Below are 72,089 nucleotides of genomic sequence, written 5' to 3' on the forward strand. Positions count from 1 at the left end.
GTATGTCAGGGCACTTCAACTCCAGTTCTAACGTGCAAGTGCATCTAAAAGTGCTCTAACCCTAACCAAACACACTTGAAAAAGATAAAATTACAGTGCTCAGAATTATTTGCAAATTACAGATGAAAATCTTTGTCAGACACAGATAGTAAAATAAGCTCTCATTTCAATATTCAAAATATCTAAAATACCTAGCTTTTAACCAAAACTTTTATGTAGGATTTTCAAAGGCAGCTTCACAGAGCCAAAAAATAAATAAAAAACATTTATTTGATGTATGTTTTTGTTATGTTTGGTTTCTCACTTCCCAGTGAGTGAATAATGAAACTAGGAAAATAGGTCTTAGGAAACTAGGGAAAGTTAACTTAGAAAAATGAAAAATTTTCATTATACAGCAATTTTTTTTGTTCAGTTACGATGTTCAAAGCATAAAATGTAAAAAAAAAAAAAAAAAAAAAGGAAAAAAAAATATATGCATAAAAAATCAGTATACTGTTTATTTTCCAATTTTGTCAAAACAAAACTGTTTTAAAAACATTTTCATAAATCATATTTTCAGATATAATGTTTTTGTAATGTTTGACAAATGCTGATATTAAAAGTTTACAGTTTGTATCTAAATCTTTGTTGTTTTTCATAGTGTGGTTTTTGAGGAATTGTATTGAATCCAATTAGGGTCAATTTGACCCGGTCCATAAGGGGTGTACACAGAATTCGAACAGAACACAAGGGTTAAGAAGGAAAAAGGCAAAGAAGGACAGGTGAGAGGTTTGATCAAAAGAAATGAGGGATTGAAACGGTATGAGTAGAAAAGTGCCAGTAAAAAAAAGAAATAAAGTGGGATACAAGTAAATAAAATGCTCTTTTTCTTTTGTTCTCCTGAAAATACGCCGGGAGACCGCTGTTGCTATAGTAACCGAATACATCTGATTGACAGATAAATGATGTGATCTTGTTACGTGTGTATTGATCTTCATGTCCTGCTGTTCTCACAGGCCGACTCGGATGATGAGGAAGAGGAGGAGGAGGAAGATAGAGGCGTCTACATGGGGTGTGTGATAGATGACAGTGGTTTAACAGAGGCTGTAGTTTCATCTTCGCCGGGGAGATCACAGCACTGCTCTGGAGAGGCCCGGGAAGCAGCCGTCGAGGAGATCCGGCGTGGTGAAGTGCTGGAGGACAGGAGCACACTTACACACACTCACTCAGATGAAGATGCTTCCGGGAACGTCAGCCTGCTCTCAGTCACTCTGAGGGCTCTGGGACCCCAGGACAGCGAGGTGTGTAAACCTCTGCTCCTCGAGTCAGTGCGGGGGTCATGTGCCTCTGAGGACTGTGTGCTGGAGGAGGAGGAGGAGGAGGAGGAGGAGCTCCTGCTGGAAGACACACCCACAGACACGAGGCCCGATGTGGACTCCCCGTCGGGATATATGCTGACCCACGCCGGGAACACCAGTGGACTAACCAGGTCCTCGTCAGAAGAGTCGGGGGTTGACACGGACTATATCACACGCTGAAGACGACCATATTTATGTGAGGAATTGCAGAATTTAACGAACTTGACGGGGCTATCATAGAAGTGTGCCTAAATCATGGAAATGATCCGAATGAAATGAAGAGACAGATGCAATCACACTGGTGATACATTGCAAGTCGATGAGCAAGAAATGGAAGAGCTTAGGATTGTGTTTTGTGAAGAGATGTTGTATATTTATAGTTTTGGTCCTCGAAACTTAAAAAATACAGTATTGTTCCGAATATAAGACGACACCCTTTTTTCAATATGCTACCTTTTGGAAAAAGGCTTTTTGAAGAGCAAATTTTTTTTTCCATAAAATTTTTTCATATTTAAAATTTTGTATTGAAAGGATGGTAAATGCTGGTAAAAATGTGCCAATTTTTCACAATTTTCCAATAGCTGGGTTTCAGTCACGTGATTATGATGACGCGCGAAATTCAGATGGAGGGCAGGGAGTGAAGAGCGCAATGGACGAGATGGAGGAAAGTCCGTACTGTACTACTTTACACGCTATTACACGAGAAAGATATAAACAAAAAATCAAACATATGTTGGACGTGATCCTTACGTTATGAAGAGGAGCGATTTTTCAACTGAATTGAAAGATTTTCCTGCCATCGAGGCGCTAGATATCAGCAACTACCTCGTCTTACAGACATACTTTGACTTTACAAAGTTCGTAAATGTTACACGTTACACAAACACAGCCACGTAAGTTGTATTAACTCCCCTTTGACGAAGTGATCACTGCACAAACGGGCATTTTCCCATTCGGCTCCTCCCGACCGCAGACGTAGGTTTGCAAGCCGTTTTTCCGGAGTTTTTCGGTCAATTTCTTGCATTTTCCCCCTTTATGAACAACAACTTTTGGTACACGATAAAAACTCCTCGCGGTTTGATCGATTTAAGTAACCATAAACGACGCAAAACATAGGCATTTTGAGTTTGTTATAGTGCTTTCTAAATACAGCAAATCACTTCCTGCCCTCCATTTGCATTTCGCGCCATGGCAACGCAGTGGCGTGACGTCATATGAAAACAAGCTATTCTGGACAAAAATCACATTTAAAATTTAAAAATAAACACTTTTTGGCATCCCACGATTTTGGCACGATCCGTTTGACGTAGGATTGACGGGGATTCGCAAACGACAACGGGCGTCGGGACGCAAGATTCGATCGTATCATCTCGTAGAGTGTGTCATAGTGGGCGGCAACCTACGTCGCGTCTGCGATGCTTCACGACTAGCATGTTTAATATTTGAACGGTCGTCCACGACGGGTTGCATCACATGTATGAGGTTGACCAATAGGAGCACAGAAGCTTTTCCGTACACAACTTTCAAAAATGGCGAAACGAAAGAGAGACGATGGTGCTACTAGGTGGAGTTATGACATGGAGGAAAGGTTATTAAAAGGAAACAGAAAACAATATTTTACCTCAAGTTCTCTTTGGAGGATTGACAGCCCATACTGTCCTCTTCGAGCAACCCAGGAACGTCTCCATTGTCGGGTTTTCTTTACGTTTTTCTGAACACAGGACAGCCAACACTCACCGCTTCATCCATTGTTTGTTTACGTTCGTTTCCGGAAGTCACTCGCTATAGTTTCGCCTTCTCGATGACATCACGCGCGGCGTTAAAGACGGCACGCGATGACTGGTCAGGAAGCAACGGGTAGTCTGACATGTTTCTTGCCCACGACACCACAAGATTTTCGGAGTCAAAATCGCGTAATCTGACACAGCGACTATCGTAACAGACAAAACAAATCGCGTAATCTGAACCAGGCATTAGTCTGACCATCTCACGGTGAGAAACATGTCTCATTACCAGTAGAAGTGAAATCTTACTGTAGTTTTGAAAGTCTGTACCGTTTTAAGACGCTTCTTCTACCATTACACTGACAGTGTTTCTTGGCACACTCGTGTTACTCGTCTTTGGCGCCACCTAGTGTTGCGGGTGTATTATTGACATGTAAAACAATACACCGGTAAGATGAACCCATTTTTTCAGATGTATTTCTAAGAAAAAACATGGTCTTATATCCAGAACAATACGGCACTACTGTTGTTGTGTCAGAATGAAGTGTTTAATATAAATCTGTGGTTTACATATAAAAATAGAGGCTGTTTGATCGTGTGCTCCTGCTTTGAGGGTCTAGTGGTGGTTAAACTGGAGATATAACATGAGATGCTTCAATCTTTGAGCTCATGAATCTATTATTCCACCACAGTCAAAATGATTTGCTTTGGAACAAGATAGAGTTTTATAATTTTATATTTCATTTAATTTAATGCCGGATTTGTGCACTGCTTTTGTAGCCTACTTTCAGACTGAATTGTTGGCTTTTATATTTCCTATTGTTCAAATGTCTTATACTTCTATAATTGCTATTTTTTTACATTTAATATTACTGTTCAATAAAAAAATATTTTGCATAAATACTTGTTGTTGAGAGATGCAGCTGCATTGTTACGCACTAGGTGGCGGCGTTAGTGTTTCACAGCAGCTTTACAGTGAGGACACTGAAAACACACAGTGTGTTTCTAGAAGAAGAGAGCGCCACAGTCTAGCTTTAGTGAGTTCAGTGAAGCTCTTTGACCTAGCACACACACACAACACACTATAGACTCTATAACTCAATGTTAGGCTGCATAGATTAGGTCAGCCGGAACCAGCGTCTGGACACACACACACACACACACACACTCCAGATCTGATGAAGGACCAGCGTCTGGACACACACACACACACTCTAGATCTGATGAAGGACCAGCGTCTGGACACACACACACACACACTCTAGATCTGATGAAGGACCAGCTTCTGGACACACACACACACACTCTAGATCTGATGAAGGACCAGCGTCTGGACACACACACACACACACACACTCCAGATCTGATGAAGGACCAGCTTCTGGACACACACACACACACTCTAGATCTGATGAAGGACCAGCGTCTGGACACACACACACACACACACACTCCAGATCTGATGAAGGACCAGCTTCTGGACACACACACACACACTCTAGATCTGATGAAGGACCAGCGTCTGGACACACACACACACACACACACACACTCTAGATCTGATGAAGGACCAGCTTCTGGACACACACACACACACTCTAGATCTGATGAAGGACCAGCGTCTGGACACACACACACACACACACACACACTCTAGATCTGATGAAGGACCAGCTTCTGGACACACACACACACACTCTAGATCTGATGAAGGACCAGCGTCTGGACACACACACACACACACTCTAGATCTGATGAAGGACCAGCGTCTGTACACACACACACACACTCTAGATCTGATGAAGGACCAGCGTCTGGACACACACACACACACACACACACTCTAGATCTGATGAAGGACCAGCGTCTGGACACACACACACACACACTCCAGATCTGATGAAGGACCTGCATCTGGACACACACACACACACTCCAGATCTGATGAAGGACCAGCTTCTGGACACACACACACACACTCTAGATCTGATGAAGGACCAGCGTCTGGACACACACACACTCTAGATCTGATGAAGGACCAGCTTCTGGACACACACACACACTCTAGATCTGATGAAGGACCAGCGTCTGGACACACACACACACACACTCCAGATCTGATGAAGGACCTGCATCTGGACACACACACACACACACACACACACACTCTAGATCTGATGAAGGACCAGCGTCTGGACACACACACACACACACTCCAGATCTGATGAAGGACCTGCATCTGGACACACACACACACACACACACTCTAGATCTGATGAAGGACCAGCTTCTGGACACACACACACACACTCTAGATCTGATGAAGGACCAGCGTCGGGACACACACACACACACACTCTAGATCTGATGAAGGACCAGCGTCTGGACACACACACACACACTCTAGATCTGATGAAGGACCAGCTTCTGGACACACACACACACACTCTAGATCTGATGAAGGACCAGCGTCTGGACACACACACACACACTCTAGATCTGATGAAGGACCAGCTTCTGGACACACACACACACACACACACACACTCTAGATCTGATGAAGGACCAGCGTCTGTACACACACACACACACACTCCAGATCTGATGAAGGACCAGCTTCTGGACACACACACACACACTCTAGATCTGATGAAGGACCAGCTTCTGGACACACACACACACACTCCAGATCTGATGAAGGACCAGCGTCTGGACACACACACACACACACACACACACACTCTAGATCTGATGAAGGACCAGCGTCTGGACACACACACACACACACACACTCTAGATCTGATGAAGGACCAGCGTCTGGACACACACACACACACACACACTCTAGATCTGATGAAGGACCAGCGTCTGGACACACACACACACACACTCTAGATCTGATGAAGGACCAGCGTCTGGACACACACACACACACACACACTCCAGATCTGATGAAGGACCAGCGTCTGGACACACACACACACACACTCTAGATCTGATGAAGGACCAGCGTCTGGACACACACACACACACACTCCAGATCTGATGAAGGACCAGCGTCTGGACACACACACACACACACTCTAGATCTGATGAAGGACCAGCGTCTGGACACACACACACACACACACACACACACACACACACTCTAGATCTGATGAAGGACCAGCGTCTGGACACACACACACACACACACACTCCAGATCTGATGAAGGACCAGCGTCTGGACACACACACACACACACTCTAGATCTGATGAAGGACCAGCTTCTGGACACACACACACACACACTCCAGATCTGATGAAGGACCAGCGTCTGGACACACACACACACACACTCTAGATCTGATGAAGGACCAGCTTCTGGACACACACACACACACACACTCTAGATCTGATGAAGGACCAGCGTCTGGACACACACACACACACACTCTAGATCTGATGAAGGACCAGCTTCTGGACACACACACACACACACACACTCTAGATCTGATGAAGGACCAGCGTCTGGACACACACACACACACACTCCAGATCTGATGAAGGACCAGCGTCTGGACACACACACACACACTCAAGATCTGATGAAGGACCAGCGTCTGGACACACACACACACACACACACACTCTAGATCTGATGAAGGACCAGCGTCTGGACACACACACACACACACACTCCAGATCTGATGAAGGACCAGCGTCTGGACACACACACACACACTCAAGATCTGATGAAGGACCAGCGTCTGGACACACACACACACACACTCCAGATCTGATGAAGGACCAGCGTCTGGACACACACACACACACACACTCTAGATCTGATGAAGGACCAGCGTCTGGACACACACACACACACACTCTAGATCTGATGAAGGACCAGCGTCTGGACACACACACACACACACACACACTCTAGATCTGATGAAGGACCAGCTTCTGGACACACACACACACACTCTAGATCTGATGAAGGACCAGCGTCTGGACACACACACACACACACACACACACTCCAGATCTGATGAAGGACCAGCTTCTGGACACACACACACACACTCTAGATCTGATGAAGGACCAGCGTCTGGACACACACACACACACACACACACTCTAGATCTGATGAAGGACCAGCGTCTGGACACACACACACACACACACACTCCAGATCTGATGAAGGACCAGCGTCTGGACACACACACACACACACACACACACTCTAGATCTGATGAAGGACCAGCGTCTGGACACACACACACACACACACACACTCCAGATCTGATGAAGGACCTGCGTCTGTACACACACACACACACACACACACACACACACTCTAGATCTGATGAAGGACCAGCGTCTGTACACACACACACACACTCCAGATCTGATGAAGGACCAGCGTCTGTACACACACACACACACACATACACTCCAGATCTGATGAAGGACCAGCGTCTGGACACACACACACACACACACTCTAGATCTGATGAAGGACCAGCTTCTGGACACACACACACACACTCTAGATCTGATGAAGGACCAGCGTCTGGACACACACACACACACACACACACTCCAGATCTGATGAAGGACCAGCGTCTGTACACACACACACACACACTCTAGATCTGATGAAGGACCAGCGTCTGTACACACACACACACACTCTAGATCTGATGAAGGACCAGCGTCTGTACACACACACACACACACACACACTCCAGATCTGATGAAGGACCAGCGTCTGTACACACACACACACACACTCTAGATCTGATGAAGGACCAGCGTCTGTACACACACACACACACTCCAGATCTGATGAAGGACCAGCGTCTGTACACACACACACACACTCTAGATCTGATGAAGGACCAGCGTCTGGACACACACACACACACTCTAGATCTGATGAAGGACCAGCGTCTGGACACACACACACACACTCTAGATCTGATGAAGGACCAGCGTCTGGACACACACACACACACTCTAGATCTGATGAAGGACCAGCGTCTGGACACACACACACACACTCTAGATCTGATGAAGGACCAGCGTCTGGACACACACACACACACACACACTCCAGATCTGATGAAGGACCAGCTTCTGGACACACACACACACACTCTAGATCTGATGAAGGACCAGCGTCTGGACACACACACACACACACACACACTCTAGATCTGATGAAGGACCAGCGTCTGGACACACACACACACACACACACACTCTAGATCTGATGAAGGACCAGCGTCTGGACACACACACACACACACACACTCCAGATCTGATGAAGGACCAGCTTCTGGACACACACACACACACTCTAGATCTGATGAAGGACCAGCGTCTGGACACACACACACACACACACACACTCCAGATCTGATGAAGGACCAGCTTCTGGACACACACACACACACTCTAGATCTGATGAAGGACCAGCGTCTGGACACACACACACACACACACACACTCCAGATCTGATGAAGGACCAGCTTCTGGACACACACACACACACTCTAGATCTGATGAAGGACCAGCGTCTGGACACACACACACACACACACACACACTCTAGATCTGATGAAGGACCAGCGTCTGGACACACACACACACACACACACTCCAGATCTGATGAAGGACCAGCGTCTGGACACACACACACACACACACTCTAGATCTGATGAAGGACCAGCGTCTGGACACACACACACACACACACACTCCAGATCTGATGAAGGACCTGCGTCTGTACACACACACACACACACACACACACACACACACACACTCTCTAGATCTGATGAAGGACCAGCGTCTGTACACACACACACACACTCCAGATCTGATGAAGGACCAGCGTCTGTACACACACACACACACACATACACTCCAGATCTGATGAAGGACCAGCGTCTGGACACACACACACACACACTCTAGATCTGATGAAGGACCAGCTTCTGGACACACACACACACACTCTAGATCTGATGAAGGACCAGCGTCTGTACACACACACACACACACACACTCCAGATCTGATGAAGGACCAGCGTCTGTACACACACACACACACACTCTAGATCTGATGAAGGACCAGCGTCTGGACACACACACACACACACACACACACTCTAGATCTGATGAAGGACCAGCATCTGGACACACACACACACACTCCAGATCTGATGAAGGACCAGCGTCTGTACACACACACACACACACTCCAGATCTGATGAAGGACCAGCGTCTGTACACACACACACACACACACACACACTCTAGATCTGATGAAGGACCAGCATCTGGACACACACACACACACTCCAGATCTGATGAAGGACCAGCGTCTGGACACACACACACACACACACACACTCTAGATCTGATGAAGGACCAGCGTCTGTACACACACACACACACTCCAGATCTGATGAAGGACCAGCGTCTGTACACACACACACACACTCCAGATCTGATGAAGGACCAGCGTCTGTACACACACACACACACTCTAGATCTGATGAAGGACCAGCATCTGGACACACACACACACACACTCCAGATCTGATGAAGGACCAGCGTCTGTACACACACACACACACACATACACTCCAGATCTGATGAAGGACCAGCGTCTGGACACACACACACACACACACACACACACTCTAGATCTGATGAAGGACCAGGGTCTGTACACACACACACACACACTCTAGATCTGATGAAGGACCAGCGTCTGGACACACACACACACACACACACACACACACACACACACACACACACACACACTCCAGATCTGATGAAGGACCTGCGTCTGGACACACTCTCTCTCACACACACACACACACTCCAGATCTGATGAAGGACCAGCGTCTGGACACACACACACACACACACACACTCTAGATCTGATGAAGGACCAGCGTCTGGACACACACACACACACACACACTCTAGATCTGATGAAGGACCAGCGTCTGGACACACACACACACACACACACACACACTCTAGATCTGATGAAGGACCAGCGTCTGGACACACACACACACACACTCCAGATCTGATGAAGGACCAGCGTCTGGACACACACACACACACACTCTAGATCTGATGAAGGACCAGCGTCTGGACACACACACACACACACACACACTCCAGATCTGATGAAGGACCAGCGTCTGGACACACACACACACACACACTCTAGATCTGATGAAGGACCAGCGTCTGGACACACACACACACACACTCCAGATCTGATGAAGGACCAGCGTCTGGACACACACACACACACACTCTAGATCTGATGAAGGACCAGCGTCTGGACACACACACACACACACACACACACTCTAGATCTGATGAAGGACCAGCGTCTGGACACACACACACACACACACACTCCAGATCTGATGAAGGACCAGCGTCTGGACACACACACACACACACTCTAGATCTGATGAAGGACCAGCTTCTGGACACACACACACACACACTCCAGATCTGATGAAGGACCAGCGTCTGGACACACACACACACACACTCTAGATCTGATGAAGGACCAGCTTCTGGACACACACACACACACACACTCTAGATCTGATGAAGGACCAGCGTCTGGACACACACACACACACACTCTAGATCTGATGAAGGACCAGCTTCTGGACACACACACACACACACTCTAGATCTGATGAAGGACCAGCGTCTGGACACACACACACACACACACTCCAGATCTGATGAAGGACCAGCGTCTGGACACACACACACACACTCAAGATCTGATGAAGGACCAGCGTCTGGACACACACACACACACACACACACTCTAAATCTGATGAAGGACCAGCGTCTGGACACACACACACACACACACTCCAGATCTGATGAAGGACCAGCGTCTGGACACACACACACACACTCAAGATCTGATGAAGGACCAGCGTCTGGACACACACACACACACACTCCAGATCTGATGAAGGACCAGCGTCTGGACACACACACACACACACTCTAGATCTGATGAAGGACCAGCGTCTGGACACACACACACACACTCTAGATCTGATGAAGGACCAGCGTCTGGACACACACACACACACACTCTAGATCTGATGAAGGACCAGCGTCTGGACACACACACACACACACTCTAGATCTGATGAAGGACCAGCTTCTGGACACACACACACACACTCTAGATCTGATGAAGGACCAGCGTCTGGACACACACACACACACACACACTCTAGATCTGATGAAGGACCAGCGTCTGGACACACACACACACACACACACACACTCTAGATCTGATGAAGGACCAGCTTCTGGACACACACACACACACTCTAGATCTGATGAAGGACCAGCGTCTGGACACACACACACACACACACACACTCCAGATCTGATGAAGGACCAGCTTCTGGACACACACACACACACTCTAGATCTGATGAAGGACCAGCGTCTGGACACACACACACACACACACACACTCTAGATCTGATGAAGGACCAGCGTCTGGACACACACACACACACACACACTCCAGATCTGATGAAGGACCAGCGTCTGGACACACACACACACACACACACACACTCTAGATCTGATGAAGGACCAGCGTCTGGACACACACACACACACACACACTCCAGATCTGATGAAGGACCTGCGTCTGTACACACACACACACACACACACACACACTCTAGATCTGATGAAGGACCAGCGTCTGTACACACACACACACACTCCAGATCTGATGAAGGACCAGCGTCTGTACACACACACACACACACATACACTCCAGATCTGATGAAGGACCAGCGTCTGGACACACACACACACACACACTCTAGATCTGATGAAGGACCAGCTTCTGGACACACACACACACAGTCTAGATCTGATGAAGGACCAGCGTCTGGACACACACACACACACACACACACACTCCAGATCTGATGAAGGACCAGCGTCTGTACACACACACACACTCTAGATCTGATGAAGGACCAGCGTCTGTACACACACACACACACACACACACTCCAGATCTGATGAAGGACCAGCGTCTGTACACACACACACACACACTCTAGATCTGATGAAGGACCAGCGTCTGTACACACACACACACACTCCAGATCTGATGAAGGACCAGCGTCTGTACACACACACACACACTCTAGATCTGATGAAGGACCAGCGTCTGGACACACACACACACACTCTAGATCTGATGAAGGACCAGCTTCTGGACACACACACACACACTCTAGATCTGATGAAGGACCAGCGTCTGGACACACACACACACACACACACTCTAGATCTGATGAAGGACCAGCGTCTGGACACACACACACACACACACACACTCTAGATCTGATGAAGGACCAGCTTCTGGACACACACACACACACTCTAGATCTGATGAAGGACCAGCGTCTGGACACACACACACACACACACACACTCCAGATCTGATGAAGGACCAGCTTCTGGACACACACACACACACTCTAGATCTGATGAAGGACCAGCGTCTGGACACACACACACACACACACACACTCTAGATCTGATGAAGGACCAGCGTCTGGACACACACACACACACACACACTCCAGATCTGATGAAGGACCAGCGTCTGGACACACACACACACACACACACACACTCTAGATCTGATGAAGGACCAGCGTCTGGACACACACACACACACACACACTCCAGATCTGATGAAGGACCTGCGTCTGTACACACACACACACACACACACACACACACACTCTAGATCTGATGAAGGACCAGCGTCTGTACACACACACACACACTCCAGATCTGATGAAGGACCAGCGTCTGTACACACACACACACACACATACACTCCAGATCTGATGAAGGACCAGCTTCTGGACACACACACACACACTCTAGATCTGATGAAGGACCAGCGTCTGGACACACACACACACACACACACACTCTAGATCTGATGAAGGACCAGCGTCTGGACACACACACACACACACACACTCCAGATCTGATGAAGGACCAGCGTCTGGACACACACACACACACACACACACACTCTAGATCTGATGAAGGACCAGCGTCTGGACACACACACACACACACACACTCCAGATCTGATGAAGGACCTGCGTCTGTACACACACACACACACACACACACTCTAGATCTGATGAAGGACCAGCGTCTGTACACACACACACACACTCCAGATCTGATGAAGGACCAGCGTCTGTACACACACACACACACACATACACTCCAGATCTGATGAAGGACCAGCGTCTGGACACACACACACACACACTCTAGATCTGATGAAGGACCAGCTTCTGGACACACACACACACACTCTAGATCTGATGAAGGACCAGCGTCTGTACACACACACACACACACACACTCCAGATCTGATGAAGGACCAGCGTCTGTACACACACACACACACACTCTAGATCTGATGAAGGACCAGCGTCTGGACACACACACACACACACACACACACTCTAGATCTGATGAAGGACCAGCATCTGGACACACACACACACACTCCAGATCTGATGAAGGACCAGCGTCTGTACACACACACACACACACTCCAGATCTGATGAAGGACCAGCGTCTGTACACACACACACACACACACACACACACTCTAGATCTGATGAAGGACCAGCATCTGGACACACACACACACACTCCAGATCTGATGAAGGACCAGCGTCTGGACACACACACACACACACACACACACACTCTAGATCTGATGAAGGACCAGCGTCTGTACACACACACACACACTCCAGATCTGATGAAGGACCAGCGTCTGTACACACACACACACACTCCAGATCTGATGAAGGACCAGCGTCTGTACACACACACACACACTCTAGATCTGTTGAAGGACCAGGGTCTGTACACACACACACACACACTCTAGATCTGATGAAGGACCAGCATCTGGACACACACACACACACACACTCCAGATCTGATGAAGGACCAGCGTCTGTACACACACACACACACACATACACTCCAGATCTGATGAAGGACCAGCGTCTGGACACACACACACACACACACACACACACTCTAGATCTGATGAAGGACCAGGGTCTGTACACACACACACACACACTCTAGATCTGATGAAGGACCAGCGTCTGGACACACACACACACACACACACACACACACACACACACACACACACTCCAGATCTGATGAAGGACCTGCGTCTGGACACACTCTCTCTCACACACACACACACTCCAGATCTGATGAAGGACCAGCGTCTGGACACACACACACACACACACACACTCTAGATCTGATGAAGGACCAGCGTCTGGACACACACACACACACACACACTCTAGATCTGATGAAGGACCAGCGTCTGGACACACACACACACACACACACACACACACTCTAGATCTGATGAAGGACCAGCGTCTGGACACACACACACACACACTCCAGATCTGATGAAGGACCAGCGTCTGGACACACACACACACACACTCTAGATCTGATGAAGGACCAGCGTCTGGACACACACACACACACACACACTCCAGATCTGATGAAGGACCAGCGTCTGGACACACACACACACACTCTAGATCTGATGAAGGACCAGCGTCTGGACACACACACACACACTCTAGATCTGATGAAGGACCAGCGTCTGGACACACACACACACACTCTAGATCTGATGAAGGACCAGCGTCTGGACACACACACACACACTCTAGATCTGATGAAGGACCAGCGTCTGGACACACACACACACACACTCCAGATCTGATGAAGGACCAGCGTCTGGACACACACACACACACACTCTAGATCTGATGAAGGACCAGCGTCTGGACACACACACACACACACACACACACTCTAGATCTGATGAAGGACCAGCGTCTGGACACACACACACACACACACACACACTCCAGATCTGATGAAGGACCAGCGTCTGGACACACACACACACACACTCTAGATCTGATGAAGGACCAGCTTCTGGACACACACACACACACACTCCAGATCTGATGAAGGACCAGCGTCTGGACACACACACACACACACTCTAGATCTGATGAAGGACCAGCTTCTGGACACACACACACACACACACTCTAGATCTGATGAAGGACCAGCGTCTGGACACACACAAACACACACACTCTAGATCTGATGAAGGACCAGCTTCTGGACACACACACACACACACTCTAGATCTGATGAAGGACCAGCGTCTGGACACACACACACACACACTCCAGATCTGATGAAGGACCAGCGTCTGGACACACACACACACACTCAAGATCTGATGAAGGACCAGCGTCTGGACACACACACACACACACACTCTAGATCTGATGAAGGACCAGCGTCTGGACACACACACACACACACACTCCAGATCTGATGAAGGACCAGCGTCTGGACACACACACACACACTCAAGATCTGATGAAGGACCAGCGTCTGGACACACACACACACACACTCCAGATCTGATGAAGGACCAGCGTCTGGACACACACACACACACACTCTAGATCTGATGAAGGACCAGCGTCTGGACACACACACACACACACTCTAGATCTGATGAAGGACCAGCGTCTGGACACACACACACACACACACACACTCTAGATCTGATGAAGGACCAGCTTCTGGACACACACACACACACTCTAGATCTGATGAAGGACCAGCGTCTGGACACACACACACACACACACACTCTAGATCTGATGAAGGACCAGCGTCTGGACACACACACACACACACACACACTCTAGATCTGATGAAGGACCAGCTTCTGGACACACACACACACACTCTAGATCTGATGAAGGACCAGCGTCTGGACACACACACACACACACACACACTCCAGATCTGATGAAGGACCAGCTTCTGGACACACACACACACACACACACACTCTAGATCTGATGAAGGACCAGCGTCTGGACACACACACACACACACACACACTCTAGATCTGATGAAGGACCAGCGTCTGGACACACACACACACACACACACTCCAGATCTGATGAAGGACCAGCGTCTGGACACACACACACACACACACACACACTCTAGATCTGATGAAGGACCAGCGTCTGGACACACACACACACACACACACTCCAGATCTGATGAAGGACCTGCGTCTGTACACACACACACACACACACACACACACTCTAGATCTGATGAAGGACCAGCGTCTGTACACACACACTGTACACACTCCAGATCTGATGAAGGACCAGCGTCTGTACACACACACACACACACATACACTCCAGATCTGATGAAGGACCAGCGTCTGGACACACACACACACACACACTCTAGATCTGATGAAGGACCAGCTTCTGGACACACACACACACACTCTAGATCTGATGAAGGACCAGCGTCTGGACACACACACACACACACACACACACTCCAGATCTGATGAAGGACCAGCGTCTGTACACACACACACACACTCTAGATCTGATGAAGGACCAGCGTCTGTACACACACACACACACACACACACTCCAGATCTGATGAAGGACCAGCGTCTGTACACACACACACACACACTCTAGATCTGATGAAGGACCAGCGTCTGTACACACACACACACACTCCAGATCTGATGAAGGACCAGCGTCTGTACACACACACACACACTCTAGATCTGATGAAGGACCAGCGTCTGGACACACACACACACACTCTAGATCTGATGAAGGACCAGCGTCTGGACACACACACACACACTCTAGATCTGATGAAGGACCAGCGTCTGGACACACACACACACACACACACACACACACTCTAGATCTGATGAAGGACCAGCTTCTGGACACACACACACACACTCTAGATCTGATGAAGGACCAGCGTCTGGACACACACACACACACACACACTCCAGATCTGATGAAGGACCAGCTTCTGGACACACACACACACACTCTAGATCTGATGAAGGACCAGCGTCTGGACACACACACACACACACACACACTCTAGATCTGATGAAGGACCAGCGTCTGGACACACACACACACTCTAGATCTGATGAAGGACCAGCGTCTGGACACACACACACACACACACACTCCAGATCTGATGAAGGACCAGCTTCTGGACACACACACACACACTCTAGATCTGATGAAGGACCAGCGTCTGGACACACACACACACACACACACACTCCAGATCTGATGAAGGACCAGCTTCTGGACACACACACACACACTCTAGATCTGATGAAGGACCAGCGTCTGGACACACACACACACACACACACACTCCAGATCTGATGAAGGACCAGCTTCTGGACACACACACACACACTCTAGATCTGATGAAGGACCAGCGTCTGGACACACACACACACACACACACACTCTAGATCTGATGAAGGACCAGCGTCTGGACACACACACACACACACACACACTCCAGATCTGATGAAGGACCAGCGTCTGGACACACACACACACACACACTCTAGATCTGATGAAGGACCAGCTTCTGGACACACACACACACACTCTAGATCTGATGAAGGACCAGCGTCTGTACACACACACACACACACACACTCCAGATCTGATGAAGGACCAGCGTCTGTACACACACACACACACACTCTAGATCTGATGAAGGACCAGCGTCTGGACACACACACACACACACACACACACTCTAGATCTGATGAAGGACCAGCATCTGGACACACACACACACACACACTCCAGATCTGATGAAGGACCAGCGTCTGTACACACACACACACACACACACACACTCTAGATCTGATGAAGGACCAGCGTCTGTACACACACACACACACTCCAGATCTGATGAAGGACCAGCGTCTGTACACACACACACACACACACACACACACACTCCAGATCTGATGAAGGACCAGCGTCTGTACACACACACACACACACACACACACACACTCCAGATCTGATGAAGGACCAGCGTCTGTACACACACACACACACACACACACACTCTAGATCTGATGAAGGACCAGCATCTGGACACACACACACACACTCCAGATCTGATGAAGGACCAGCGTCTGGACACACACACACACACACACACACACACACACTCTAGATCTGATGAAGGACCAGCGTCTGTACACACACACACACACTCCAGATCTGATGAAGGACCAGCGTCTGTACACACACACACACACTCCAGATCTGATGAAGGACCAGCGTCTGTACACACACACACACACTCTAGATCTGATGAAGGACCAGCATCTGGACACACACACACACACACTCCAGATCTGATGAAGGACCAGCGTCTGTACACACACACACACACACATACACTCCAGATCTGATGAAGGACCAGCGTCTGGACACACACACACACACACACACACACACTCTAGATCTGATGAAGGACCAGGGTCTGTACACACACACACACACACTCTCGATCTGATGAAGGACCAGCGTCTGGACACACACACACACACACACACACACACACACACACACACACACACTCCAGATCTGATGAAGGACCTGCGTCTGGACACACTCTCTCTCACACACACACACACTCTAGATCTGATGAAGGACCAGCGTCTGTACACACACACACACACACACACACACTCTAGATCTGATGAAGGACCAGCGTCTGGACACACACACACACACACACACACACACACACTCTAGATCTGATGAAGGACCTGCGTCTGGACACACTCTCTCTCACACACACACACACTCTAGATCTGATGAAGGACCAGCGTCTGTACACACACACACACACTCCAGATCTGATGAAGGACCAGCGTCTGTACACACACACACACACACATACACTCCAGATCTGATGAAGGACCAGCGTCTGGACACACACACACACACACACTCTAGATCTGATGAAGGACCAGCTTCTGGACACACACACACACACTCTAGATCTGATGAAGGACCAGCGTCTGTACACACACACACACACACACACTCCAGATCTGATGAAGGACCAGCGTCTGTACACACACACACACACACTCTAGATCTGATGAAGGACCAGCGTCTGGACACACACACACACACACACACACACTCTAGATCTGATGAAGGACCAGCATCTGGACACACACACACACACACTCCAGATCTGATGAAGGACCAGCGTCTGTACACACACACACACACACTCCAGATCTGATGAAGGACCAGCGTCTGTACACACACACACACACACACACACACTCTAGATCTGATGAAGGACCAGCATCTGGACACACACACACACACTCCAGATCTGATGAAGGACCAGCGTCTGGACACACACACACACACACACACACACACACACACTCTAGATCTGATGAAGGACCAGCGTCTGTACACACACACACACACTCCAGATCTGATGAAGGACCAGCGTCTGTACACACACACACACACTCCAGATCTGATGAAGGACCAGCGTCTGTACACACACACACACACTCTAGATCTGATGAAGGACCAGCATCTGGACACACACACACACACACTCCAGATCTGATGAAGGACCAGCGTCTGTACACACACACACACACACATACACTCCAGATCTGATGAAGGACCAGCGTCTGGACACACACACACACACACACACACACACACACTCTAGATCTGATGAAGGACCAGGGTCTGTACACACACACACACACACTCTAGATCTGATGAAGGACCAGCGTCTGGACACACACACACACACACACACACACACACACACACACACACACACACACACACTCCAGATCTGATGAAGGACCTGCGTCTGGACACACTCTCTCTCACACACACACACACTCTAGATCTGATGAAGGACCTGCGTCTGGACACACTCTCTCTCACACACACACACACACTGTGTGTTACTGTGCACCCCTTTTCTGAAAATAAAAGCATTTCAAAATACAAGTCCTGTGTTTTGTAATGACTGGGAACACCACAAGTGTGATTCTGTGCCATTTTGTACAAAATAAAATAATTTTAAAAGAAATTTCCTGGTTAAACATTAAAGTAGACAAGTGTGATCAACAGTGCAATTTTTTTTCATATTTTACTCAATATTGCCAAAATTATTAACAAATAATGCTTTTTTCACTCAAAAACTAAGCTGCATAAGCTCGGATAAATGACTCCTACAATTAAACCGTTTGAAAATTAAATACAAAACCAGTCCTAATTGAACGAGAACAAGTTGACAAAAAGATTGAATCCACGATTTGGTGAAAATATGGTATAATGAATGATTTATAAGTATTTTTTATAGGCCGGTCATTTTGACCCGGGAAGACCACAAGTGTAACAAGGTAACAAACCCCCCCTAAAAAGTACGAAAATTTTCAAAAAACATTTGAAAAGTAGTTATACCCTTTGGAACAAAGTCACTAAGTTTCAGTCCAATGCGATAACATTAACTAGTATTTTTGGGGAAAAGAAAATCTTCAAATTATTTGTCACTGGAATCTTATCGCATCGCGCCTGGTTAGGAGGACACAGTGTTATTTTTTATCTAGGAACGCTTCCTCTAGGTCTGCAATGTGTCAAAAACAACAGGTGAGAAGATGGAGAAAACAGTTTTTGACTTGCTAAAGAACAACGGCCTACAGATCCCAAACATGAGTGGTCAAGGCTATGACAGTGCTGCCAATATCAGTGGACTGCTGTCGAGAATACTGCAACACAATGACAAGGCTCTGTTTGTGCACTACCAAATCGACTAGTTAAATTTGGTCCTAGTTGAAGCTGCAAAATCAAGCCTCCATTTCATTACCTTTTTCAACCTGGTACAGAAGCTCTGTGTATTTCTCGCCAGCTCTACGAAAAGACACAGTGCAAATGCTAAGAGGCCCAGAGAGCGTGTAATCAAACTGCAATCAAAGTGATGAGTACTGTGGTCAAGGCCCTCACTGACATTACAGATCAGGAGCCTCGAGATACTGCTGATGGAGATGCCGGGGTGTACCTTAAAGCCATAGACTTGAGTTTTAGCTTTGCCTTGAGATTGCGACTCCAGTCTTTGAGGTCACTGCACTTGCCTCTGATGCTCTACAGAACTGTAATATTGATCTGTCCACAGCATATACTGTTGTCGATGGAGTGAAGGACACCTTGTCCAACATCATGATAGAAGAACAGTTTGCAAAACTGTTTAAGAGTGCCACTGAAAAGACAGAAGCCTCTGGGACCAGCATTCCCGCAGTCCTCTCAGGACAGAAAAGGGTGCCTGCAAAGTATAGCCAAAGTACTAGTGCAACCACAGAGAGCCACTCCTTCCAGTCAGTAGAAGACTACTATATAAGGAAGGTGTACCATTCACTCATAGATGTTCTTTCTCAGGAACTGCAAAAAAGATTTAAGAGACCAAGCAAGGGAGAACTTATAACAGGCACAACAAGACCAGAAGAGATGGTATGAGCAGCGTGGGAGACTTCGGCAGTACCAGCCTAGGCAGAAGGTGTTGCTGATGCTCCCTAACTTTGCAAACAAGTCAAATGTGGCAGGGTCCATAAACCATAACCAGGAAGATGAGGCCAGTGACTTATGAAGTCTTCCACCTAGAGAAAGGAAAGTCTCATCAGATATACTACATCAACTAGCTGAAATAGGGGAAAGAGGCAACAATTAAACTACAGTGACTTCACTGTTGATCAGGAAGATAGAGGAAGAAGGTAATGGACCAGCAGAGGAGGAACCCCAGAACCAGTCTTCAGGGGTGTCCCTAGGTCACCTAGCGAAGCCCCAGATGACTGAATTACAAGAATTACTGGATCAGTTTCCTGCCTTGTTCCATCAGAGGCCTGGGTGGACCACATTGATTCAGCACACCATCCATTTAACCAATTCTAATCCTGTCAGACAGTGACCCTATCGAGTACCAGAAAGACTGCTTGAACCATTGAAAGAGGGGATTAAAGAGATGAAGTGGCAGGGAGTGATTGAAGCCTCTATGAGCGAATGGAGCAGCCCCCTGGTCTTTGTCCCAAAGAAGAATGGATCAGGTTCTGGATTGATTTCTGCAAGCTAAATGCTCAGTCCAGATTTGATGCCTACCCTCTGCCTCGAAGCGATGAACCGCTGGAAAGGATAGGAAAGGCTTGCTTATCACTGGACCTGTGCAAGGGGTACTTGCAGGTGGCCCTTGATCCTGCTTCCAGGCCCTACACTCCATTAGGACTAGGGATGGGAATTGATAAGATTTTATCAATATCAATGCCACTAACGATTCTGCTTATCGATCCAATTCTTTAACGATTCTCTTATCGATTCCTGATAGCACTGTGTGGAAAAAAGTAGTCATATGCTTTTTCGGGCAAAAAAAACAAGTGGTTTTATTTGTTTTAAAGCTTACACTTGAGTAAGCAAACTGTACTAAAAAGTTTTTTATGTAATTTATATAATAAATGGAACCTTATTGTAAAGTGTTACCGATTGGTTATACACCGATTAAACGTCCCGTGAGTTCAGTGTTAGAAAGATCAGTTGTTTTAACCATTCATTAAAACGAATCAGTTCAAATGAGTCATTAATTCGCGAATTGGATGTGTCATTATCGGACGTGTGCGCGTTGTGTGATTATCCCGGCGGTTGGGACATCCCACAAGATGCGTGTCATCACAGAAAACATTTCATCACTGGATAGTTTTTTTCGTTTATTTAAACTAAAGTGTGGATTATGTCAGCTGAATGTGCGGAACGCTTTTCACAGAAGATAAGGCACCGTATTTTAGCACAATTCACACACAGCGGTAATTCAGGAAAAACAAATCTCCGAATGCTCCACATGAAACTTTAGTCTCCCGACCTTACCATCGTGTCGTTTATTTTGATTAATATGTGCGAGGGAGAGAGCAAGACAGCGCTTAGTTTTGAGACGGTGAAGCCGCCTTGCTCTGAGTGCGCGCGCGCGACCGGGGCTCTCTCTCTCTCTGATCGTTCAGTTAAACATGCGCCCTGTCAGCATGTTTGTAAATATTGTATGCATGCTTGGTTCTTACAATTCCATTTTGAATTAATGGATAGTATGGGCGTCATTCTTAAATTGGATGGTGAGGGGTGGGGGATTGTGAATGTGATGTATATTGTAAAAATCAATAAAAACAAACTTTGAACAAACATGCGCCCTGTCACAAGCGCAGCAGTTCATCTACATTACTTACCGTTAAAATAAGACTTTGGCGGTACAAAAATTCGCTTTGGATGCTGTGCTATGGTGCTTGATAAAGGACAAAAGGGACAGTTGTGAGTTCACGGTCTGTAGCTTACATACTATGGCTGACTCGGAGCAGGAGCATCGATAAGAGGACTCGTTAACGTCGAGGGCATACAATATCGATGGATCGTAAAACTTAGAACCGGTTCTCGAGTGGAACCGGTTTTCAATTCCCATCCTTAACCCTCTGGGGACCAAGGTGTTTTTGGGGTCCTTGAGATGTTTTGACATGCTCTGACATTTGTGCTTTTTTCAGTTGCTTATAAACATATTAATGGCACAGGTGAAATTACACTCTATTTAGCACAAACAGGACTACCATAATGTGTGAGCAACATGTATGTACATGTTTGTATTTTTGAGAGAATATTGTTTATGCGTGGTTATTGAAAAAACTAAAAAATAAAGTTTTTGAAATAAGGACACAAAAAACATACTAAATATGAGTCCACAAGACTTTTGACTAATGTACGTTGTCGCCTAGAGTTTTTGCTTCAAAATGATCTGAAAATCATCCTTCCTAATCATTCACAGAAAACAATAGATTGTTTTAAATTGTGAAAAACATTTTTTTGTTTGCCAAGGCAATATGCGGATGGGCGGAACGGCCCAACCCCTATCATGAATAATTAAGTGGTTCTCAGACAGTGACCCTGCATAATAATGAGCCTTTCATTCAGGGGTGTCACACAAGAAAGAATGTAAGGACAATATATATATATATATATATATATATATATATTGTCATTGCATTCTTTCTTGTATATATATATAGCCTACATGTATATATATATATATATATATTAGTGCTGTCAAACGATTAAAATATTTAATCGCGATTAATCGCATTAATGTCATAGTTAACTCGCGATTAATCGCACATTTTGAAATCAAGTCTCTTGATTTCTTTTTGTTCATTATTTTTTCTCATTTTAATGCTCTTATCAACATGAAAAAAGTGGATTCCTTGCTTTGTGCACATTTTTTTTATTGAAAACAACATTGGCAATACTGTGTTCAATTTCACACTAACATTCTCACTTGGAGCAAATCATTTCTTTGTAACACAATGTAACACTGTCCATCAATAAAAGGGTGAAAGAAATACTGACGAGGTACTGATATTGACGAGGAGGCGGAGCATTCGCATCAGCTGTGTGTGTGTGTGTGTGTGTGTGTGTGCTTGGCTATGGTGCTTGGCCATCATCACATGGTGTTTCAGACTGGACGTGCTGCGATGATGATAGCTCAGTTCATAACGACAAAACACACAGATCATTTTGGTCTTGTCAATGGAACCATTTGGCAACTTTTTAAAAGTTAAACTTTCCATTCAGAATCTTATTGGCATCCATTTCGGCGTCTCGCGCTCGTCATCCACTCAAAACGTAACGTTAACCAACTATTTGGCCGGCTCGCAGACCAAAACAAGTGTGTGCGCGTGCCTGTTGTTTTGTGTCCGGTCTGGCTGGATCCATTTGCGCTTTGGTCGACGAAGCAACAAAACGTCCTCGCACGGCGCAAGCCATTGAAATGAATGGGTGTCATACGGTTTCACAGCGCAGCGCCGCGCATGCCGCGCCCTGTTGCAAAAGCATGTGAAAAAAACGACAAAGTTTGCTAGGCCAAAAAGACCGTTAATCTCGCGATAAAAAAATTAATCGCGTTAAAATGGGTTTGCGTTAACGCCGTTAATAACGCGTTTAACTGACAGCCCTAATATATATATATACACACACACACACACACATATATATATATATATATACAAACAATCAAAATATAAATGAAAGCCAGAAGCACATTTTTAGTCATACCTGGAAACAAATCCTGGTCAAATGCTATATGGGCCAGTCTACAGAATTGGTTCAAAGTTACAGTTGGAAACATCTTGAAAAGAAAATAGTCTTTTCCCATAAATGTCTTATAAAGTATTATTTTTTAAAGTAGACCAATACAATAAAAATAAACCAGTCGCATTTCAAAGTCGCTCGCGAAATGACCGCCAGGTGGCGCAAAGGGACATTTATCAAAACGTAAGTGGGGCTAATGTCAATTAACAGTAAGGATGAAATTCTACAAGTTATGGTAATTTAATAAGCCTACAACAAACATTTATTTTTAAACCAATATTTTTAAATATGCAACATGCACGTTTAAACAACAAACAATACAATCTGAACCAGCGCTTCCTGTATTGAGACATGCAGCGCGTTTCAGTTACGATCCTGGTTCCAGTGGCCTTAATACATTCACGGCTTTTTAAAATGTCACAAAGCGTTTTGAGATGGTTTTGAATGAAATATTGAAGTTTATAATTAGGGTATTTTGGCACACCACGCCGAGTGGCTATGCATTATTCTAAAATCTGGCTTTATTCTGGCATGTTGAATTAGAGTTTGACAAACGCGGCGGCGCGTTCATTTGGATTTATTTTTCTCATAACAGCTAAAAGAACTTACTGCGTAATTGTTGGTCATACAGATAAGATATCATCTTTTAAAACTGTAAAAGGTCTACTTTTATTCATGTAGGCTAAAGTAGGCCTACAATCACAGGCTAACGACAAAACGTTTTCTCGCTCATGTGAGAAACAAACGTTTGGGTATTTCTCAGTGAGGAAATTCATAGCCGAGCGGTAGAACTGGCGGTTCGATCATCAAGATGACATGGGTTCAAATCCCGATCAAACATGGTCTACTGTAAATTTTATATTTATTAATGCAGAGAGATTTGTCTAGCTCTAAAACTCTGTTACACCATACAGTTTTTTGCTTATATTTATAAAATAAAATTACCATGCATTTCCATTTTACACTAAGGAACAATAGTATCCAACAGTACGGTGGCCCAGTAGTGCACAACACAACGACATTTAAAAAGCAAACATAAGTTCACAACACAACGGAATTAAGCCACAACACAACGAAATAAATCCACAACACAACGGAAAATGAGCCACAACACAACGGAAAATCTACAACACAACGGAAAATCCACAACACAACGGAAATAAGCCACAACACAACGGAAAATCTACAACACAACGAAATAAAGACGCAACACAACGGAAATGCTCCCGACCACTAGAGGGCTCTCGGGCGCGATAAAGTTAGTTTTCCTTGTTATTGTTCAATACAGAGTCAGTCAGCAGTCTAACGTAAATATATCAATTCCACGATTAGTTTTAAGTGTAACCATTGTATATCGATATAAAATATTACTTCAAAATAACCTACATGAATTATATCTGCGTATTTATACACGAGAATGCTTGGACGCGCTATGACAGCGCATGATCCCTAAAGGAACGTCTGCCAATTCCACCAAGTGGTTAAAACGTATAATTTATTATAATATTATTTGATAAATTCAAATAAAAACCATTTGGCGAATTGCAGAATTACAGGAAAGTAATGGCACAATTCCACCTGTAATAAGTCAGTCTGGCCACAATAGGAACCACACGCTTTGTGACATTTAACATGTTTTAACAACTTGGAGGAATTGACAGACATTCCCTTAGGGATCATGCGCTGTGGTAGCGCGTCAAAGCTTTCTATAAATATAAAAAATATAAATATGCAGCTATAATGCACGTAGGTGATTTTGAATGATGGTTAGCTATACATACTGTTAAAACTAATCGTGGTGTTGATATATTTTTTATAGACTGCTGACTCTATTGAACAATGGCAAGGAAAACTAACTTTATCGCGCCCGAGAGCCCTCTAGTGGTCGGGAGCATTTCCGTTGTGTTGCGGCTTTATTTCGTTGTGTTGTAGATTTTCCGTTGTGTTGTGGCTCATTTTCCGTTGTGTTGTGGCTTAATTCCGTTGTGTTGTGAACTTATGTTTGCTTTTTAAATGTCGTTGTGTTGTGCACTACTGGGCCACCGTACAACAGAACGACGTTGCATCTGTACCAATCGTACGAGGCTACCAATCGTAATTTCAAAAGCAGTTCTGTAAAAAAAGTAATTTTATATATATAGCCTATATATATATATTTTTTTTTTTATTAGGCCTATTATTATTATTATTTTGATTCCCTACAACCTAGAGTTTTTAAAAACATGGTTTTAAGTAAAGTGTGATTTGCCAGGGGGGACGGGGATTTCCTTCTGGTCTAAACATCCCTGCTTCTGCTGAATTATTTGAATCCCCACACCCCTCCCTCCACAGCTAATCAATGCTATAGGCTACTTCACCAATAGACCATATCAAATATAAAATAGAGATATGCAACAAGCACGTTTAAACAACGACAAACAATAAAATCAAAACCAGCGTTTCAGTTGTTCATTAGTTCAAGTGGCCTTAATGCATGCACGGCTTTTCAAAATTTCACAAAGCGTTTTGAGATTATTTTGAATGAAATATTGAAGTTTATAATTAAGTGTTTTGGCAGACCACGCCGAGTGGCCCTATGCATTTTTCTAAAGTCGGGTTTTATTCGAACTTTTGCTAACGACAAAAGTTTATCTGTCGTCTCTGTCTCCAGGAACTGCGCGTCACAAAAATGAACCGAAAGCCACTTCAGCTCAGTCACTATAAGAAATCGGCTATGTCTAAAGCCTTTAAATGTCTAAATATTCAGGCTTATAAATGTTATCTGATTATGTAATCCATATGAAAACGAGAGGTACAGAGGATGTACTCAAACATGTAGCCTGTAAGCGCTTCCCAATGAGAAAATGACAAGGGTGAAAATCTCGCTCTAATTAAATGTAGCAGGCTAAATCGCCCTGAATTAAAATGTAAAAACAGATCAAATAATGTATTTGTCGAAATGTTGCGATATTGTTTCATTTAAGTTCATATTTATTCTATAAATGTTATTTAATTTAGCAGCATTACCACGAAGCACCGTGTTTCGATATTTATTTGAATAATACAAATTGCATGCCTGGTTGTAAGGATCCAAAGATCCCTGTAGACTTTAATATTGAGTTGAACATTTTGTTCATGACAACAAATTAACATGCGTTTTTTCAGATTATATTTAGTTTTGCTTGGAAAAAGCTGGCCCAAACCAGTTTTATTTCATCAATTATTGAAATAATGAAATATTTAGTAATAAACTTTTATGACAGAAATATCACTAGGCTACATGTAACTTAAATCATTTAATTCCTTCATTATCAACACTGTCTAGAATAGCGATTTAAGTGTGAATTGCGACTTCTCTTTGTGTTAAATCAGCCTCAGACTCCGATAGCCGGTGGGGGGTTGGAGGGACAGTTCAGTGCTGTATCGTGCGCGCAGAACAATAGGCCTAGGTGTTAATGTTCCTCTTTCATATGGAGAGCGAGGGAGACTAAATAAACTTGTTAAAAAAGAGATTCAGCGCGAGAGAGGCAAAGAAAAACGCATGTTTTAATTTAATTATGTTGCTTTGGACAATTTTCGTTTTGTAGGCCTACTGTTTTAATTGTTTAATATAGCTGTCATTTCTTTGGCAATACAAATTTAAAATGTCGCAAGAATAAGATTAGCCTATAGTGTTTCTTATTTTGCATCGCAAAAGAAATAAACTCTAAACCCGATGCAACCCTGTTTTAAATAATAAAAAAAAACTGTCCCGACACTTTATTTAAACCTTGAAATGTTCGAACTTGGTTTCAAACTTAAGTAATTTTAGTGTTCTTTTACATTACACAATAATTTAGCAGACTAAAGACGAGCTTCTTCATTTTCATTTTCTGATGCAATCGGCTGACAATCTTCCTTCATCAGTTTTTGTCGTTTGTGCAGCGGCTGCGGCTCTACAGGAATGTAGCAAATTTATGTTATGATAATTAAACAAAACTCTTGACTTTAAATAAGTAAACAGTTATAAACAGTTAGCTATTTAAGCATCAAGAAGGTAAAATATAAACGCTGTTGGCCAACATCGGTTAACAACATGTATGCTACATTGAGATTCGATCTCGGGTCGTTTGATGCTCCTCGAAGCTCGTGTTGTTGCGTTAACCACTGAGCTATCGTCTGTACGTCTGTAAATGTTTTGATTGCAATGTTTTATGTTTTCATTATTTATTCAATTTCATTTCAGTAGTCTAATTTCAGTATTGTGATTATGAATTATTTTAACTACGTTTCACTTGTTGAATTCATCTGCTACCAGCTTTTAATCGCTCTGAATGAGCCGCGGTGCGGCGGCAGATTACGCATTAGAAAGAATAAACGAACACTTTTCAGAGTCTATGATTGTAGCGCCTCTTAGCGGTAAAAGGCAGAAAATACACCCCACATTTTACCGCCGCGGTGGAACGGCTGATGTGGGCATTGTCATGGCTTGCCGACATTTGCGTTTGAATAGCGCGCGTCCTCCGTGGGCGTGTCAGATTAACGCGTAATGAAGTGTAATGAGCTGGGGAAAAAAATTCGGACAGCACTCTCTTTTCATACAGATTACATAAACTGAGAATATTTGTTTTTTATATAAATTACTTCATTGAAAAGAAGAGAATTCAAGCTTCATAAAGAAAAATCTCTCGTGCCTGTATGACAAGTATTTGCAGAGTTAGAGTAAATTTTTCAGACGTGTTTCAGAATGGACTGCACTGACAGAGAGAAGGCAAAACTCGCATCATGTTTATTTTTCTTTATTTGACAAAAAGCACAAAACTTTGTTTTTATTGTGAGTATACAGAAAAATAATAGACAATTAACAGGATCGATTGATGTATAACACTTATATGTACGATCAAAATCAACAGAGTATTTTAAGTCTATTTTTCTGCTATGTGAAAAAAAACCCGGCAAAACGCGCCGGCGCGTTTCTGGTCCCCAGAGGGTTAATTAGGACTATACCAGTTCACGGTTTTACCTTTTGGCCTATACGGAGCACCTGTCAACTTTTAGAGATGAAAAGGTCACGGTGTTTCAGGGATGTGAAGAGTGGTCTGCTGCTATCTTGATGATGTCATTGTTTACAGCAAAACTTGGGAAGACTATCTAAGGCAGGGATGGGCAACTTCGGTCCTGGAGGGCCACTGTCCTACAGAGTTTAGCTTCAACCCTAATCAAACACACCTGAACAAGCTAATTGAGGTCTTCAGGATTACTAGAAAGTTACAGGCAGGTGCTTTTTTCAGGGTTGGAGTTAAACTCTGTAGGACAGTGGCCCTCCAGGACCGACGTTGCCCATCCCTGATCTAAGGCATCTACAACAAACCCTGGAGACAATCCATGCAGCGGGTCTGTCCTTGAACGTGGTGAAGTGCGAGTGGGCTCAACAAGAAACCAGCTATTTGGGGTACCGCCTGGGCAATGGTGAATTGAGATCTCAAGTGGACAAAGTAGAGGCGATTAGATGCAGTTCGCAACCAAGGACCAAGAAAGAGGTCAGGTCATTCCTGGGTCTTGCAGGCTGGTACCGACGAATTAATCCCAAACTTCGCCACAAAGATGTGCTTCAGTCCGCAAGTCTATGCCTCAGATAAAGTAATAGGGATGGTACTGGCCTGAAGGAGAAGAGAAACCAGTCACCTACCTCAGTAAGAAGCTATTGCTCAGAGAAACCAGGTCTACCACAATTGAAATAGAAAGTCTGGCAATCAAGTGGTCCCTGGAAGCCCTCCATTATTACCTCTTAGGCTGAGAGTTTGCTTTGGAGACCGACCATTTCACTGTAAGGGAAACAGGTCAATTTAGCTCAAAGGGAATTATTAATTAATTTATAGGGAATTCTGAAAGAGTCACTTATTTTACGACCAAGCAAATGACTTGTCCAGTGTTCACTTGAACGATATCCAAACTATAGAGAAAACACTATTTATTAGCAAGGTAACATAGATCAGCAGTTTAAGACATTACATTTGTAAGCACATAACACAAGAACACTTCTCTTTTAAATACAAACAAGACTTTATTGATTATTCTAACACATAGAACTAATGTCTAACACAAACACACACAATTCATACGAGTTGCAGAAAGAAATAAAGATAGAAAGTGAGGAAAGAATTCAAGAGTGTTTTTAAGAGTGAGATGGTGAAATCCCAAGTTTCTAACAATATATGCACTTATAAGACATGACCTGAACAACCATCAACCATTAATTTAACCCTTCTATCGTTTCTTAGGCAGGTTATTAAATTTGATATCAAAGCACCAGTTCAGCTAAGAGTCTGGAGAGTACTTGCGTTTGTTGCGTTCTTTTGGGAATTGCCTTTTGTCTGCGTCGTTTACTCGAAAAGGGAATTTTCCGGGTTCATTGATAGGCTGGCTGTCTCCTTGTGTCTGGATAGATGTCTTGGGCGGCTAATCATGTGGTGTGTTGGCGATTGGATGGACAATCTTTGAAGTTGGAAGCAGGCTTTTCTGTCAAATCGTTGACTGAAGCTTGGCAGCAAAACTTAACTTAGAACAGAGACTCTCAACTGACAAGAAACTAAGTAGAGAAAGAAAAATGAGATGAGAGTAGATGGATGCCTTGAAAGAAACTGTTTAACCCATGTTCTTCTGATCTTGATCTGCAGTCTCTTGCCTGCTCGTCTACATGTCTGGTCTGAATCATCTAAATCATCTAAGTCTTTATGTCTACTCCAATGCTTTGTTCGTGTCCTAAGATTTTAAACTCAAAGTTTTGTAAGAAAATAAACTAAGTAAGAGAAAGAAAAGTGAGACGAAAGTAGTTATATGGCTTGAAAGAAGCTGTTTTACCCATGTTCTTCTGATCTTGATTTGGGTTCTTTCGTCTGCATGTTTACTTATCTGTCTGGTTACTCCGTCATGGCTTCTCCATGATTACTCTAAGTATCTTCTAATGCTTTGTTAGTGTCCTAAGATTTTAAACTCAAATGTTTGTCCAGCCTCCTGGATGAGTTATTAACACTGTTATTAGTTCAGAGGTGGGTATTTCTTCCCCTCTCATCGTAAATCAAGCGTTAGCTGTGGACTTTTACCTTCCCACTCTGAGCAGAAAGTACAGAGAGTGAAGTTTAGTCATGATTTCTTATAATAAGGATACAATATACATTTTACACAGATTTCAATCAAGCCATCTTCTGAATTATGAGCATACGATCATACAGATAGAAACAAGAAACAATCTCACAGCAACAAACTTTTCATTGACTAAAACTACCAGATATTTCGTTGACTAAAACTTGATTAAAAAAAAAAACAGGACAAGGTTGACTAAATTTGATAAAAACTAAAAACATTTGATGCAGGACTAAGGCTAAGGGCCCTTTCACACCTACCTTGTTTGGTCCGGACTTTCGGACTTTTCAGTTTGGTCCGAATCAAAATTACAGGTGTGAAACCTACCCGGACCAAACAGATGAAATTTGGTCCGACGAAAAGAGGTAGTCTCAGTCCGGATCAAACTGAACAAAGGTTTGGTTCGTTTCTAGTGTGAAAGCATTTCTGTATGGTTCGGACTTTCAGACATTTTACAGGAAGTTCTGGTGGTTCCCGCATAGCCGAAAAAACAGAAGGTGGCAGGAAAAATGAGCCGTGTAGCACATGAGGAGAGGAGGAGACGAGGTTATTAATTGAAGTATGGTCTGATGACATAAGAAGTCAACTTGCAGTCTTCTCCTCCTTTCCTGCCGGCGACGATAAAATGTTCGCACGACGAGGACGCAGGTAATTATGCCATAAAAATAACAATATAGTTGCAACGATATGCGTCTGTTCATTCATGTTGTCAAAGTTACCCGCTGAATTGACAACACGCTGACGTCAGACGCACGTCCATTTACAAAACCAATCAATGTCAAGATGCAGCCGACATAAATGATGACGACAGGATGCAAGTATGTCATGTAAAATTCTTTAGTGCGCTCGCATAATTGCAGTGTGAAACCAAACCAAAACTTTCTGTAAGTATAAAATGTATCAAAACATGAACTTTGGTTCGGACCTTGGTGCGGACTTTCAGGTGTGAAAACGCCCTAAGACTCTACAAGCCACACAGACGAGGCTCTGCACTGTCATAATTCTCACTTCACTCTTTATAGTGACTTGAATTCTGCTGATCACAAATCACAAAATTGGCTAAATACAATCAGCCAGTCTTGATCAGCAATACCGGATCTTGAAAGCAAAAGACGGTGATGAAGGAAGCGCCTCATCAGACAAACACAAGAGTGCATAGACATTCACATCAGCCTCACATATAGATATAGACCAATCAAAACTTCCTTTTACGCAAGTATGGCACATGCGTTTCATAGACATGCCCTACTTCACCAGAGCAGGCCTACTGAAACATAATGTCGTCCTGATGTCGTCACCCACTCCAACCATAGGAATATTCAAGTCACAACTGAAACAATGTTTACTTGTGCATTCTCTCACTGAAGAGGAATCAAATAATTCAATGCAATGTTGTTGTTGTTTATGTCCTGTTTGTAGTTAATGTCCTTTTATTTGTAATTTCTCTATTTACATTGTAGCATTTCACAGCAAGACAGAAGATTATCTAAATCTAACATTTTGATTCCGATCCATTGAACAATGAAATAAATGAAAGCAAAATGAATTTCACATAGATTTGCTGGTGGCATTTAAAATTGCCAAGACAAGTGTATCTGCAAGCATGACACTGAACAAGATTAAATCCCTTTCCTCCAGAGTAAATGCAGAGGCGATTTTTGAAATTGCTCTCTTTTATAAAATCTCTTGGCAGACTTGGAACATTTAAGTTTCTTTAGAGAAAAGGTTTGCAAATGATGTTTCAAGTCTCTTTGATAGGCTCCTCTCCAGTGTGAATTTTCATGTGAATCTCAAGGCTTGCTTATGTTGAGTCACTCCACAGTAAAGGCACATGAATGAATTCTCATGTGGTCCTTAAAGAGTCCTTTAAGTGAAAAACTCTTTCCACACTTATCACATGTGGACAGCTTCTCTCCTGTGTGAATTCTCATGTGAATCTGTAGATTTTCTTTTCGTGAGAAGCTCTTCCCACACAGATTGCAGGTGAAAGAGTTTTCTCCAGTGTGAAGTTTCATGTGAATATTAAGGTTTGATTTTTGATTGAAACTCTTTCCACACTGTGGGCAGGTGAATGGGGTTTCTCCAGTGTGAAGTCTCATGTGGACATCAAGGCTTGATTTACGAATGAAACTGTTCCCACACTGTTGGCAGGTGAACGGCTTATCTCCAGTGTGAATTCTCATGTGTACATTAAGGTTTGATTTTCGAGCGAAACTTTTTCCACACTGTTGGCAGGTGAAAACACTTTTAGTTTTTGTCTTCACAGCTTTTTTTCGTGAGGAAACCTTTTTTGTCATTGAGCAATTAAAAGATTTTTCTTCAGTTTTGAAATCATGATCTTTCTCATACTCATTTTTAACTTCAAATTCCTCCAGTTCTTGACTCTTCTCTTTCAGGTGCATCACGTCTAAAGCAAAACAAAAGCAAATACAAGTTAACCCTAGTTTAATGGCACAAAGCAAAACATCAAGGCCAACAAAGGCCTTGTTTTGTCAGGTCAATCTGTTCAGAAGATTCAGAATGAGAGAGACCCATTCAAGTTTACACCTGGGGCCTGATGTTTAAACGTTGCGTACGCAAAATGGGCATTCGCAATTTTCCATGCACATATCGGGATTTATAAAATATAAACTAGGCGTAAATATGTGCGTACCATACAGACACTCTAGACTGTGTGTACGCACTCTTTTACTAGTATGAGCTAAGTACACAATGATTTAAACTCTGTTTTACATTTAATATACACATTTAGATTAAATATGCCACTCTCACTAATGGAGTTAAGCACTGAAATTTCATGAAATCATTATCCAGAAGTTACAACATTACATGACCTTAAATAGAAATTTTTGTTGTGGATGCTCTGCTTTTGAACAGTTTTCCTGTTGCATGGTGCGTTTTAATGTTTTAACTGCAGCAATAATTCCCTGGTGAATGATAATTCCACTTTAAATTGTGTTCTAAATAATAGATCGCATGTTTGAGAAAATATTTTCATGGGAATAATGATCAAAAGATAATCGGGCTGATTTTGGGCCGATTTTCCCCCTTCCGACAATCCTAGCTATGTCCTGATTATCTTGATGGTTCTACAGATTATCTTATCAGATATTCCCTTGTTGTAAGGTGTGTTAAAGGAGAACTCCGGTCAATTTTAACATTGAGCTAATTTTTTTGTACATTTGGAGTGCTGTCAGTACAGACAAAAACGACAAAAATCGGTGTTGCCTACACCGTGTTATCCTCTTTTTATAATTCGCACCCTGTTGACTTCAATGAGGCAAGTTCTAAACCTGCTTTTAGCCTCTTAACAACCTTGATTTGTCATTACAAGAGCACAGCCATGTGAGTGGTGTTATTAAGAGTGACCACGGTCAATCTGACTGCAGTAGATGTGCAAGATATTAATAAAAATGATGTTAATTCAGCCAGCCCACATACCTGTATTTACTTCCTGTTTTCGTTCGAAGTCCACAGTAGTCGATTGTCGAGTTCGCGCGCGCGATCATTGGTAACTAATATAACTAATGATCACGCGCGCGAACTCGACAATTGACTACTGTGGACTTCGAACTTTTTGTCGTTTTTGTCTGTACTGACAGCACTCCATATGTACAAAAAAATGAGTTCAATGTTAAAATTGACCGGAGTTCTCCTTTAAGAGTGTCCGAACCTGCTCGGAAGAATGTCGGAGCCGCCCCGATCACGAACATGTTGAATATTTACGATCAGAAATCCTGATGTGTGGGGGGAACCCCGAGGACAAACGCGCGCACGCTATGGAGATTATCACATGAAACGAAACAATATCCAATCAGAAAGCGAGATGACGGAAGACGGAAGCATAACAAACGCAGTCATGGCGCAGCACAAAGTGAAATTGATGTGGACAGCAGAGATGGACGATCAGCTTGTTGATTTGTGGCTCAGAAAATATAATTAGCTCAGTATAAAAACCATTCCATATAAGGATAGGTGTACCAGTACACATGATGTGTGTGTGAGAGAGAAAGAGAGAGACGAAAATTTTAAAGACGTTAAAATGTTGTGAAAATTTTCAAAAGAAGTGAACATTTTAAAAAGATGTTTTATTATAGGCGTATTGAACATTTGTATAACCAAATTAATACTATAGTTAGATTTTTTTTTTAGCAAAACTAAATAAGTTAATTTGTGGTTATCATGGTTTAACTAAAATATCCATGTTTTATTTTTTATTCGTAGTAAAACCATGGTACATTTTCGAAAGGGGAGAGAGACAGGGCCAGCGTGTGTGCATTACCACAACCTTTATCTGAGAAGTTCACTAAATTCCCGCCATCTCCACGACTTCACCCAAAGCCTTTTCACTTTTTTCCCCGTGAATTTTCTGTGAAAATCATTCCAAAAACTATCATCGCAATTTCTTCCTGCATATCGTCCGCCATGCTTATTCTGCAGTCTCGCGAGATTTTGCAAGATTTCCTGTGTTCGAGAATCTGGTTGAAAATCTGTATCTCAAGAAACAAATGTGCTTTATAAGTGCTTTTTAAATTCATGCTCTGATTTGACGAATAGGTGTGTTAACGGGGCCGAACCACCATGTGTAATGATGAGAGAAGTTCTGGATGTGATTCGTGAATGTAGCGATGAGTTTGGACTTACTGACATCCTCTGTATATGTACATATGAATCAGATGTATGCGTGTCACTGGTTTCAACAAATGCTAATCATAACACTGGCGAGATTGTTGAAACGATGGTCAATAATGCAATAGACCATAATATGATGGCCTGCAGAGATTTTCTTTTCTAGCTAGACTACCTGTAATGTCAGTATATCAATTTACAATTTTTAAAAAATCATTTTACTTAGTACATAATGCCATTATATCAAACTTACTTAGAGCATACTGTCATTATGCTGATCAGACCCATTAAAGACATCCCAACCAGTAAAAAGTAATTTCAGGGAGGTATCCCGAATGAATAATGAGTGATCTCAGCCGTGTAGCACAGAAATTACGCTTTCGCTTCACTTTAAAATAAAACACGAAGAAAACAATCCCTTACGCAAATTAATGGCATGACCATATGAATTGAAGACTTGCTGCTCTGATTTAAGACCCACGGAAACCCTGCATATGATAATCCATTTTTCTCTAGTGAAGTGTTCCTTTCTAATGATTTAGTTATATGCCGCCTGGATCCCCCCTCCCCTTATTTCATTTTAAAGGTGTAATTGATCAGTTTGAGAGTTTTGAGGAGTTTGCCACTTATAAACAACAAATATAAATTACTTACCTTTCATGATGGCTTTATTTATGCAAATAAATATTATTGCTAGATACTAGATATGGGGTTTAATGTTACACAGAATAGTTGTATTGTTTAGGCTACTCCCATATTATTTTTCCAAATTCAATGAGCTACATGTCGTAATAACGAGTGTCACACATGGAAGTGGGAGTTTCTCAGATGCTCTTGAAGCAGCATTAGCATTAGTCTGGTCATGTGACCTCAACAAACATGTCTGTCCACATGAGAAGACCCGCTCTATGTCAAATAAAACCGCTTTAATTAGGACACTCAAATGATATTCCTCAGAAATATCATTCATTTCTGTAGATCATTTTAATAAGGATCAAATAAACTAACCTGTTTGTTCCTCAGTATCTTCATGTTTCACGCTGAACACTTCTTCAATCTTTATGTCTTCACTCTCCTGTTTAACCAACGCCATCTTTATAATAGTGTCATGTGGATCTCAGATGTTTCTCCAGTTTTCCTGTGTGTTTGGACAAATTGTCATGTTTAAGATGAGAATAATTAACAGAAAGAGAAATAAATCCACAGTAAATCTGTGTGTCTCAATCAGCTGTAGTTCAGTAGTTCAGCGCACTGGTGAGGGAGTCAGTCAGAGAGAGAGTTCATGCACTTCAATCAACCGATTACACAAAAAACACAGAGAACTACAAATTGATAAAAGAATACAATTATACTGACACTTCATATGATTTATAGACTACATTAAATAGATAAACCTTTCATGTAAACATTGCAGTTGGTTTGTAAAAGTGCATTTATACCATTTCGACCAGCAGATGAAGGTCACAACAGTATAATCCTGCAATACCAGAGGCTGCAGTGTCAGTTTTATCTTTCCACATTAAGCCCAAAGTATACATTGTTTTTTACACAGACACTAGTGTGTGTGTACAGTCTATCAAAGTATACTGCATTTGATAGTGTGCGTGAACACGTCACATGCACTCTAGAAAGTTTCATTATGCATTATATTTTCTAGTGCAGTGTTTCCCTTACAATGTATTCAGCAGCGCCGCTGCAAAATCTTCACATGAACAGTAATATCCCGAGATTCACTTCCACAGCTAAAAACACTGAGGCATGGCGACCGGCGGCGCTGCTAATGCGGTGGCTCTGGATCCACTTGTTGGCAAGAAAGGAGGAAAGAATGGTAACATATTTAGTATGTGTTTTGTGGCCTTATTTCAGAAATTTTAAGTTTTAGTTTTGAAGGGTTGGTCAAAATCCCTTGCCTCTTCAAATACATATATAATCATATATCATTTTGAATGGTTATATACTTCCTTTATAAAAATCAATAATCAAATATATTCATTATCACATAATAATTTTTATATTCTTGTGCCTGTGAAATTATATTTTCTTAAATGCATGGATGCAAGTAACCAGTTTCTTTTAGGTGCATCCCAATCTTACTTTGAGATTGCACGTAGTACACGCAGGACACGAAGGCCACGTAACCCACAAGGCCGTTTGTCTCTTTCTCTGGGATCAGTAGAAAGGTTAGAGGGTCCTAAAGGCAGCGTGGACACATATGATCCTTCGTTGGACATATGGTCAAGCTATATTGAGCGTTACTATCAAACTTTAATTGTTGTATTAAAATGTATTCTTTCCAGTATATTTCCTTCCTTGGGAGTAAATACCAGTGATCTGTTTTTCTCCCAAACGAGTGAATGTTTTACCAGTATGTTTTGGTATACTTAACTGATAATAAGGAGCTCAGACTCTCTTCAGCCTTGATGGGAGCTGTTATTTGCTAGTGTCTGTTATTTGTGTGTGTGTGCGTATGACATTCTATGTAGGTTCTGGACGGTCGGACCAGACACCCCGGCGCCCTTCTCTAACCTGCGAGGCCACCACAGACCTAAATCCAATGAGTGGACGACAACTATCTTACTAATGGCGATAGGCACCCCTATCTCCTCACATGTGTTAAATTGTTTAGGCTCTTAATGTTTCTTAGCCAATGAGAATCATTCAGCCTGTAAGCAATGACGTAGCTTAGACCTTGGAAATGGTATAACTGCTGTGATCTTTGTAACTGTAAGGGGGGGCGGCCTACGAACTCCTGTGTGAGTCTTGAAGCTGACTTCTGCTGATGAAAATGCAAACTATCTTCAGTAAAACTTTTCTTTAATTTTTTTATAATTCTGACTCCGGGTCTTCATTCTTCATATCTGGTTCTGGGTCTTTGACTGTACACCCCTTACAGTTATGGTGGAGGATGCGGGCAGTTATGGTGGAGAATGCGGGCAATTATTCTCGGTGACACCCCTGGCAAATCAACAAACAAGGTAGTAAGCTTTTGTTAATTGTTAGGGCTGTCTGACTGGAAGAGATTTTGAAGGAGAGCGGGAGAGCTTCACTCCGATGAGGCGAGTGAAGCTTCACTCCGATGAGGCGAGTGAAGGAGTAAGTTAATTATACTGCTGACAGTATAAGAAGTCGCTGAGAGCGTCGTTAAGGGTAACGGCAGCAGACAGCGCAAGCGAAGCGTGCTCTGTGGGGGCCCCGCTGGGCATTACTGGTGTAGCACCACCCCAGCAGAGCACGTCCCTGGGCTAGAGGTCCAGTGGCACCGTAAACCTGCTCAATCTCTTCCATCTCAGATAGGGGATCCCCGAACTTAGTGAAGTGAATCAGGCAGTTAGGGATACTAACAATAATAGGGTTGTTTGCCAGGGATGCATCAGGAACGATTCCGAGAGAAAAATGTAAAAAGTTGTGACCCAAATTGGCATGGACCAGTATATGTAACTGTGATTTTGGAGTATACTTTGCAGTTTCATCACGCAGAAGCCAAGCTGTGTTGTTCAAAGATCGCCGCCTCCATTTCTGCAATAACTTCAGGTGAGTATGAACCATGATTAAGATATGGCAGAAAAATGTAATAACTTAATCAGTAACCTGAAGAGTCCTGAAACAAATAGTGAGACAGGAAAAGCAAACGCTGTAAGCAGCTGTGCTCTAAAGCCCTCACTTCAAAGAAATTAGCAGAAATGATTAAGTAAATGGTAGTCAGGATTTTGATTCTGATTGGAAATTTAAACAACTTGACTGGCTACAAACAAACAAAGAAACAGAAAAATTAAAATGTTTAGCCTTGTATTGCTTACGATGATTACAAGAAGCAAGTGAAAGAAATTCTGGGTCAGGGATAATTTCCCTCGACAAGCGACTAAAGTTAAACAGACACTTTGTGAAAACAACTTAGAGTATTTTGCAGCTTATGAAAATTAATGTTCTGCCAATAATAATGATGAAGATTATGATTGGGTTATTATGATTAAATCAGCCACTGGTGGACTGTAAAAGAATACAGAGAACTGCTTAATCAGTAGCTCTGTTTGCATTCCTGAATGGGACACACTGCTTCAAGGGTGTGATGCTGTAGTTGAGGCTGAAACAAATTCACCAGATGACAGAGAGTGTCTTGATTGTGGTCAGTAGGGCCATTTAACACGTGACACATTTCTGGTAATAATGTGAGTTTGAAAGAAGATTAGTGTTTAAATGACGATATTAAAGTTGTCGTCTGAGAAAGAACAAGAGATAAAACAGGGTCAAAAGATTGAAGTCTTAAAGTGAATCCTTTTGAAGAAAATATCTATAATACTAATTTTTATAAGTGAATTGATGAATACAGGTTGATGTAAAATTAATGACTCCAACAAATGTGAGTTGCAAAATATATCAAAGTAACTTAAAGGATGATTGTGTTGTAATTAAACATTTTAAAAAGGTTTTAGATGATATAGAGAGACTAATCTCACAGATGATTTACAATAACTGCAAAAGTATCACAAGCAGAGAGTGCTTGCCTCGTCAAACTTAGTGTGTGAATCCTAATTGGAGATTGATAAACTCCAAGAGAAATCTGAAGTCAAATATTAAACTATGGTTGAGAACTTGACAATTAAAATTGAGATTGAGAAATGTGAAACGTTATTGAGAACTAGAATAATTATTTTTATGTAAGAACAAATAAGCAGAAGCAGTACTGGATTAACAGTTGCTAAATGCTGATTAAACAAACAGCTTGAAAAGTTGACCATGAAAGAACTAGAAGCTGATGTTTTGCTTTCAAAAGATAAGTTTGTTATTGGCTGTAAGGAAACAGTTTGCTTATCTGAATCTGATGTGTGCTGTGGCTGAAACTGCCAGTGCAACAGACTCAATCTGAGTGGAAATTTGTAATGCCTAAATTTCCTGATGTATGGGCAAAAGACAAATATAAATAATATGTTTATTTGAAACCGTATGTAATATCTGGCAAAGATGCCTTAAGCTGGGATAGAGTTAAAAGATGGTAGATAAAGTTAGACGTTCAGAGTGCAGTGTACCAGTCCCTCTCTCATTCAATGTCTCTCTCTCAGTCAATGTCAGCTAAAAGCTGTTACCTGAGTCGGTGTCATAAGTGATAATAAGCTATTTGTAGTGACATCTTTGGTTAGGTTAGGACCAGTAACTTCTTTGTCTGATCTTAGTCCCCACCATGAAACGGGGGAGGGGCCGACGGAAATGTACACTGAATGTACGGTTGTGATCTAAATTCACTGAGTATAATCCAAGTAGCTAGGTTGCTGCTTTTAAGATAGTTAATGGATTTAAGTGATTAAATACTGTTGTTATTGACCTGTCTCCCTATGTGAACACTATTAGGCAATCCGAATGGCTCTGGTGACTCTTGAACGTGCCTTTCCTAAGCTCTAGAAAACAGCTGAGTTCTGTTGAAGCAAACAGCCTGTGATGGGAAAGAGCGGTCACCAGTGGGCACGAGTGGCTACTCAATGACGGGTAAGACCTTCTATTGGCCAGACAGGGGGCAACCTAAGCCAGAGTGGATCACGTAAAGTCACTGGGCATCTCAAGATGGAGGTGTTTATGTGAGAAAGGTATGAGAGTGGAGCGGATGACTGTGAGGCCAGCAGCATCCTTTATCGTTAGGGCGGATGAGCTGTGAGGAGTTACAGACAGTCTGACCCAGAAACGTGATGTTCCTCTAATACCAATCACCAGAAACCGCATTCATTGTATGGCTTGTTTTTTTTATTGTGACAAGCGTCTGCAAATATGCCAGGGGAAAACACCCTGATGGAGATTATAGATAAAGGGCTAACAGGAGTGGGCTTTCAAGAGCCAGCTGAGGCCATGAAGTGATTCCCATTAGTTGTTGTGGAGACAGTAGCAAAACTTTTTATGTACTGGTTTGCCTTATGGGCAAGGAAAATCATAGTGTTGATTTTGAACTAATAGGTCTATGACATAGTTTTAACTCCTGAAGGTCGTTAGACATGGTGGTGGCTAAAGATGAAGACAGCTTTTGATTTAAGGAAAGTCTGGATGACAAAGGTGAATGGTCAAAGGTTATTGTAATGAATACAAATTTTGACTAAGTTACAGCCTTAGGAGGCTGGTGAAAAAAATTATTTGTTTATAGTGAGAGAGACTGCTTGAGCGGAGGAAGGGATGGTAACTGTGTCTGTCTTTCCATTATTGGCCTGCTAGAGCAAGCTGAAGCAAAATAATGATAATGAAACAAAACAACCCAGCTGACCTTGTTAAATTCTAATGAATAATGAACAAGACATGCTTTGAAACTGGTTGGGAGACCATGTAAAATTAGGTAGAAGCTACGGGAAAATGGGAAGTTTAAAATCTTATTTAAAATTTAAATCTTTTAGCAATAATATAAAGAAAAATGAACATTGAAAATGAACAGTTAACATATGTGTGTCTAGTATGAGTGCGTATGATGGTGACAGCACTTTATGTCTTGTATGTATTAGTTTGGGGTACTATTATTTCCTGATTTTGAGGATATTGTGTCATTAACCTCTGGAATTAGTGTTTTATCATTACAGATGGGTTAAGTGAAATGACCAACTTTAGAAAAGTTGATAATTCTAAGTCAATCTGATGAAAAGACAATGCAGAACATGGGACGAGCTTTAATTGGAGTGGTTTTCCAGCTCTGTCTGCTATTGGTAATTATGAATGCTTTTGTCATTTATGATATTGAACTGAATTACTCTCTGGATTAGTATTTTATATAAATTGGAATTGTAAAGAAGATTGCCGTCCATTATGGGGTAAAACTCTTGTCTAAATTCAACTGAGGGTCTAAATTTAAATAGACAACTAGGTGGGATCATAAGGATAATCGTAGGAAAAAAAAATATATATATAGACTTGACGGCAGAGAGACAAAGTGACACATTGGCTAAGTCACTATCCAAATTATCCAGAGTGAGCTCCCTCATTTTTATTGAAAGGCCGGAGGGCGAACAAAGAAGGAGTGAATATAACTTCTAAAAAGAAAAGGTTTTATTTCTCAATCCCTTGAATGTATGTATGACATTAGATGTCTAAGAAAACTACAATTTAATAAAGGTAAAAAGAGAAAGCAGCTATATGGCTGTGGGCTGGGATCTGAGTAACATAATATTTTGGTTTCTGTAAAACTGTAAAGATAAGTGGAACTGAGACAAATACTGTGAGAAGTAGTTATAATGAAAAATAAAGTTGAAGTTAATGATAAGAAAACAAGAGTATTGAAGAATTAATAAAATACCATGATTCCCCTAACGAGGGAACTTTAAGTGTCACTAGGCTGACAGTGGTGAGAGACTCGGATGCAGAAGGAACTGGCATGTAGGGCAAGATGGAAGAAATATAGTAGAAGAAAATGTATGTTATGAAAATACAATTTCTGATAGGATTTATGGAAGTCAAATTAAGTTTAAATGGTATGAAAAAGGTTAGGGTTAGACATTGTATGATTGACAGGGATTCAAGTGATATAAGGATAAGGAATGAACAAAAGCTTTATTAAGCAGAATGGGGAACGATCCTATATTTTAGTGGTAAAGTAATGACTGAAATGATGATGTGAATTTGTTTTATTTTATTTCTATTTTTGAAACAAACAAAAAAGGGTATAATATGTTATACAATTAAAATGGTACATGCTATGTGACTGTAAACTGAAGGATGATTTCAGTAAAGACTTAAAGTGCTTACATCGATTATTATGGGTCTTAATTATTAATATTTTATTGTTTGTTGTTTATTTTTAGTTAGACAACCATTGTGTTTTAAACCTAAAGGGTCTATAAAAGGGGTAGTGAAAATAATGGATTAACCATCCAACTTTGTTTATAATAAAATGATTTGGAAATCATAATTTTATAAAAAAAAAAAAACTAGTGCATATATTCTGGTATTCATGATTATAGACAATGTCTTTATTTAGGATCTGAGTAGTGACTGTGGATCTAGCCCATGCTAGGAATACAGCAATAGTGCTTGCTTATTTAGCCTGGCTTCCAATATGTACTTGTTTCGTAATCAGTTATGTGTTTTATAAAAATTTTAACCTGACTGATAAACTGAGGAAGAATGACATTGATGTCCTGTTGTGAGTGGAAGGTGGGAGAGCCTCTTAATGGGGACTGGAATTTTTAGTATCCAGCATGTCCGTGACGAGGTGAAGAGACAAGTGTGACCCGTCAGGGGAGCATGCGTCACCACTCCTCCCTTCCGTATAGTGACCTCACTGGTTAGACCAGACGTGGCGGTATTGGACCCCACATTGGTCTAAAACGGGGGACTGAAGGGTTGGTCAAAATCCCTTGCCTCTTCAAATACATATATAATCATATATCATTTTGAATGGTTATATACTTCCTTTATAAAAATCAATAATCAAATATATTCATTATCACATAATAATTTTTATATTCTTGTGCCTGTGAAATTATATTTTCTTAAATGCATGGATGCAAGTAACCAGTTTCTTTTAGGTGCATCCCAATCTTACTTTGAGATTGCACGTAGTACACGCAGGACACGAAGGCCACGTAACCCACAAGGCCGTTTGTCTCTTTCTCTGGGATCAGTAGAAAGGTTAGAGGGTCCTAAAGGCAGCGTGGACACATATGATCCTTCGTTGGACATATGGTCAAGCTATATTGAGCGTTACTATCAAACTTTAATTGTTGTATTAAAATGTATTCTTTCCAGTATATTTCCTTCCTTGGGAGTAAATACCAGTGATCTGTTTTTCTCCCAAACGAGTGAATGTTTTACCAGTATGTTTTGGTATACTTAACTGATAATAAGGAGCTCAGACTCTCTTCAGCCTTGATGGGAGCTGTTATTTGCTAGTGTCTGTTATTTGTGTGTGTGTGCGTATGACATTCTATGTAGGTTCTGGACGGTCGGACCAGACACCCCGGCGCCCTTCTCTAACCTGCGAGGCCACCACAGACCTAAATCCAATGAGTGGACGACAACTATCTTACTAATGGCGATAGGCACCCCTATCTCCTCACATGTGTTAAATTGTTTAGGCTCTTAATGTTTCTTAGCCAATGAGAATCATTCAGCCTGTAAGCAATGACGTAGCTTAGACCTTGGAAATGGTATAACTGCTGTGATCTTTGTAACTGTAAGGGGGGGCGGCCTACGAACTCCTGTGTGAGTCTTGAAGCTGACTTCTGCTGATGAAAATGCAAACTATCTTCAGTAAAACTTTTCTTTAATTTTTTTATAATTCTGACTCCGGGTCTTCATTCTTCATATCTGGTTCTGGGTCTTTGACTGTACACCCCTTACAGTTTTTTCAATAACAATGCATAAACAATATTCTCTCAAAAATACAAACATGTACTACATGTTGCTCACATATTATGATAGCCCTGTTTGTGCTGGATAGAGTGTAATGTAGGGCTGTGCTGTCCCAGTCGATTAATTGGTCGATACGTTCTGGTTCATTTCATCAGGTGGAAAGCACTAACTGCTAATGGGGGTGTTTTCAGAGTACCCCTGTTTACCATTGTTTTCACTTTTTTGGATTAGCCCAACCCACTGGAGAAGAGAGACAGATAAGTAGGCTATAGAAGGTTTGATGCTGGATATTATTTATTTAATTATGAGATCGTTTAATAGTCCGTCCTCTTCTAACATGTCAACAATAAAGACATCGACAGTGTGGCAGCATTTTGTTAAAATTGATAATGGGAAAAAGGTCGAATGCAAAGTTTGCAACAGGGTTTCCCGCAGAAAATGTGTTAGTTAAGGTGGGGTTTGCTGTCACACAGGGGGTGGGGGGATTGGGGGGTTGGAAAAGCACGGACGCGCCGCTTTCTCCTCCTTTCCACAAGCGTTTGCGCTCCCGTGGCGTCTGTTGTTGCTATGCAACCATGAACTGCGCTCTCCATGATGACGACGGGGACGTATCAGCAAAGGATTAATTGATTTCTAGCCCTTGCATTAGCCAGGGCTCTAGAGTGCGACCATTTTGGTCACACACGCGACCAAAATTTGTAAGGGTGCGACAAGAATTTTTCCTAGGTCGGACCAGTGCACCTAACCTTCTCGCATGATCGCATCCGCTGCCTCTCCACAAACGAGTATTTTGTTCTCCTTGCACGCATGGTTGGATCATATCGTGGTCTAAACCAATCAGAGATAGAGATTGGGCGGGTCTTTGCCTCTGATTGGCTGTGGTTTAGATGTTCCTGTAGGACTAAAATGCTCCGTGCTGTCTGTGTGATTGAAATAAATTGCGACCTGTCACCTGAGCACCAGAGAATCAGTTACGGCAATCAGCAGCATCAGCTAAATAAACGCAGGAAAACAGACGACGAAGAAACTTTAAAAAATGTAAGCTACTTGAACTAGGTAAAAAAAATATTGATTTCTCGATTTTAATCGATTCTCGTTGATTTTTACGAACCGTTGGGCTATGCTGTTTTCAGTTGATGAATGAATGGAACATTGTAGCGAGCATCCCATCCAATAAATCCCTATCATCTTTGTGCTTTGTTACTATTGCTATGAAACAAAGTCTCAGATTTCAAATTAGGTCCATTTTCTTACGAAATTCAAAAACATAAATATAATAGTGTATTGACGCTGTGGCGTGAGATCGCTCTGGCTCTGCTCAAGAGAAGCATGATCTCCTCTTCTGCCTTAATAATACCAGTTACAGCGCGAAATAAACATGAACGAGCATCTGAAAGTGTGTTAAAAGATAGAGTACAACTTATCGAAATCCGTATCTTTCACATGGAATCGCTCAATCAGTGTTTCAACCGTGGAAAGACGTCAGTAAAACGCTTGTAAACAATGTAATGTAACGTCACATTTACCTCAGAAAAAACATATCCAGTGCCCATAAACTCGTTAGCCAGCTAGAAAAATTAGCTCTAGAGGAGCATTGTGCCTAATATATGGACCATATTACATATTCATTATATTTTTTTTATGTTTTTCAATATTTACTGCATGTTGTTTAAATAAAAGCTGGCAAGTTTTTATGTAGCCACCATTTAAATGTTTATATTTCATATAACTTTATTATTATAAAAAAAAAAGTGTAATTTAAGTCTTTGTGTACTAATCAGGGAATTGTTACCTTCAATATTATAGTAGGCTAATGAAGCATAGTGGGCTACAACTGTGACTCCCAGTTTACAGCATTAGTTGAGATTTGTTTTTCTTGAGAAAATTTGCCATGTATTGTACCTGATATCCAAAATAATCAATATTGAATCGAATTGTGAAATTTGTGTCAATACCCTGCCCTAACTTGAACAATGTAAAAACAGCACTTTAATTTTTTTTTAAAGATTTATATTTTTATATACAGTATAATTGTGCTTCAAATAAAAAATAAAAAAACTACACCTTATTCTTGTTTAAAAGCATTTACATAATATATATGAATATATGGAGCGTGATAAAAAGGTGACCTTGAAATTGTGGCGTCGCGAGACGAGGAAAAATTTGAGTGCACCTAAATTTTGTGCTGGTGCACCTAAATAAAAAAGTTAGGCGCACCAGTGCAACCAAGGCAAAAAGTTAGTCTGGAGCCCTGTTAGCTTTACTAGGCTACTAGATATATTTATGGAGATGAGAAATAAAAACCCGCCCTGTTCAGCTATGTTCGCCGAGGCATAGGCGCGCCCGGATTTTTTTTTTTTTTGGACGACATAGTTAAGGCGGCAGGCCGGCTGAGTTTCTAAGTGCTGCGGGAAACCCAGTTGCAAGCAACAGTTCACACAGCTCGACAACAAACATGACATATCATCTCAAAGCGGTAAGCTCACTTGTCTGCGTTAGGTTGCGCTGTCTGTTTTAAATAGGCTATAGGGCGATTCCATGCAAATGTCAAACAAAGTTATTATCAAAACCCTTTTTTAAGGTGTCCATTTGGGTCTGTATATTATTGTATTGTTGTGCGGTCATGTAAATTTTAAGGAAATTTCTGTGTTTATTCACCTCAGATAAGGTGTGCACAGATACTAAAATTGCTTTTTCAAACAAACATATTTCATGCTTTAAAAAGAGGGGTCAAAGACTCATTTTTTTTATACTTTATGTTGACAGTAAGCATTTTGCAGAAAGATGGGAGCATGACTGAGATATAAATACACCCACTTTGTTATAACTGCATTGCCCTTTAAATTTATAAAGGCTATATTTAGGAAGTCACGACGCTTCAGTGCTGTGTCACGTCCGTAACGATTTAAAGAATAAGTTTATATTGTATAATAATTATTATTACAATTAATTTGAAAATTTATGTACAAAGCCAAAATATGTCCATTCTAGTTATGATTGACAATTCATCTCACTTATTTGCTCTAAACAACCTAATTATGCGTTACGGACGTGACTGTTACGGACGCTTCATATTAAATCATGCATGATTTGACCAGCGCATATTTGTTGAATGAATTAATTAATTAATTTATTTCGAGCAATATAATGACACATAACGAGAAGGAGATCAAGAAGCATTCTGATTAAATCAATACGAAAAGATAAATTCATCAACTTTACAACATAAATCGATCTATATGCTTGAAATGGAGTGGGAAGAAATCAAACTTATTTAAACCCACCCCGGTCTTTCAACATGTTCAACGTGTTGTTACTGTTAAAAAACCCAGAACATATATTAAATTGATCTCTATTACTGTACATCAGAACATTTTAGAAATAAATTAATACCAGTACCATGATGTTAAGCATTATTACAGTCTCTGAGAGCGAGAGCGAGAGAAACATGAGACGCGCCTTTCGTGATGAAATATGAGACGCGCCTTTACTCACTTTCTTTCCCGCGCGCGCCCTCTGTGGTCAAGAGTTATTTCTGTGGTGATTTGTAGATCTGCGATTTCTGGACAACATCAGTAATTGGTAAGTAATTTGATATCTATGTATCTCCAGAGCGCTCCGCCTCTCTATCTGTGTGTGTGTGCGTGCGTGCGTGTGTGTGTCTGTGTGCATGTGTGTGGGAGGCAGGCTATGTAACTTAAAAAATGACATAATCAGGCCGTATAGAATGCAACATGTTTATTAGCCTAACTTTCAAATAGACGAAAAAAACATGAACGTCCGATTCATTCAAATATGAAATTGACTATCACCATCTCCGTGAACGCGCCTATAGAGAGAAATGCATGTAATGGATTACATAATCAGAGAGTAGGGCTATCCTATTTCTTTTCGTTTGTAATTGTTTCGTTTAAAGACATTTCAAGCCTTCTATATAGATATATTTCTCATGTCTGTGAGGCATACGCTGAGTTTCGGTTAATTTATGATGAGATGCGCTCCAGTTCACGTGCAATGCAAGGGACCGCGCCTCCATGTTATGATTATATTGTCTATTTGCTTCTTATTTATTAAATCCAGGCAATTGGTTGATGAAAAAAATATTAAAATTAAGATACAATTTATACAAAACGAAATTCACTTTAAAGAAAGGCTTTCTACAAAACAAAACTTAATTAAGTGGCCAAAATCATGTCTGACCATGCACATTTGCACTTTTTTCATTTATAGTATGAGTCCCTGATTATATGTTACATGTTTTCTTGTTGTTGTTTTTTGTTTTTTTAAAAGACAAACCATCAATTTTTGGAAAATAATTTATGGATTTATAGCGTTTTGAAAGAAAAACAATTAACTTTGAATTTATCATCAACAATATTGTTGTTTGATTTAATAATCATTTTTCAACATGTTCAGACTGAGCAACAAAAAAAAAAAAAAAAAAATTTTTACAGGATAAATTGAATGTTCACAAAATGTGTGGGTCTAGGTAAAAAAAATTCCCGGCCAATGTCCGGTAATTACCAACGGAAACCCTGCCTTGAGGGGAAACTGGCGATCTCGACTCCGGAGAATATCGATATGATAAAAATACAAAACAGCTGCTGATGTATCTTAGCAATTCCGTATCTTTGGGGGTCTATAGTTAACACCAGGGGCGGAGCCAGATGATGTAAACATTCGGGGCTTAGCCCAAACCTAGGGGGGTCCGGGGGCATACTCCCCCGGGGAGATTTTTTTCCCATTTACGTCAGCTAAATGCACTATTTTTCAGGCTGTTTGAGATAATAGAATGCCTAAAAATCTATACACTATCTGGGAAAATGATGATAGTTACTAAAAAAATGATGATAGATAGTTAAAAAAAAAAAAAAAATCACCCGGTAGAGCCTACAACCTATTTTGTATTTAATTGTTCTCCAGCTGTAGTGAATCCAAAACACTAAGAATGTTAAGGATGACTCCATTTTCACCCCTGGCAACTAAAAACAGGCAACCATTATCTGACTATTTTTAAGTTGGCCTACATGGGTAAAATTAGAATTTGGTGTAAACATCATTACTAATCTTAAGTTCAGTTCCGTTTAGTTTGTGCTTAGCTGACAAATTTGCTAACGTTACATCAGAATCCATGCCATAATAATTTAGGGTGCTCTACTAGCAAACAGCAAATGCTGCAAATGTGCTCTTCAATACTCTGAATCGAATATCAGGCCAACAGAAGAACATTTACTAAAATTATATTATATTTCTTTGGGAAATTGCACAGTATGATAAACACCATGACCATATATTATGTTACGGTACTTTATTTGTTTGACTACTGCTCACGTCTGACGCTGCTTCTGAATCTCTCTCCTGCCGGTGAAGTGTTAGTGCTGTTAGTGTTCCGTAGTGGTGGAAATTTTGATTCTTTACAGAGACTCGTTCATTTTTAGTTCGTTCACCAAAAGGATTCGTTCTGATTCGTTCACTGATTCGTTCAGGTTTTTTTTTTCCATATTACACAAATACGTCAGCAGCAGGTGCGGCAAAATGTGTTGTTCAACTAACGTATTTACTTGTTACAAAATAAAAACTGATTTGACTATTAAAAATGGTGCCCTAAATGGATAAAATAAGTCTAAATAAGCGATCAAAGTCTTTACACTCTTTTTATCTTTTAAATTACACTCTTTTCGGATGACCAAATCACAAGTGTTTTTTAATTTGTTTGCATACTAGGCAGGCTAGTTAACATTTTATTTGTTTGGTCAGAACGAGTTAAACGAGGAGTTATGTTCTGTATGTAAGATATGAATTGCGCGTGCACAGTACGGATACCTGCGCTTTGCATTCACTTTCTGCTGATTGATGAACTAGATTGACAGAATGGCCGACCTGGTACACGAACTGGGTATAGCAACCAGTTCGTTCAATTTGTTCACGAACGGGAGATCTCTCTCTCTCGTTCAGACTCAAAACAGAGAGCAATATCATTCACGAACGAGATGTATGTAACAGTTCATTTGACTCGTTCAAACTCAAAGCAACTCAAATAAAGGGCGTATTCGTTCACTAGATTCAACAAATCACATGCTCCGTCCTCGTATCATACTCGAAGGCTATTGGCTCGAGGTTTAGTCACTCTTTGTCTTTGACAGATGAAACGGTCCACAGCTACACGGTTCATTGAGCTGCGCATGCGCGCAATAGCGGCGCGCAGTGGTGGAGGGAGGAATTTCAGTGAACGAGAAATATGAGTCAATGGATAACGTGAACGAGAATGATTCGTTCCCCTTTAAAAGATTCGTTCAAAAAGAACGATTCGTTCACGAACGTAACATCACTAGTGTTCCGTATAAAAAACTTAGTTATGTCCATATTAACTTCAGCCGGTTAGCCAGTAAGCTCGCTACAACGCCGGTGAAACATACAACAGCCCGCCAGACCCCCGATGACAACCATAGACAGTAAAAGAACGACGAAGAAGAAGATTTATATTCTTCTTCGTTAGTTTTTATTGGCAGTTGGCAAACAAGCTGAGTGATGCGCGATGCATTAAAGTAGAGTTGTTCCGATTCCGATACTAGTATCGGAAATGCCGCCGATACCAATAAAAATTCTGGCATCGGTATTGGCGAGTACTTCTATCCGCGTACCGATCCGATACCATTTTCTTAAACAATAACTAGTTATGCACGCTAGCTTTGCGTAACGCTGCAAATCGGAGCTCAATTCTTCTTTGCTGCTCTAAACAGTGGTTGCTTGTGGCAACACAGGAAGTTGTGATGTTGCCACACAAGCAACCACTGTTTAGAGCAGCGAAGAAGAAAGCGCGCCCGCGCCCTGCACTATGTCCGCAGTTTAGCAGTATTTCAGACTGGACCAACCAGCTAGTAAAACGGCGACATGTCTCATATGCCATACTGCAATTTCGAGGGGTGGAACAAGTATTAGCAACTTCAAGTAACACCGAGTAACCCCGCAGAACACGATTACACAAAGGCAAGGGCAGAGAAGGATGAGCCGCGCCAGAATCAACAATCTCTGAAAGCTTCATTCAAACGAAGAGAAATGTTTTCAAAAGACAGCCAACGAGCGATCATAAATATAACCGACACAACATGTAAGTTATTAAGTTTAATTCTGGATGACCAGCCGATGTCAAAACTGAAATGCTGTTTATTTAAAAAAACTCTTTATGGACCTTAAATTATAAAGAGATAATTTTCTTATATTATTCATATATCATTTTTTTAGATTCCTAGATTTATTTGTTGCACTTTTTTATACAGTTATATATTGTAAATCTAAAATACCTTTTTTCAGTTTACAGTATTAGATGTGTGGCTGCATTTTAAGTTCTTTTTCACTTAAGAAAGATAAATATATTGCTGCCCCGCCCCTGGTTAACACCACATTATAAAGCAATATCATGCCCGAATTGAGTTTTGCCCACGCTGCATTTTAGCAGCATGAGAGATATGCGTGAACGGAGGTTAATCTAGCCTATAACAAAGTGATTTCAGTTTAAATTTGATTAATTGTGTAGCCTTACCTTACTGATGTCTCAGATGTTTGTTGTTTTAAATACCCAACAGAGACACACAAATAGGTCTCTGTTCAAGCATTTTCTCTGATTTTTCAGCGTCTGCCAAGTGTCGATTTCGGAACTGTCACGTCCATAACGAAAATACGTCACGTCCGTAACAACGTTTATTCCTCATAAATGAAAAAATGAAAAGTAAAATAAGATAAATAATTTATGTTCTATAGAGAGCCAACACTCATCCCTTCAGTTGGTATTATTTATTTTGGCTTGTGCATTTTAATTCGCAGAATTTCTACAAAGTATGTTGTCTCCCACAAACTCACGTCTTTTTTTGTCACATCCGTAACACACGTGTATTTCCCTCATATTAAATATAAAACGCATGTGTAGACTGATATTTTTCTATTGTCTGGACTCCTTTATTAAGGTAGTATGGACATATGAACAGACGTTTAAATATATTGGTATTAAATGCATTTTCTGAGAATTCATATTTTACGTTTTGACTGCAAATGTCACGTCCATAACGCTGGAATTGGCCTATATGAACATATCAGAATTCGCATATTTCAATGTTTTAGTGTAATAAACTAACTTTTTTATTTGGAGCCTAATGCGCAATTGCGCTGTGCCGACTGTCTGTGTTAGTTTTGAGCCTAAGTTTGTAGATCAGAGCCTGATCTGGTTTGTTTAATAAATACTCGTTTTTTATTAAAGTGAACGTTCCTTTTGTGTTTATTAAGAGTAAAAGCTTTAAGTTAATAGTCTATTCGTGTCTCAGCCGCGAAGCTGAGCTCCTAGCTGTACGTTCACACCGCCGCCGACTTGAGCTGCAAAGAAGCTCTGGCCGCCCTGTCAAGGACGCTTGTCAAAAAGTACGGGGAAGCTTGTTGACGCTTTGGACGCTCTGACGGAGCAGGGAGAAGAGAAGTGTCACAACATGAAATGTAATAAACAGAACAAACAAGCAATACAATGAAAGCATTTTTATAACCGTTTTGGTCACATTTGGTCGGGGGAAAAAGAGAATAATTAGCTATTATTATTATTTGCATTAGTTTTTTTTTTTTTTTTATACTTTTTTTTTATTATATTTTATTATCAACAAAAAGTTTGTACAAACATTTGTGTATACATTGACATACAACATATATATAACAAAGATTTTCATACTAGGGGGCTATTGTTGAATTACATGAAGATATTAAAGCAATTACAAATTTTTAATGTTTTAATTGCTTTTTGCTTCATCGAAAATCGGAGTGAATCAATATAAAGCTCAATTTCTTTTCTGAATGAAATAAAATAAGGTCTTTTACAGGAGAATTTACATTTATGAACATAAAATTTTGCCATTAAAAGAATAAAATTAATTATATAAATCTGATTATGCTTGATTCTACTGTTCTCCCAAATACCAAATAGAATATGTTTCCAAAACAACATAAATTGGTCATCAATGTTTCTTGTTATAAAATCACAGACATTTTGCCAAAATGGTCTTACATATGGGCAATGCCAAAACAAATGAACCACAGTTTCAGGGCAACTGTCACAAAAGGTGCAATTAACATCAATATCACTTTTAAATTTTATAAAGTAATGTTTTACAGTGTATATTCTATGTATCAATTTGAATGATACCTCCTTAACTTTGTTTGTAATTAAATATTGATTAGGTATAAGCCAAACCTTTTTCCACACAATATCTTCTGTAAAACGATTCCAATATGAGTAAATATAAGGCAAAGACACATAATTTCTTTGAAATAACTCTCTTATAGATCTGTTCTTTGCGTTGAGGGAAAAACAGATATTACCTACATAAGTACTTACTATAGTTGGGGACAATTGTTGAGTATTAAGTCTTTTTTGATGTCTAAACAGCATGCAGATTTCAGGAGAAATTGCTCCAAAAACTTTTGCATATACCCCTGGTGTTACAGGAATGTTATATTGCGCCAAAAATTCATTATAAGTGAAAAGAAAACCCCTTGAATTAAATAACTGATCCACCAATATGATGCCATTATCAAACCAATGTTTCAAGAACAATGATTTGCGCATATCAAATATATCCCTATTGTTCCATATATAATATTTGTGTGGTGAAAAATTATGCTTGAAAATCAATGACCATGATAAAAAGGCCCGGCGATGAAATTCTGAGAGTTTCACTGGTACTTTATCAATATTATAATTACAACTAAGAAGAAAATGTATATTACCAAGGTTAGAAAGAATATGGGAGGGTATAAAGTTCCAGATTGAGTAAGGATTTCTGACAATCTGACGAAGCCAATTAACTTTAAATGTATTATTTAACGTTTCAAAATCCAAAACATTTAGGCCACCATTTTCATATGAATTAGTTATAACTGTTTTCTTTATGTAATGTATTTTGTTTTTCCAGATAAAGTCAAACAGTATTTTATCTATTTCTTTGCATATTTTCTTATTAAGATGTAAAGCCATTGCTGCATAAGTCAGTCTAGAGATTCCCTCTGCCTTTGTAAGTAAAACTCTGCCCCTTAAAGAAAGATCTCTCATAAGCCAATGATTTAATTTCCTTTTAGTTTTTTCAACAATTGGATTAAAATGTAATAAACACCTTCTGTGCTGATCTTTAGTAATGCTTATTCCCAAATACTGAACCTCAGATTTTAAGGGAATACCATTATAAGATGCTTCAGAGCATTCCTTGATGGCCATAAGCTCACATTTAGCCAAATTTAAGTAAACACCAGATGCCCTTGAAAATTCACAGATTAATTCAGTAGCCACTGAGATCTGGTCTTCGTTTTGAATGAAGAGCGTAGTGTCATCTGCTAATTGGGTTATTTTTAACTCTCTATCAAAGATAGTGATGCCTTTCATTGGACTTGATTTAATATGAGAAGAGAGAAGTTGACTCACTAATAGAAAGAGGTATGGAGAGACAGGGCACCCTTGCCTAATTCCTCTAGTAATATCCAATCTAGGGGAAGTACCATTTAATAATTTGATAGAACAGTTGCCTTTTTTATAAAGGGTTTTAATTGCTGCAGAAAAAAAAAACCCAAAATCAAATTTTTTAAGCGTGTCAAAGATGAACTGATGCTCTACCGAGTCGAATGCTTTATAAAAATCTAAGAATAATATAAACCCATTATCCTCAATCAATTCTGAATAGTCCAGGACATCCAACACTAATCTTATATTATTCGTTATATGTCGATTTTTCATGAATCCGGATTGTGATTCATCAATTACGGAATCCAAAACTTTTTTCAATCTTCTAGCTAAAATTAGGGCCAACAATTTATAATCATTGTTTAATAAACAGATAGGGCGCCAATTATCAATATATAGCTTGTCTTTTTTTGGTTTAGGGAGCAATGTTATTAAACCTTGTGTTAGAGTTGGTGGAAGATACTGTCTCTCAATGCTTTCAGCAAATACTTCTACAAGAAAAGGAGCCAATTCTTTGGAAAATAATTTATATAATTCAGATGTCAAACCATCAGTACCTGGTGATTTTGAATTTTTCAGATGACTAATTGCTTCCGACAATTCAGATATTGTAATAGGTTTATCACAAGAGTCCTTTTCATGTTTATCAATGGGTTTAATTTGCAACGAATTCAAGAAGGCATCAGCAGTCACCTGAGAGTAACTAGAGGTATACAAATTCTTATAAAATTCACTACAGTACTGAGAAATTACTGTATGATCATCCGTTATAACCCCATTAATGTTTAACTTATTAATGCTGTTACAAACAAAATTCCGCCTTTCTAAATTGAAAAAATAATGTGAGTTTTGTTCCCCTTCCTCAAGCCACTTTCTTTTAGAACGAATAAAGGCACCCTCTACTTTTTTCTTATACATGTCATCCAATTTACTTGTTAAGTCGACCATTTCTAATTTTTCGTCCTCCAGAAGAGAATCTGGATGTTTCTGAGACAAATTTGTTATTCTCGTTATTATTTTAGTTTCTTCAGATCTTTTACTTTTGGCCATTAATGAACCATATTTTCTCATATATTTGCCAATTTCGAATTTTAGAAGTTCCCAATTTGTACTAAAGGCATTTTCCATCTTGGCTTTAATCCAATGACTAGAAATTAAATCTTTCTTTTGGACCTCCTTATGCAGCAGAAGGGAATTATTAAGTTTCCAATATGAAGAATTTACATTATGTGTTTTATAAGACAGCTTCACTTTTATATAAATAGCTTTGTGATCTGTTAATGGAGTAGGTAAAATATCTACATCGATCCCATCTTTGTCAAGACTTTCAGAAACTAACCAATAGTCTATTCTGGACCGATTGGAACCTGATTTGTTACTCCATGTAAAGACTATATTATTAGGGCATTTAGATCTCCAAACATCTATTAGATTAAATGTATCCATGAAGTTTTTGAGATTAGTATTTGTAGATTTTGGACGTCCTGATGGCCATTTATCAACAGTATAATCCTGCTCTTGGCCTCGGTTCGTTCGGACGCTTGGAACCCACGCGGTGCGCGATATCTATCGCCGCTGGCAGCTGATCCCTGTCTTGTGGTAACACTTCTTGACAGATGTGAATCACTTCCTCGCGAATATTTTCCTTCACTGCTTCTGGGATGCCGTGTAATTTTATGTTCCATCTTCTGCCGTAACGCTCCAGATCGGTCACACGATTCATGCAAGTCAGGGTAGATTGTTCACTCTTCTCCACACGTCTTTCAATACAACACATCTTTTCTTTCAAATCCTTGATTTCTATGCGTGTAGCTTTGACCATCTCTTCTAGAGCATCGCTTCTGGTGTTAATGAGATTAGCCAGTTTAGTTACGATCTCGTCAGACTTCAAGTTGTCGGAACAGACTTGGGAGAACGTAGGTTTTTTGGCTAATGGAGGTTTACTGGGTGTTATGGGAAGTGGAGGAAATTCTTCGTTGTTGTTCAGGTCGTGAATTATTCCATCTTCGTAATCGTGATGGGGGTGGTGATGGCGCAGTGGATAAGACACATGCCTTTGGTGTGAGAGACCCGGGTTCGAATCCACTGTGAGACACCAATGTGTCCCTGAGCAAGACACTTAACCCCTAGCTGCTCCAGAGGCGTGCGACCTCTGAAATATAGCAATTGTAAGTCGCTTTGGATAAAAGCGTCAGCAAAATGAATAAATGTAAATGTAAATGTATGTATGTGATCGGTGATAACCTCCATGCCATCAATGTTTGCTGCTTTGCTAACAGCATTTGGACGTTTCTGTGCAGATTTGGGCATTTTACATTAACAATATAAAGCAAAAAAGAGAAAAAAAAAAACTGTCAAAATGATGTAGAAGTTTTGCTCAACTCGAAAGATCTTTCCAAATTCGAGTCTATCCTTTCTAACTAAAGTTGGTGCTGAGAGCTCGAAAATTCAGTCCATTCACACCGCCATCTTGGTCGGCCCCTTTTATTTGCATTAGTGCAATTGGTCAGATCGGTTTCACCGTGAGCAAATGAATTGCATTCCTGCTTAAAACGAGCGTTCGTCAATATTTCAAATAAACAACGTCATGTCAATGTCATATATTATAGGAAACCCAGCAACGGCGATTATTAGCTTCTCCTCCATTTTCTCGGAACTAATGTTTTGGTAGGAACGAAAGTTTACATTGTGTGTTTCTCCAGAATCAGCCAGCGCGAAGGACGTCTATATTCTGATTGGTTGCTGGCGTTTTGCCGCTGCTTGTCGCTGAACCGCGTCATAGCTCATTACCATAAAGTTGAGATTCTTTCAACTTTCTGATTGACGCTCAAAACGCGACGCCGATGGATTTGACGCTCCTTGCAGCTGAGAACTGTGAACGTACAGTAAGCCTCGCTCGGGGTGAGGACATGCACAGAGCGGCTGAAATAATAGTGTCTGACAGTTATAACATATTATTATAACATATGACAAAAAGAATTGTCTAAATTATGTTGCATATTCCTCAACAGTTCTTGTGATGATATCACTAGTTGACAACATAGTACTATTTTCGGAAATCATAGGCTATCATCACTCGTGTGTCAGACTCAGTGCAAAATAATTAGGTCAAAAACGATTTAATATACTGCAAATAGCCTACTAGTTTTTTTTATGTTTATTTATAATTCATTTAGGCGGATAACAAGGCTACCAAGTACTGCGCACAGTGCGCAGCTAATTAATGTAACTTTTTTTTTCTAACGTCATTTTTAGTCTGGTGTACAGCCCTAATGTAATGACACCTTTGCCAAATATGTTTTTTTTAAAAAGCACAAATGTCAGTGCATGTCAAAACATCTCAAGGACCCCAAAAACACCTACCCCAGAGGGTTAAAAACAGAATATATGGGCTCATTTAATGAAACAAATTAGTTTAAATATACCAAGAGGGTTACCAACGGTTATGTTCAGGGTTAATATTAAATGTAAGTAATTAAAACAATAAATTGCCACTGAAAATGATTAACACAAATACAGAATTGAACAGTAAGTGCTACAAAACTGCTAGTACAAACTCAACTAATGTTTTTAGAGATGCGGTCCTGAAACTGCAGCCTCTGGTATTGCAGGATCATGAAATCTCTTCAAGAGCTGCGAAACACTCCGTGAAACATTTGTATATGCATTTGGTTCAATTGACTCTGAGTTTCTCCATCACAACTTTTACCAGAGACCGAATTCGCGTTAAAACTGATTCACGATAAAGAGCGCGAAACGAGACGCACCTTTTCTGTTACGTGTGTGTTTACTCACAGAAATAACGCTCATAAAAGTTTCATATAAAGCACTATAATATTACATTTGAAAGCATTAAATGCTTAAAACCACAAACCTTTCTTCAGCAGATTCACAACAGACGCGGCGCGGCGCAGCCTTATGACGTCACAGCACCACACCAAAATAAAAGTCCCTGGTCACAGGCTAAAATGACTATTAGGTGCACAGAAATTTATGCTACAAAAACACATACAAATAAAGACGTAAAATACATGTTTCAATACATGCTGTCCATTGACGATTGTTTGGTAAGGTCAAATCAGGTCTAACTATATTATAGATTTAAAGACACATCATTGGTGCCAAGGTGCTTTAGGGAAAATGAATAATATTAATAACGTGGCTTTATCTGATTTTTCCCTGCTTTAAACATATCACTACATGCATTTAGTTACAGTGCATCTATTTTTGCTGTTAAATGACACATTATAAACAATCTTAAAATCAAGAGCATATGAAGGAACAGAGCCAGTGACATATTTCGAAATATGTTATGAGTCAGTCATCAAACACAGAAAACAGAAAGGCAATGTGCTTTACAAAGCAGTTTTTATTTATTTAATTTAATTTAGTATTGAATGCACTTCACTGCCAAACATTATGAGATTGTAATGTGACTTACTTGACAATCAGACTTTAGTGTCACCGATCAAACTGCAACTTTATGTTTATGTAATTGCTTATTATGTTTCTCTAATGTTTCTATAGATAAATGTTTATTTTTGTAGTTTCCTCCAGTCCAGTGAACTTCAGATAACACACACCGTCCAGAGCAAGGACGCCGCGGCACCAACACCTCCTCATGACCCTGAACACGGACAAACATGACGTTTACTTCAGCACAGTCACAATCACTATATCATTACCAGTAACACCCGCTCAACAGTAAAGACAACTGCACATCCAAGTCTAACATAAGAAGCATAAAACAATTAGCATGATTAGCATGATTAACTGCTATATTACCGGTAACACTTTACAATAAGGTTCATTAGTTAACATTAGTTAAATGTTACTAAATTAGTTAATCTTTGTTAATGTTAGTTAATAATAATCCAGCTGGTCATTGTTAGTTCACAGTGCATTTACTAATGTTAACAAATACAACCTTTGATTTTAATAACAAATTAGTAAATGTGCAAATTAATATTAACTAAGATCCTGTAGAAGTATTGTTAATTATTAGTTCATGTTAACTAATGAACTTATTGTAAAGTGTTACCAAAATTATCAATACAATTTTGAAATATATGGAACTGCAGTTTTTATTTTTGTCAAACTACCATTGTTATGGACAAGGTTTTAAATTGTGAAGTAAAACAATTCGTATTAAAATCCACGGTTGAACATTATAACATGAATTATATGAAAACCTAAATCTTACCTTAATTATTTAGTATATGTGGTAATGTTTTTTGCAACATACAAAATAGCAAAATAATATTGTTATTGTAAATGTGTTTTTTTTCTGTTCATTATGTCAGTGCTTTTATACGCTTTTTGAAACAAACCTCCCTGATTCTTTTCCTCAAGAGGTGTTTGTAGTGGAAACCGGTTGAATCTTTACTTATGGGACATTCTGAAACAAAGTAAAGGATGGTTATACTTTATAACAGACATAAGTTCAACAAACATCTTCTAAACATTACCATGAGGGTCATGGATAAAGCACATCCTATTAAAATGGCAGCTTGGTGTAAACAACTGAACAGGACGGGGTCAGTGGAGTTACAGTAACATGGCCATAACACACACCACGCCATAACACACACCACACTTGTGTGTTCAAGTGTCCGTTTTTGTAGTTTGGAGACTGTGTGTTTTTACAGGCTCATGATAACAGTCACTGGTTACTGAGATCTTAGATTCATGTTAATTTCATATTTCATGGTTCGTATGAATACGGGGAATGATTAAAGCAACACAAAAATAATGTACAGTTTAAATACACATACTGTATATAACTTAGAAAAGCTAATTTGAACTTTCAATGCGTTTGACTTCCAGAGTCATTCGCTTTCAATTAATTTCGCTGTGCAAAAGCAGTCCGTTGTGCAAACTTTTAACTGTTATCACATTATTTTAATTTCATAATCAAACACACTGGTTCATAGCACTTGTAGCTTTAACATTTACTTTAGTTTGTTATTCTTCTATAGATGCAAATAAATCGGAAGTCTCGCATATTCTAAGAAAATAGCTTACTTCCATGTTGCAAAATAAGATGGATAATAAATCTTCATTTTTATTATTTTTAATTATTATTTAGCAGATGCTTTTATCCAAAGCGACTTGCAAATGAGGAGAACAATAGAAGCATTCAGATCAACAGAAGGACAAAGCGTGTGTACCGTATGATCATAACACTGAAGAGCTTGCCATCAAGCAAATTAACAATATTGGTGACACTTTAGGATAAGGTTCATTAGTTAACATTAGTAACCTACACTGTAAAAAAAAGAAGTAAATTTACAGGTAATGGTCTGTATTTTTTTTTTACAGAATTTTGCCGTTTTGTCATTATATTGTCATTGTCATTATTATACAGTGAATGCCTGTTATTTTACAGATATTTGCTGTAATTTAAAGGTCCACTATTGAATTTACAGGTTATTGCTTGTATTTTGGTTTTACATAAATTTTACGTTTTTTAAAGGAAATTGTCTGTTTTTTTACAGTGTTATGTGTAATTTTACATAAAATATTCCGTAATATTTTACAGATTTTTTCTGTTAAATTAGAAAACAAAGAAAAGAAGGTATAACTGCAGAAATCAGTCATTTAACATGTTTTCCTTGAAGATGTGGGTGTTAAAGTGAGTTTTAAGGTTAAATAATAGTATTTCCGTACTATAATAACTGTGATAGATCTAATGGTACATTTAATGTAATTTTACTGTAAAATACCATTCAATTTACAGTTTTTGAAAGTGAAAAAGAACAACTCATTGTATGATTTACAGTGAAAAAACGTAAATTGACATTCCCACAATTCCCTGCGTGACACTTCACATTTGATGTGTTTTTGTTTAAATTATTACTATGTTTCTTCATAGTTTTCTTATTTTTTTTCCGAATGAGTTATGTATATTAGGGTTTTATGTTACATTTAATGTTGTTAAACTAATGTTTATTGCATTTTTAAAATTTCATGTGTTAGCATGATGGTGTTTAATGTTTGTGCGAATCATACTGTGCAGTTTCTGTATATTAGTATTTCTACTCTTTTGTAGAAGAGCTGCTTACGATGAGCCAGCCTGCTCTCAAGGCAATTCATATGAATTTATATGTTTTTGCTCATTCGTGCATATTTTACAAGTTACCATATTCGTATGGAATCGTATGAATGACCTATCCCTGACCCCGCCCCTAAAGCTACCCATCACGTTGGTTTAGACAAATCGTACGAATTAGCCACCTTTTAATCTCTTGTACGAATTGGTCGTGAGATAGCGCTGAATGAGCTTTGAATGATCATGTGACTCTCATCACCACTGTGGTTGTTGGTTGACAGTGTATTACAATGGTACAAAACAGATATTAATACTTCAATAGGTCAGTAAATTAACATTATATCAGATAATGAAAGATATTTTTGTGTAGAATAACAGTAATAAACCATAATTATAGGATAAGAAATTACCATTTTTTTTACAGTTTTTTTCCTGACAGTATTTTTCCGTTTTCTAACAGACATTTTCTGGCGCCCCAGCTGCCAGAATATTTCCGTTTTTTTACAAGTTGGTTTTTAACTGGTATTTCATGGTATTTTTCTGGCGACCCAGCTGCCAGAATATTACCCTTTTTCCCTTTTTTTTTTCTAACAGTGTACATTAGTTAACATGAACTAAGAATGAACAATACTTCAACAGCATTTATTAGTCTTGGTTAATATTAATTTCAACATTTACTAATACATTATTAAAATCAAAGGTTGTATTTGTTAACATTAGTTAATGCACTGTGAACTAAAATTAACAGACAATGAACAGCTGTATCTTTATTAACTAACATTAACAAAGATTAATAAATACTGTAACAAATGTATTGCTCATTATTAGTTCATGTTAGTTAATACATTAACTAATGTTAAAGGGATAGTTCACCCAAAAATGAAAATTAAGTCATTAATTACTCACCCTCATGTTGTTCCAACCCCGTAAGACCTTCGTTCATCTTCGGAACACAAAATAAGATATTTTTTATTAAATCTGAGAGGTGGATCACTGCTACATAGGCTTCCTAAAGGAGTGAAACTTGACGGCCCAGAAAGTCATTGAAGAAAATGTTTAAATAGTCCAAGTGACTACAGTGGCTCAACTATAAGTTAATCAAGTCAAGTCAAGTCAAGTCACCTTTATTTATATAGCGCTTTTTACAATACAGATTGTATCAAAGCGCTTCACAGTGATAACATGAAAACAATATAACAAAGTTTGTTTCTAAAAGAAATTGCGTCAATGTCCACCTTAAGTAAGGCAGATCAATAATATTATTGAATATTAAATGTCCCCAACTAAGCAAGCCAAAAGCCAAGGCAACAGTGGAGAGGAACCCAAACTCCATCAGGTGACAGAATGGAGAAAAAAACCTTGGGAGAAACCAGGCTCAGTCGGGGGGCCAGTTCTCCTCTGGCCAACGAAGGAACAGTGCATGATTCGGGCAGCATTACAAGTCAGATTGGATCGGAACATTTAGAGTATTTTTTGGAAGTCCAAGTAATCACGCCGGTCTTAAGACGAGTAGTTGAGGATCAGTGCCGTCCACCATAGAGAGTCCATATCGCCCGTGTTGAGTCGTCACTTCACAGGCTTTGTGATTGGAGCATCTGAAGTCTCCGTGAGAGGCTGGATACAAACTGGAGCTGACGAACGCCATTTTCTCGGGACTCGCGTCCCGAGATAACAGCAGAAAAACAAAGGGAAAATAATTAGCGTAGCTGCTGTTCATAATGATGATTTCCATAGCACAGTCGTAAATGATAAAACATGAAGACAGTGACTCTTGCGTCCCAAAATCACCCCCCTCCGTCCCCCACTCAACTCAGCCCAGCTTACTGACCTCTACGTCCCTCCTGCTGCTGAGACCTAACCACAATCTCACAATCTCTCCGCAACCCAACCATACGCGCCAACCCGTTGACTAAGGCTGTCGAGCCCCACTGGTGCGTGAATAGGCAGTTTCAGTGGACAACGGTTCCGTATGGCATACTACCTACCGCAACACAATATCTGCCCAACCACCCGTCATTCACGCAATATACACAGGAACGTAATGACTGCAAATACTTTGCAACCTATACAGATAACCTACAGTCTCTTCAAGTTTTATAGTATTAAATGCATTTGATCTGATTCAGCAGTATAATAAAAGGTAAGCATTATGTAAATGCTTGGCTAAAGAGATGCGTCTTTAATCTAGTTTTAAACTGGGACAGCGAGTCAGAGCCTCGAACAATATCAGGAAGGCTATTCCAGAGTTTAGGAGCTAAATGTGAGAACGCCCTCCCTCCTTTAGTGGACTTAGATATCCTAGGAATGACTAGAAGCCTCGAATTTAGTGATCTTAAAGAACGCGATGGATTGTAGGGCGATAGAAGGTCACAGGAGCTAAACCATTTAGGGCTTTATAGGTCAGTAATAGTACTTTGTAATTGATACGGAACTTGATAGGTAACCAGTGCAGAGATGATAGAATCGGTGTTATATGATCATATTTTCTTGACCTAGTAAGAACTCTAGCGGCTGCATTTTGCACTAACTGTAGCTTGTTTATTGAGGATGCAGGACAACCAGCTAATAAAGCATTACAGTAATCTAGTCTCGAGGTCATGAATGCATGAACTAACTTTTCTGCATCAGAAACAGATAGCATGTTACGTAATTTAGCAATGTTTCTAAGATGGAAAAAGGCTGTTCTTGTAACATATGAAATATGATTTTCAAAAGACAAGTTGCGGTCTAGTATAACTCCCAGGTCTTTTACTGTAGTCGATAAGGTAACAGGACATCCTTCTATATTAAAGTTGTATTGTAAGTGGTTTTGTGGATAGTTTTTTGGACCAACAAGTAATACCTCCGTTTTATCTGGATTTAGTAGCAGGAAATTATGCGTCATCCAGCATTTTATATCTTTAAGACACTCTGTCAATTTTGATGAGTTAGTGTTTTCATCTGGCCGTGATGAAATATATAATTGAGTGTCATCAGCATAACAGTGGAAATTAATGCCATGTTTTCTTATAATATTACCAAGTGGCAGCATATATATTGAGAATAGCAGAGGGCCTAACACCGATCCTTGCGGCACTCCATAGTCTACTGACGTTATCTTCGATTTTTCCCCATTTAAACAAACAAAATGGTAACGGTCCGATAAGTACGATCTAAACCAGCTTAATGCCTGTCCCTGAACACCAGTGTAGTTTTGTAGTCGATCCAAGAGTATTTTATGATCGATAGTGTCAAACGCAGCACTAAGATCGAGTAGAACTAGTATTGAGATACAGCCTTGGTCAGACGCTAAAAGTAAATCATTTGTAATTTTAACTAGCGCAGTTTCTGTGCTATGATGCGGTCTGAATCCTGACTGAAATTTTTCATAAATCTCATTTTCTTGCATGAAAGAGCACAATTGAGCGGACACAGTCTTTTCTAGTATTTTAGACATAAATGAAAGATTTGAAATGGGTCTGTAATTTGCTAAGTTATTTGGATCTAATTGCGGTTTCTTAATGAGAGGTTTTATTACTGCCAGCTTGAATATTTTTGGAACATGACCTAAAGATAAAGACGAGTTAATAATATTAAGAAGAGGCTCTTCCACTACAGGTAACACTTCTTTCAGAAATTTAGTTGGTATTGGATCTAATAAACATGTTGTTGGTTTAGATGCAATGATAAGTTTATTTAGCTCTTCCTGTCCTACAGTTGTAAAGCGGTGTAGTTGTTCTTGAGGGGCGATAATTGAGGCTGAATCATAAGACACCATAGAGGATTGTACATTTACAATTGTGTCTCGGATGCTTTCTATTTTCTCATTGAAGTAGTTCATAAAATCATTACTACTATACTGTAACGGAATATTTTGCTCTGGCGATGTCTGTTTATTTGTTAGTCTAGCCACGGTGTTAAATAAAAACCTTGGATTATTTTGGTTATTTTCTATTAGTTTGCGGAGATGCTCAGCCCTGGCTGCTTTTAGAGCTTTTTTATAACGTGACATACTGTCTTTCCACGCGATTCTAAAGACCTCTAAATTAGTTTGTTTCCATTTACGCTCTAGGTTACGAGTTTCTCTCTTGATAGCATGCGTAGCACTGTTTTACCATGGTGCTTTAGTTTTCTCTCTAACCTTTTTTGATCTAATTGGTGCAACAATATCTAATGTACTAGAGAAAATGGTGCTCAAACTGCTGGTCATTTCCTCTAGTTCATCTGTTTGTTTGGGTTCACTGAGCAGCTGAGATAGATCAGGTAAGCTATTTGAGAATCTATCTATAGTGGTCGGAAGGATTGTTCTGCCTGGTCTATAACGTGGCGCAACATGACAAATTTCAGCAGTGCGTATTATACAAGTTACCATGTGATGATTGGTGAGATCGTCACTTTGCGGTATAATATCTATATAGGTTAGATTGGTTCCATATGATATAATTAAATCTAGTGTATGATTTAGACGATGAGTGGGACCACTGACGTTTTGCTTGACCCCAAAGGAGTTTAATAAATCTGTAAACGCAGTCCCTAACGCATCATTTGTGTTATCTACGTGTATGTTAAAATCTCCAACAATTATTGCTTTATCGGCATTGACCAATAGATCTGAGCATGGGCGTAGGTTTGGTCTCAGCTTTGGTGGGGACATCCCATCTGACCCCCCCCCCATCTCATCTCATCTCATCTCATTATATTGTATCCTGACCCCCGATACACCATCCTGTATACTGTCAATAAAGAGCTAGTATAACTGTATAATCTCAAAAATGCACTCTCAAAAAATAAAAACCTGAGACTGTAATGCTGAACAACCAAACATTTTATTTAACATAAATTATTATGTATCTTCTATTCTATATCAAATTCTATTGATATATTCTATCCTTAAAAAAAAGCAAGTTTAACCCTCCAACCAGATATTGTTATTTGGATATTATCAAACAAATAATGATTCATTATATTTGAATAACCAACAGTGTTTACTTTTGCCTTTTTAACATTGCCAACATGTTTTTCCAGACATGTGTCTAGCAAGTAGGCTACACTCACAAATACATTACATAAACAGAATGTAGAAACGAAAAATGTCTGAGATGATCCACTGTTTATGACTGCAAGATTCTAAGTTAAGGTAGGCTAATTAACATTCAGTGACTTGCTCACGTCTATCATGATAGCGCGACTTCTATGAGTCTATCCGTGCTGCACACCCCTAATTAATGCTCCTAACCTTGAAAGATTGCAGAAGCTAGGTTTAACTGTAACAATATCCTGGGTAACCAGGATCACCAGTTAAAACTATTTTCCACAGTAGAATCTGCATTTGAAAGCATGGTCAGTCACTCACTACTACTGCTAGTTATTTGTGTGGCTAGTTATTTTTGCCTACTTACACTCTGCTTTATGAAAAAGCTTTGTATGTCCCCTTTCTTCTTCTTGGGTGACATAGCTGATCTACAAAGTACAAAAAGGGGCAAAAAACGGAATATTAAAATGTTTTACCCTGGCCTTTGTATATGGCATGCAGAGAGACAGACAGCCCTGGTAACTTACCGTCGGCGTCGTCACGCGCGCACACACACACAAACACACACACGCACACACCACCCGCTCGCTGCCAGTGAGTGAAAGCACAAAAAGTAGTCCCGGCCCGCGCGTGTAGCCTGCCTGTCAGATACCCCGCCGCCAATCAAATTACGGCGTATCTTGTACTGTCGTCGTCCTGGCCGTTGGAATCGATCCAAATAGCAGCGCAAATATCAAAATAGCAGTTCAAAGGAGCTTGCTAAATATTGGTGGGGACAAATTTGTCATCTCAAAATATTGATTGGGACTAGTACCTAGCGTCCCCCCCTAAACCTATGCCCTTGGATCTGAGAGAAAGTCTGCAAACTCTTTTAGGAAATCAGCATATGGTCCTGGAGGTCTATATACAGTAGCCAAGGCTAGAGATAATAGGGATTTCTTTCTTACATCTAAGAGCGTGACATTTAGCACAAGTACTTCAAACGAGTTAAACCTGTGACCTGTTTTCTGAGTAACATTAAGAATATCTCTATAGATTGTTGCAACTCCGCCGCCACGACCGATCAGACGGGGCTCATGCTTATAACAGTATCCTGGCGGAGTGGACTCATTTAGACCGAAATACTCGTTTGGTTTAAGCCAGGTTTCAGTAAGGCAAAGTACATCGAAGCTATTATCTGTGACCATTTCATTTACAATAACCGCCTTAGGTGTGAGCGATCTAATGTTTAGAAGACCTAGTTTTAGAAATTGTTTTTGTTCACTGATATTTAGATTTTCAGGTTTAATTACAATAAGATTTTTCCTAGATCCTACAGTGGATTTATTATTTGGCCTCACTAAACGAGGAATAGACACAGTTTCTATATACTGTTCTACACTACTTATATCAATTAAATTGGCACAGCAAAGACTGTGATTTGGAATTTGATTTTTTAGTCATACGGTGTGTAACGTCTTGGAGATGTTGTCCGACAGCACAGCCGCTCCGATTCTGCTGGGGTGCAGGCCATCAGCACGGTAGAGCCTAGGTCGCTCCCAGAACAGATTCCAATTATTTACAAAGAGCAGTTTTTGTTCATTACACAATGACATTAACCATTAATTTAGTGCAAATAATCTACTGAACCTTTCCTGTCCTTGTCGGTACGTGGGAAGCGGTCCAGACACGATGATCGTTGCCTCAGGCGCTGTGCTGCGTACCGTCTCGATCAGGCTCCTGTAGTCCTTCTTCAGAACCTCCGTCTGCCGCAGCCTGATATCGTTTGTTCCAGCGTGAAGCACCACAGCTCCGACGCGCTCGTCACCGTTCAGGATCCCGGGAACCTGTGCGGCGACATCAAGAACACGAGCACCAGGAAGGCAGTGAGTGCGCACCTTACCCTTACCTGAGGTAGCGCGGACATGACGGACCATGGAAGTGCCGATGATCACGGCGTCGTCGCGTTCCGACTCGCGAAGAGGGGAGAAGCGGTTCCGGGTGGAGATCTCGAAGACCGGGAGGGGCGGAGAGGTTCTTGCTCTGGTCCTGGCTCGTGTCTTCCGCTGTGGGATCACCCAGGGTCCATGGTGTTGGGTCGGTGCCGGAGTGAATGATGCCAGAGATGATCGCGTCCTCCTGGGCAGAGAAACGCACGGAGTAGAAGAAGTCGGAGTCAAAAAGTTACTAACCACTGACTTGTGAGCATCGGCGCGTGACGTTTCAAGCGCTGATCACCGATCCCGCAGCTCGGCTTGCTTCTCCAGCAGACCACGGATCTGTTTCTCCACCGATTCCAGTTCCAATCGTACCGAAATAAGCTCGAATGTATCCTCACCTGCACTCAGAGGTAACGTTAGACACACATCCGATATGTTCGCCATAACAGATGAACAGTAGATTAGTAGTGATACTACCAATATCACTAGTAATTTAGGACTGAAATGCCGGATATAACCTGTATCCTTTCAGTGAAACGGGTGTAAAATCAGACGGTCAATAGGCGCGAGCCCACGCGTGAAATGCTAGCGGACTAAAGGCTAGTAGCCGAGATTCGCAAAGTTGGGTCTAAGTAGCGATATCAAAGCAATCCGATTGTTTTTTTATAAGGAATAGTATCGAGGATAAGTTCCCAGTTAAAGGGAGAGTTCGTTTTTAGTTCGATAGTTCGATCCCTTTTTACGTTTCATTCTTTTAGAATTTTTTTCTGAAAGAATACACATATAGGATTGCCGTAGGATTGCATATGCCACAACATATGGACCGAAGGGTGTGGAGGAACTCAACAGGGCTCTGCTAAAGAGGAACTCTACTGGAGCAAGAATGGCGCACATATCCAGTCCATATGAGGGGAATGCCATCAAGCGACGAGAATACTTTTTGTGCGAAAACAACAACAAAAATAACGACTTTATTCGATTATTCCTTTTCTTCCTTGTGGGCCTGAGATGAGAGTTCAAGAGATTTCCACGAAGCATGCGCGAGAACTGAACAAGAAGTAGTAGACGCGCATGCGTCGTGGAAATCTCTTGAACTCTCATCTCAGGCCATTCTTTTGACAAACATTTTCTTCAATGACTTTCTGGGCCTTCAAGTTTCACTCCCTTTGGAAGCCTATGTAGCAGTGATCCAGCTCTCAAATTTAATAAAAAATATCTTCATTTGTGTTCCGAAGATGAACAAA

At 40.8% G+C, this 72,089-nt stretch overlaps 2 protein-coding genes across 2 annotated transcripts in view; one reads left to right on the plus strand and one right to left on the minus strand.

Annotated features, from left to right (window-relative positions):
- Positions 1 to 1,517, plus strand: part of crfb1 (cytokine receptor family member b1) — a 22,109-nt gene extending 20,592 nt beyond the window's left edge. Inside the window, exon 8 of the mRNA XM_056248744.1 lies at positions 996 to 1,517. Within this exon, the coding sequence (XP_056104719.1) occupies positions 996 to 1,517 (522 nt within the window). The remainder of the gene's footprint in view (positions 1 to 995) is intronic.
- Positions 1,518 to 34,125: 32,608 nt separating this feature from the next.
- LOC130083620 (gastrula zinc finger protein XlCGF49.1-like) lies at positions 34,126 to 38,223 on the minus strand. Its single transcript, XM_056248736.1, has 2 exons — positions 38,075 to 38,223; positions 34,126 to 34,844 (listed from the first exon to the last, which is right to left on the minus strand). The coding sequence occupies exons 1-2, from the start codon at positions 38,157 to 38,159 to the stop codon at positions 34,249 to 34,251; spliced, it is 681 nt and encodes a 226-aa protein (XP_056104711.1). The 5' UTR covers positions 38,160 to 38,223; the 3' UTR covers positions 34,126 to 34,248.
- Positions 38,224 to 72,089: the final 33,866 nt, after the last annotated feature.

The sequence above is a fragment of the Rhinichthys klamathensis genome, unplaced genomic scaffold (assembly GCF_029890125.1).
Source record: "Rhinichthys klamathensis goyatoka isolate OS25496 unplaced genomic scaffold, OSU_Roscu_1.1 h1tg000057l_1, whole genome shotgun sequence".
Lineage (NCBI taxonomy): Eukaryota > Metazoa > Chordata > Actinopteri > Cypriniformes > Leuciscidae > Rhinichthys > Rhinichthys klamathensis.

What these genes read in the sequence shown, in the direction of transcription:
- LOC130083620 (XM_056248736.1), bottom strand. Translation starts at nt 38,159, where the DNA reads ATGGCGTTGGTTAAACAGGAGAGTGAAGACATAAAGATTGAAGAAGTG. An exon ending in AGATACTGAGGAACAAACAG is followed by an intron (nt 34,845 to 38,074) that starts GTTAGTTTATTT and finishes GTTTTGCTTTAG; the next exon opens with ACGTGATGCACCTGAAAGAG.